The sequence below is a fragment of the Oculina patagonica genome, chromosome 8, assembly GCF_052425735.1.
Source record: "Oculina patagonica isolate OP01 chromosome 8, crgOcupat, whole genome shotgun sequence".
Classification (NCBI taxonomy): Eukaryota; Metazoa; Cnidaria; class Anthozoa; order Scleractinia; family Oculinidae; genus Oculina; species Oculina patagonica.
This window is the reverse complement of record NC_135765.1, coordinates 16,890,401-16,962,489: the sequence shown is the minus strand read 5'-3', so window position 1 is coordinate 16,962,489 and position 72,089 is coordinate 16,890,401. Positions and strand designations below refer to the sequence as shown.

General features: G+C 38.3%; 3 protein-coding genes across 5 annotated transcripts in view; 1 reads left to right on the top strand and 2 right to left on the bottom strand.

The window, feature by feature from the left end:
- LOC144662781 (hemicentin-1-like) overlaps nt 1–4,364 on the bottom strand; it is a 25,054-nt gene extending 20,690 nt beyond the window's left edge. Inside the window, exons 1-2 of the mRNA XM_078523698.1 lie at nt 4,234–4,364; nt 1–321 (exon numbers count right to left, since the gene is read on the bottom strand). The exon at nt 1–321 is cut by the window's left edge and continues 39 nt beyond it. Of these exons, the coding sequence (XP_078379824.1) occupies nt 1–321; nt 4,234–4,294 (382 nt within the window). The 5' untranslated portion in view covers nt 4,295–4,364. The remainder of the gene's footprint in view (nt 322–4,233) is intronic.
- An 11,722-nt stretch (nt 4,365–16,086) lies between these two features.
- Nucleotides 16,087–51,519, top strand: LOC144662779 (hemicentin-2-like). 3 transcript variants are annotated; one of them, XM_078523696.1, is made up of 22 exons: nt 16,087–16,257; nt 19,275–19,610; nt 19,893–20,165; nt 21,439–21,729; nt 25,516–25,767; nt 26,756–27,019; nt 30,871–31,188; nt 31,649–31,930; nt 32,573–32,824; nt 32,992–33,288; nt 37,567–37,866; nt 39,075–39,104; nt 39,776–40,033; nt 43,579–43,731; nt 44,131–44,161; nt 44,708–44,883; nt 45,528–45,888; nt 46,463–46,665; nt 47,826–47,888; nt 48,459–48,644; nt 49,408–49,535; nt 50,046–51,519. In XM_078523696.1, exons 1-22 carry the CDS (start codon nt 16,197–16,199, stop codon nt 50,244–50,246), a joined length of 4,716 nt encoding a protein of 1,571 aa, XP_078379822.1. In that variant the 5' UTR covers nt 16,087–16,196; the 3' UTR covers nt 50,247–51,519. The 3 variants fall into 3 exon arrangements, with proteins under 3 accessions (XP_078379822.1, XP_078379820.1, XP_078379823.1); XM_078523694.1 differs by having other exon boundaries at nt 49,405–49,535; XM_078523697.1 differs by lacking the exon at nt 47,826–47,888 and having other exon boundaries at nt 16,088–16,257; nt 49,405–49,535.
- Nucleotides 51,520–52,593: 1,074 nt separating this feature from the next.
- On the bottom strand, nt 52,594–55,519 carry LOC144664183 (uncharacterized). The gene is made up of 2 exons (XM_078525294.1): nt 55,424–55,519; nt 52,594–53,295 (listed from the first exon to the last, which is right to left on the bottom strand). Exon 2 carries the CDS (start codon nt 53,275–53,277, stop codon nt 52,594–52,596), a length of 684 nt encoding a protein of 227 aa, XP_078381420.1. The 5' UTR covers nt 53,278–53,295; nt 55,424–55,519.
- Nucleotides 55,520–72,089: the final 16,570 nt, after the last annotated feature.

Sequence of the window (72,089 nt, the reverse complement as noted above, 5' to 3'; positions counted from 1 at the left end):
AAAGTACGGAACTGAAATAAACTTTACATTCAAATGTCCTTCGGTCACTTTGTTTAATGTACCACAATGTGAAGATCGCTCTTCCCGTGAATGTGACTCTACCATTGTAACCACTAGGTGGTGAGACTTGGAGTTCCTTTAAGGCTTCTTTCCTAGCAACAAGTACTTCATTGCCGCCGCTTTCCTTATACATTAAATCCACCCAGTTAACTGTTTGTCCGTATGCGTAATAGTTCCATGACAATGCAAAGGAATAGGCCCCTTCGTCCACATAGACTTTATTAGTGCTGCTGGGTGTCTTGGTAAAATGTGGCTTACAATCTATCAAGAAAAAAGCAAAATGACAGACAACGAAACGAAACGACCTCAACCCATCTGGTAGCGCGTTGAATAGAAAATTCCATACAAAAGAAATATTAGGGGTTAGAGTTCCAGGATTTACAGTGTAGCATCTCCATTTATTTAACAAAAATCTGTGACGAGGCGGATCGTTAACAGTTTCTGAGTTTTTCGCGAGCAAGAGAATCCTTAGATTCATACTTGGGGATTACTCGTTCCCATACAGCAGTCTTCTCAAGAACGTCAACTCTACCTCATTAGCTAATAAACGCGTTCAAAATTTCTTAATATTATTATATAAAAGCCTGTTTTTCCCCCATTTTCCAGCTTACATGAAAAATATATTTTCACTTCGGTTCTCCTGTTACGATCTACGTGGCAATAACATTTTGTCCCTTTGTAAGCCTAGAACCACGAGCTTTGGCCTTAGTTCTTTTTCATACTTCTCAGCCAAACAATGGAATGCGTTACCTGACTGTATAAGAACATGTGACTTTACAGAGTTTAAAAGGAACATTCAAGGAATGACTTTTGTTTAGACACAATTACTATTATTTTCACATTTTGCATTTTACATTAAGTACACTTTTTATTATTTATTTTTCTCGAAGATATTAGCTACAATATAAATATTATATTAAAAGCTACTCTAAAATTCGAGAGGAAATAAAGTCTATGTATGTAATGTATAGCACTGGTTGACCAGTCTGCAACTTGGAACGTATCGTCGAAAGAACGTTGTAGAGACACTCATGGCACGACAGGACATAACCTGATCGCGACTTGCAAAGGCGTTATGGGTGAGCTCTTATGAAATAAGGAGGAATTAAGTGAAGGATAACCTAAGCTTTAAGGACATTTAAATACATCCCATCCCATGCGTGGACGTCCCCCAGGAGAAAGCACTTCGGATTGTCAGCCGCCAAAGGCGTCTTATTTCGCGTGAAGCTGTCATTTTCTTCATTTTGTCAGACCTCTAACCTCCCCCCTCGCCAATTCCACTTCTCTACTTTTTTTTTCCTCAAAGAAAATTGATCCACAAATTTCGCAGGGCGTTGCCAAGGAACCTTGGAAAGACAATCAAGCTTTAAAAGACAAGGTATATAGTTACCTAAAATCCCTCTTAATCTCTTTAGTGAGTCCTTCTTAGACAAAACAAACTCTTAATATTTTGAGAAATCGTGATTTACTTAAAACTGGACCAAATATAACCTTCAACCCGATCGCCAACATGCACGAATTAGTTTACAGCTCAGCTTTCTCTTCACTCACGTGATCCAAAGGGTACTGCCACTTGCACGCATTAGTTCAAAATAACCTAAAGGCGATCCAAGTCCAAACATTTAGTTTAAGGACGATTTTTAGTCATTATTAAAAATAGCAGAGTAAATACTATGTTTATGTGACGTTTATAAAGAAAAGAAAAGTTATAGAGTTATAGTGTACATATGATGGCCTTTAAAAATTTCATACTTGCAATCGGCCATGTGGTAATGATTATTCAGTCACTAGGAGTCGCATTCTATAAAGTTCTCTCAGATGTTCTGATCAGTTATCAATAAACCTATTCACTTTTGTTTGCTGAAATTAATTGTTATAAATGTAAAGAACCTTTTTTTCAAATTTACTCTTAGTTAAATCTCAAGGAATACACTATCTTTCTTATTCTACAGTGCATGGGCATGAGTCAACATACTCAAAATAATGAGTTGGCATATTCTAACCTTGAAGAAGCGTTTTACTACGCATTTGTACGTCACTCAATATCGGTATTAAGGCAGACCTTAAAGCTTCTTGTTTGGAGGGGGAAGCTTAACTGCCATTTTGCTAGGTGGACATTGAAAAATTAAGTTATTTCACAATCACAATTTTACTATATGCATACAAAAGCAAAAATATGTTCTTGGAAATTGAAAGCAAAGATTTGCAACTTCACAGGCATTAAGACACCAATGTTTTTTTGGCGTGGTCCCTTTAACTTTGCGTGACCAACGTATATTTCCACCTCTGGATAAAATTGTCTTTCAAGTTGCACATTCTTTATAGCTAACGGTGCAATAAAGCATAGGCCCTATTTTGTTAAAGGTACTTTCTATTTTATGCTCAAGATTGCAGGAAATGTATTTTTCTCGTGAAAGTTTTTTTTTTAAAAAAAAAGGGCCCTTCTACTCAGCGGGGTAGGAGGATTCAGTAAAAGTCAACTAAAATATTCACCTTTTGAAACCTTAGTCATTGAAATTAATGAGACAATGATGAGAGAATTTTGTGAGTGGAAAAGCCGAACAATGGTGTAAAGCAATCATAGACAGCCTTTCAACATATGTTCGCGTGCCTGGAAAGAATAAGGTAGAATCCTTCTATCATAATATTCTAGTAAGCTCAATTGCCAGAATAGGTTCGTCTTGTTCTTGTGACTGGATATTTCTAGTAATTCAACTTAGCGTTTATTTAAGGTCGCTTAATAAGGAAATCTTTAAAGACAAAACTCGTGCGTGAATAGACCTTTGGACTTGTTCAATTTGAGCCAGTGTGGAATCGACTTACAATTGTCTGCACGCAATCATGCTGCTTTGGGTGTAAAAATCTATCTTTCCTGCTTATCCCAACCCATCCTATTCATACTCCTTTAAAAAACTGGAAAGATTTTGGCGCGTAAATTTTTTGTTGCAAAATATTGCATACCATAAAATAATTCGCTTAAAATAATAGCTCACAGCTAATTCTAAAGTAATAAATATAGCGATAACAGGCGTTAGACAGGCATTTTAAATTTACAATAAAAAGGAGATGTTTCCGCCAGATTGCAGTTAAGATTTTTAGACTAGAGCAGTCCTCTAAACATATTCTGTATAGATCGGACTGATATCTGTATTGTCGCAACTGAAATTCAATTTTTTCGAGTCTTCTGTAGGCAAAACGTTCAGCTAAAGTTACGGTAGCGTGAAATTTGCCCCAGTCAAAATAGAGCCAAGGTACAGACACTAGAGCAGGAAATACAGGCATGCATTCATTAAGCATTTCACAATGAAGAGAGTGTCTGCCAATCTAAGCAATTGTATTGCTGTTCAGTCGTCACGGAAATTGCTGCACTCAAACTGCATTTTAACATGAACAAAAGTTTAAAAAGAAACACAATCAATTTGCAGTCAAACTGAAAGCAACTTATCGTGAAAATTGGTAAAAATAAAATAGCAACAGCACTGTTAATTTGGTGAAGAATAAGCTGGTTTGTTCTAATGAGATTATGAGTAAATCATGCGATCTTTTGATCTGTCTGGTTTTCACGAAACATTTTTAAAACTCCATATGCTAGTTGTCGATATGTTCTTGCCACAAAAAAGCGCCATTTAATGTTTGATTTCATTGCAGTTCTAAAAAATAGGTGCTCTTTTTAAGAAACTGAGTTGTCTGAGCCCTACGTTTGTGTCTTAAGGAAGGAAACAAACGCTCAGTTTTTGTTTTAGTTTCACTTAAGTTGGCGCAACCTGTGCGTAATTAAAGAGGCTGATTCCCCGGGGGAGTAATCCACATTAATCTGGGTAGGTTGGGATGTACTGAGAAACTGACACTCATCTCTGGTCTAGAATGGCAACAACCCGACTTCACCCAGTAAAAAATACAAGTGTATGCTTATGGGCGAACCCCCCGGCCACAAGTCACCCACCCAACTGCAACGATCACGCTCATATGCAGTAGAAATGAGACAGTCGCTCTTTAAAGCCACTTTTTTTTATCGTAAATGACTTCTTACTTCATATGCCTAACTACAGCCTAAATTTTCAAAAGCGTAGAAGTATGGTTGCATGTCATGTTAAATTTCAGAAGCCGGTTGATTATTCTAGTTATAGTTTCGAGCCTATCTATAGATCTTTTCAATGATATTACAGTACTTACCTACAAACCGCAATCCACAAGCAGATAACAACGCTACCAATCCACAAAATGTAACATACATCTCTCGCAGCTTAAATGTTCAGTGCAGCTCCCAAAGACTGCCAAGACTCTTTCATGAAATCAGATTTTTTCCTGCAAGCATGGAAAACGATGCTTGGCAACCACGGATGGCTTAGTTACCCATCATAGCCAATGAGAAGGCGTCGTCATAGCAGATGATATCTTCATACAGTTTTGGGATTCACAGCATGACGTCGGAAATAATTTCCGGTATCTATTATGATGGCGACAGTGTTAATGTGATGAGAAGTCTGTCATGGCCATGTACTTTGGGAAATTAAAGGTGTCGGGCAGTGACAATAATAGCGACGAAATACAGATCAACTCAGCATCTTTTGCTGAAATAACTATGCAGCCAGGAGAAGTTAGTGTTTAATAAATGTTTAATTTTTACCAAACGTCATTGAATAGAGTACATATCGCGTCAAACGAGTACAGATATCCCATAGTATACCGATTTAGCAGGCTATTTTAAGTAGTCCTCTAGCTTTGTCCCTGAAATACAAAACTGTATTTAAGTCTTGTTTTCTAGAAAGAAAAACGTTGTGAGTCCTTATGGCTTATAAGACATTATTAGTTCTCAGTTCTCTGTAGCATTGCTGTGCACTCTCTGTATTCCTTGAGCATCGGTATTTCTACAATGACGGAATAGCAAAAACGCTTGCAGCCTTCTGGAATTTTCCCAAGGGAAGTATCGTGAGGGTCTGAATGGGGGGGGGGGGGGGTCCACATGTCGGTAGTCGGTTAAAAATTCCTTACTTTGTCGGTTTTAAGTGCAAGTTAATTATTATTTTTTGCTATATAATTTACGCAGTTTTAAGACTTTAAACTCAAGACTGTATGAAAATTTTTAATAATTCGTTATTTGGTTGCACTAAAACCTCGTTAACTCAGTTTTTCTAAGCAACGTGTTCGTCTAGTACCGATAAAACCAGTTTGTCAAATATTATTTACACATCGAGCGAAACTGAAAGTTGGACCGTTCTCAGGCAGTGTTATTCATTTACCAATAAAACAGAAAGATGCTTTTAAACTCTTTTACTCGCTTCTTCCATTTGTAAGGGAGTTTTCTTTTCATTTTTGCTTTCCTGAAAAATTGACGGTGTATACAAACATTCTGTTCAACAAAACAGCAAATAAAAAACGTGGAACCAAAGGTTAACCACGTTAATGTTTAAGCTTAATACTTAACTATAGAACTACATGTGAAACATTTAACGTCGCTGCACACTAAGAATAATACGGCTAATAGAACGTTCCACACACCGTTGAGCTCACTGCTCAGTGCTTTCATCCGATATTAAATTTGGAACGGCTCAAGCAGCCACTGCCCATCTGTTACAATTGCAAATTTTCGCCGAGCGAAATAACTTCAGCGAGAACCTGCCAATGCCAAATTAATGCGCCTGCTCCTTTAGCCCTAAAAAACTCCGTTAGATGTTTCTTTAGCTTTGAAACACCTTTATGAGATTTTTTTCCACCGGAACCTGGCTACGATATCGATGGCAACCTCCTCGCCTTACAATCACTTTAACAATCCCGCTCGTGGCAAAGGTGACAGAAAACTTTATAATTGACTATTTTTTGATGATTGGTGTGGTTACTTCTGAACTAGACATTTCCTAAGCTAGACATAACTTCAAAATGCTGTTCTTTCTGAATACAAACGTCCGTATAACATCGGACCATGTCAGTTGTCGGTTAGAATTTATTTGTCGCTAATCGGTAATTTTTCCCTCGTTTTGTCGGTAGTCAGTAATAGCGGAGCTCCCAGCGGCCCGGAGTGCCGCAGAGCAGAGACCCATAGAAAATTAACAGAACCATGAATTTGGGTTTTCGTGGTCATCATAGCTAGCGGCACGGTTCGCGGGCGCGTACGACGAACGTCGTGCAACATGGCGGCCATAATCATCCGGAATTTTTAAAAGGTCTTAAACCGAAACGAGGCTTTGTTTTTAGCGCGCTTTCCGATCCGCGGCTCTCCGCTGCGACACAACCGATATGTCACGTATAAAACTACAGCAGTCTACAGTGTTTAGATAAAGAAACGGTTTGGGAAACCTTTCTTTCTGCATTTTTCAAACGTTTTTGGAGGAAAACTTTTTTCCTACAATTTTTCAAGCATTTTATGAGGGAGATTTAAGCATAAAGCTGAGTATCTTTTCTTCATTGTTGAAGAGCTGCAAGCCGTTGCTTTTGGCGTTGATTAAAACTATTCTAATTTTGAAATATATTGCCGTAAGTTTATTTTCTTTGGCCGTCCAGAAAGTCGAATCCTAATCCTTTGCCATGAGAGTTTATTTCTTATTGCTGTGAGTTTATTCCGACTTTTAGCCTTTAGTATATTCGAAGTGCTAAACTCGGACGACAAAGCAAAAAAGCTCTAACAAAATAAATTTAAACTTTGCACACGGTAAGAAATAAAAGATAAGTTTTAAATTTGCGTACGTGACTGCGCAACCCATTTCAGTGGAAAGAAAAGTAGGACGGGAATCATCCTCGGAGACCCAGGGGCAGTTAGTGGGGGCGACGGGCAGCTTATCGGGACAACGGGATTTTCGGGCGAAAGTTTACAACATAGAGCGTAACAGCCCCTGGGCACTTTGTCTTACCGAACCAGTTCCAGAAGCGTTTGAACTCCTTCCCCTTGATTGGCCACAAAAATATTTTTGTGGCCAATCAGCGAGGTTGACCAGAAGAGCGACTCTGACGTCTTCTTACACGAAGTTGTTTTCCTCATAGACTCGTCCGTTGTTGTTAAGCCCGTCCATCGGATGATACTACGTGGGTCTCAGATAAAAAAGCAAAACAAAAACAAAACAACGAGGCCTGGGAATATGTTAAATGTAGCATAGCGCAAGGAAACCAAAAGTTTTTAAAGCTATACGCGAGCACTTCTTGTTTATAAGTTTTGTTTTTGTTATTTAAATATCCAACAAATTAAACAAAAACCCTTTGTTTTAACTGTCAAGCTGGCAACAAAATAACAATAGGTGACGACAGCGATATCTTCGCTAACGCGTGGCCCGTGCAGTGAAGTACCCAGACCGTGGCAAGTTCCAGAAGTCGGGCAACGACTGAGAAAAATAATAAGAATTGTTGTTAAATTGAATAACTATTAAAAAGCGCGCAACTAACAGTGTAGAACTGGCAGTCGTCTAAGGCTAATTTTTTTCTGAGACTCTCCATGTAATAGCATCCGATTGATGGGCAGAGCATCCACGACGAGTCTATGAGGAAAACAACTTCGTGTAAGAAGACATCAGAGTCTCCTGGCCGGTCCTCGTCGCTGATTGGCCACAAAAATATTTTTGTGGCCAATCAGAAGGAAGGAGTTCAAACGCTTCTGGAACTGGTTCGGTAAGACAAAGTGCCCAGGGGCTGTTACGCTCTATGTTGTAAACTTTCGCCCGAAAATCCCGTTGTCCCGACAAGCTGCCCGTCGCCCCCACTAACTGCCCCTGGGTCTCCGAGGATGGACGGGAATATGCCCACAAAATATATTGACGTCATTTTGTATAAAGCAAAACGATAAGAGAACTGTAAAACTATTTTCTATTCGTAGAAAGCAGAGAATAGACTCTTAATTTTTATTCTGGCCATGAGTTGTATCAAGCAAAACAATGAGTGGATCGTAAAACTGTTTTCTATTCTTTAGAAAGGGCTGGAGAGAATAAACTCTTAATTAATTTTTAGGCTATTAGTTGTTCGTTTCTGCCTCGAGATTATGATGGATTTATATTTATCTTGCACCTATGGGCCAGCGTATATATTAAAGCTTTGACCGCATATTTATCAAAATGAAAACATTGTTACTCCAGCAAAAAAAGAAATAAATAAAGGGGAGCTTCGCTTTTAGGCTTGCCTAAATCTATATATTATTTTTCGCCCTTTGTCGCTAGTCGATTAACCCCATTCAGACCCTCTATCGTGGTTACTCGATCGGACTAGCCGAACAAAAAAATAATGCAAGAGCGTGCATACGTCTGAGGAAGAAAATATTATAGTAACGAAATTGAGACGGACAGATGACTGGCCATAAAAGTGAATCAATCTAGAAATGTATTTACCAGTTTACGTACAGTTAAATCCCGATAACTCTGATAACTCGAACCCTCATGGGAAATCGAAAAAGGTTCGAGATATCGGGAGTTCGAGTTACTGAGGGTAAAATTGAAATGAACATGACCTAAGAAAGGGACCCGGGGGGGGGGGGTAAGTTTTATACGGGAAGGCTCCGCCCCAAGTTCTAACCCCTTACCCTTTTATATACCATTTTTGACAGAAATTGTACCCCTTTCGTATACCTTTAACTGGAAAAAGGTACCCCTTTCATATACCTAAGAGTCATGGCGTGGACTTGAGATAGGACGTTTTCTTGTCATTTTTATGTAGCGCTTAATAAATTAAAATAATACAGCCATAAATTGCGTCTGTTCGAAATATTTTAATTAATTTTTAATAGCCAAATGACAGATTTCCATACCCTTTCATATACTTAAACCGGTGAAATCCCTACCCTTTTATATACCTCAAGCCTGATAAAGGTACCCCTTTCGGGCGGAGCCTCCCCGTATAGGCCATTATAGGGAGTACCCCCACCCCCGGGGAAAGGGAATCGAAAAAGGTTGAATTAGCAGCCTGAGGATCGAGTTACTGAGTGTTCGAGTTATCGGGATTCAACTATACTGTATTTATAGGACACAGGAGTCCTCAACTCGTTGAGTGAGCATCCATCTTAGTAATAATCAAAATAACGTTAATACACTATTTTTCCTATAAGAATATGCTAAATTAATAAAAATATCGAGACTGAAATTTGCGAAATTTTAAAATAACAATATTTTAAGAGAGAGTAAACCCGAGGCTAAGATTTTGAAAAGAATAGAATTTTGTGTATTGAAAAATTGTAAAGACAATCATATGTTTTTAACTAAAACATAAAATTCTTTCTCTAAGCTGCAAAGTTGCAGAACTAGCCGTAACATTTCTGCAAAAAGTTATTCACCAAACACTTGTAATTGATACCCCTAAACATTCTAAAATGGAAATGTCATACGCTATAATCTAAGAATATTTACAAGAATATTTTAAACCTAAACACGACAGAAAACTACGAATGTTCAGCCTGGACCAAAAAAAAAACAATATTTCTATAGTAAAAAAAAGAGTTTAACCTGCATGCAGCCGTCTCCTATTAATTCCTTCCTCAGAAAAGGGATCCATTTCCCCGTGAGGAAATAGTAAGCATATGCTTGCAGGCTACTTTAATTTCAAGGGGCAGAGTAAGTGTCCATTTTATGAAGGGGATAACACAAAAGAGGTAGAGGTTGTACATTGTAAATTCTGGTTTCTCTGAGACTAAATGCACGCATCGTCTGCATCGTTATATACATAGTGGTGTTCGTGTTTGAAGTTGTCCGCCAGCACAGGTTCGACTGTCTACCAACCATTCTATTACATATAGATGTCATCGTTTTAGAAGCTATAAATACAAATGATTTATGAATAAAACATTTCAGTTTACCTTGCTTTTGTGGATATTTTCGTGTCGTATATGTGGTCACTGGGCTGATTATACAGGACGAGGAAACGTTAATAACAGTAATCCCCTACAAGCGGAAATTTATAATTATGCAAAGCCATTATGCAAATAACCGACAAAAGTGAAAAGGGATTGGGGACTAGAGGAAGTTATGTTTAAACAGCCAGTCAATCAAAAGTACTTATAGAAAAATAATGGAAGGGACTGACAATTTTCTTGGAGGGGTTGGCCCCCAGGGCAGTATGAATTATTTTTTTCTGCAAATTTTCTTGTAAGTTTATGCGTGCACCTCTGCAAACATTTTTTTTTTCGAAATGCAAACTATTCTTTGTTATACAAACGGTGTTTGCAAATAATTTATTTTGTCTTTCTAGTCCATGCAAACATTTTTTTCAATTTTTTTCCTTACCCCCCCCCCCCCCCCCTCCAAAAATGATGGACCGTCTCTAAGGATCGAACGTAGATCGTCAGCTGTTCGGCATCCATTTGGCCATTGACAGATAGAATAAAGTTCCGTAAGTATTAACACCGTGCGAAAACGATGATTAAATTCTACGTTTGTTAGCAAGCCCCAAAATAATGACAACGAGCACAAGCGTAAACTATAACATGTGTTTCTACATGCCAAAAAAACTTTTATTAAAAACAGACGCCACACGTTGATGTCGACAACTCAATCCAACTGTCTCGTCTTCCCCCAGAGCCTCTTGTCCCTCTCTTACCGGCGAGGCCTGTGCACGAGAATGCACAACGAACAACTACACAATCTCGAACCCCACACAGCGGTCAAACGTCGCGCGCGTGCGCAGTTCCCGCCAAATCTGCTCCAACCTGCACCATACAAACGTCTTAAATGTTCGAAATCTTTCGCTTTTATTGTAAAGCCAAACGTTAACGCCGTCACTGGAAAGTTAAGGTTTTAATATACGCCGCTTATGGACCCATGGGGGTACTAAGGATTTCAAGTGAAGGGGATGATCGAAGGATTTTTTGGGGTTCGAAATTTTCGATTCCGGGATTCTTTGGGGTATGAAAATTTGGCAAGTATTTTTTGATTGAAGTAGGGATGTTTTGGGGTATTTTTGTTTTGTTTTAATAAACAATCTGAAGATTCGTGGTAGTGCTTTGCTGCGTAGTTCTGAGAATAAAGTACAAACATACGTGTTTTAAAAAAACAGTTTGGATGCAGGGGACCACGCAACGAAAGAAAAAACTGCTTGGCTTCTCTGCTGCCGGATCTCTTGTTCAAGAAATGCTCGTACCAGACGTCACTCTAAGTGCTTATAAAACCAAATTGATTGCAAGGCTGGTACAACGGCAGGAGGGCAAGATTTAAATCCAATAAATCTTGCCCTCCTGCCGTTGTACCAGCCCGCGGCAATCAATTTGGTTTTATACGTGTTTTGCTATTGATTTTGAGGGGTCAATTTTCGATCTAGGGATTTTTTTGGGTTATGTTGGAAGCCCTAGGGATTTTTTTGGGTCTTGATTCTTGCCCCCATTCGATCATCCCTGTCATTTGAAATCCCGAGTATCCCCCCCCCCCCCTGGGCTTATGGATTGGATATTTGATAATTGCTATCCACTTAGTTTCCCAGCTGAAATTTTCTTTCACCGTGCTATTTCTATAACAATTTCCTACAAAATTTCGCACACTTTCGAGTCAAATTTTTAGAAACACTCGAGGCGCCGAAAATCGGAAGCGACGTCAATTTTTGCGTTTGACGTTTGCGTTTTATCAAGTCTAAAACACTCGGCTTCGCCTCGTGTTTTAAACTTGATAAAACACTGCTGCTCATATTAAACATTACACAATGATCAGGTCAGAAATTCTGGTCTTCCGGTCTTCCGTCTGATCGCAGGTGACTGCAGCTGACGATATAGCTCTTCTCTATAGCCGGCATAAAGATCTCCAAGAGATGTGCAACCGCCTCCATCAGGTCTCAAGGTACACGTACCATTCTCCACATCAACACTACCAAAACAAAGGTGCTACGAACAAACACCGAAGTTGCCAACCCGATTTCTATCAACAGACAAGACTTTGAAGAAGTCATCTCCTTTATCTACATAGGAGCCACAGTCCGAGTGGAAAGTTGATCACATGAAGACATCAAACGAAGGCTGTCAATCGCAAAAAGGGCGTATGCCATCCTCAATCCTGTCTGGAGGTCAAAGATGTACAACAAGCACACTAAACTGAAAATTCTCAAGAGCTTTGTGACCTCTGTTTTCCTGTACGGCGACGAGAGGCGGAGGACTGCGTCAACAGATATCGAGCAGCTAGACGTTTTCCACCGAAAATGCCTAAAAGAATCTTCAGAATATTCTGGCCACACGGCATCTCTAACGTAACTGTAGTCTTTATAAGAGAGTCAGGGAGAGACACAACTCAGAAACATCATGACCTGGACCTCTGAAGACAAGAGAAGGCAAGAATACCCCATAATACGTGAAGAAGAACGGTGGAAGCGAGTGTAAAGACCTGGGATAGATAGCTGGAATGAGGTGGAACAGCGGCGAGCACAAAAGACCGTGATGGATGGAAGACGTTGCTGGGCACGGCCTTACTGTACGGCTCCTCTAACAGGAGCGAAGAGGATGAGTGTCAGAGAGTGTGTTAGGATTTCTTTTGCCTTAGCTTGGAGGACTGTGACAGTGTGCGTGTGTCTGTTTTTGTTTTGCAGAAGACGGCTAAGAAATTTACAAGACGCACAGCGCGCGGGCAAGCTATTCTTCTGTTCATTAAACTTTTTGTTTGGCGACTGTCGCGTTTCTATTATACATAAACTTAAAAACAGCTTTTACAGATTATTTCCTCGTTGAATGATGGTAATACACACCCGTCCGCAATTCGTGCACAAACAGTTCCACGTGTGTTATACTTCTGCAAAACAACAACGCGTAACACAGGTAGCCCAAATTCGAAATGTGAGACTCGGCACCGTTGCGTAACTTATTAAACATGATGATTTGCATGGGGGAAATAAAGATTGTTTCTGTAACCTATGATGAAGCGATTTAAATAATAATCGGCTAGCCTTTACTTTTAATAGTTAAGTGTTTTTTTTTTTCCTCTCCTGTGTGGTCCTCGAGTCAAATTATGGTCATTGTACAAGTTTTTCTGGAACCGCTCTCTCTGTAAATATTTATCCTGGGAAAGGCTATATAGACAGAGCAAATAAAAGCGATAGATGCTAGTCACTATAGTTACAAGGACAGAACTGCCAACTGTATCTATATCAAATCCATTTCTGGTCCATGATATTGCCGGTTCTGGATTTCCAGTAGCGTTACAGGATAATGTCACGTCCTCGCCTTCTTTATTTGGCTGAGCTTCGGGATGAACAATAATCTTGGGTGTTAATAAAGACACAATTGCGATGGCTTTCGAGATGGCTTAGACGTTCAAACAAGAAATTAAGGTGACTGTTGCTTTTTGGAGACTAATGCCTGTTTGAAAATTATGTTATACCAAGAGTACAAAAAATCTAACAACAGAATGCCTAATGCTCTTTAAATAAAACTGTTTAAAAGTTGCCGGCGTATAAGAATGAAATTTTATTAAGCAGAAAATTTAAAATTGGGTAAAACATGCTAAGCAAAACATAACTACCATGGCAACATCAAGTGCGGTAAAAAATGACATGTCATGTGATGATACATTTGTTTCCCATTTATACCAATGGGCTTCTGCACAAACTTTGCAGGTTTAAACATTTAAAGCAGCCAGCGAACAGGCTCCCGAGTAGGACAAGGCGAAAAATAGGAAATTGGGCGGCGAGCGTGGCCTGGAGACGCAAGCTTAAGAACCCCAGAAGCACGGCTACGCTCTGCTCGATTCTCAACTCGCTTCGCTCGCAGATTTATAATATTTTTCGTCCTGCTCTACTTGGGAACCTGTTCGCAGACAATCAGTTAAAAAATACTATAGCTAATTCAAAAAAACGATACTGGCGACTGGCTAGCCTGCGTTGCAGACCAACAAAGCCCCTATACCGGGGTTTTGTTCGTCTGCAACGCAGGCTAGCGACTGGCCGGCTGACTGTTAGTTTCGAAACTTTTGGTGATCGTCATTTTAGGTGTTAAAAATCGTGGCTTGAAACCGATTGGGTATTTTTTTAAACTGAAATAAAACATAACTACCGTTAGAACTTTCCTGACAAGATGTGAATTGAATGTCTAGGCGAGTCTAGGTGGTAACCGACAACCGACCTATTTACTTCAACCGGCCTCCCCCTTCCCCTCCCTCGCCATTCTCGTTGCCACCAGTTATGTAGCCTGCGTAGCACTGGCGCCGTAGTTTCCTTCTCGCAATCGCGCAAAAAACGTACACGGACACCTCAGTGCTACGCATGCTAGCACTTTAATATGAATATCGTGTTTTCAATTGAAATTTTTAGCACCTGAACTTCTTCTTTGTTTATAGAATTTTAGCATTTTGACATTATAGTATTAGTGTAGCTTTTAGTTTTTAGCAGTGTCCCCTAATTAGTATGGTATTATTTTTCCAGGCTATAAGGTTTTGACACTTAAATAAAGTTTCTTATCTTATCTTATATCATTTATCATTTAAAGCATTTTGCATTACTTTTACGGGGCCCAAAACACTGATAACAGTTGAATAACTTTAGGGTGCGTTTCTTTGGGAAAAATCCAAATCCGGATTCTTGATCCAAAAACGGATTTTGCGTTTCTTTACCTATATCCGAAAATGGATTAATCTTAGATCAATGATCTGAAGAATCCACACTTTGAGTGGATACATCAGATCATATCTGAATCCGGATTTTTAGGATTCATGATCCGTGCGTTTCTTTGGGAAAGGATTCGAAAAAAGTACCTTGGCCCAGCGGTCTTTGCTGTGAAAATACAGGTTCGCTCTTTGTAAACACTGCCATACGGAAAGTTTTAGGCAGTTATTTCGATCAAAGTACAAAAATATTTCACGATAAAAGGAAACGGTAGCTTCAGATAGGTATGTAGTATCATTTTAAACGAGATGCAGGTTTTCTAGAACAGCCATTTTGTGCCTACGGAAGTTGTATCCTTTTGAAATTGTCACGAGTGAAATTTGCACTGATCATTTCGCAATCATTCTTCGCTCTCAGATGCTTTCTCGCCACATTGTGCTTAACGCTAAAGAAGATCTACTTCGACGTGTGGTTTTTGTAAAAGATTTTGTATGCTTAAATTATTTTAGCTAGGATACATTCGACGAAAAATAAATTTGTGCTGATATTTTATGTTCTGTGCGAAATGTGTTTACGGGGTTGTCATGGCAAAAAATTCATTTTCGGATTCTTTGTTTCTTTGGGAGCAAAGTATCCGTGTGATCTGAGATCAATGATCCAATTTTGGATTTTCCCAAAGAAACGCACCCTTTGTGGTCGCCCTGTCTACTGTCATATAAAAACGTGAAAATGAAAATTAACGTTTCCTTTCTTTCTATTAAATTAAAATCCCATCTGTGAACTTAGAATTTTTTTCTGTTGAATCCTTGCATCATTGTGTCGTCACGACTTCGATGGGGTTGAAAGATTGCGTGACAACCTATATAACGCAATACATCTGAATACATGCATGTAACAATAAAGAAACGGTCGTATTTCTGATTTAATTTAATGCTAAAAATAATTTTTAATGTTCCAAAATGACGCTAAATGGCGGTATAAAACTGCTCCAACGTTTCGGCAATACTGCCTTCTTCAGGGTGGTACGAAGAAGTTTCTTCGTGTATTGCCGAAACGTCGGAGCAGTTTTATACCGCCATTTAGGGCATTCCTGATTTGCCAGCTGATATAAGACTGACTTGTTCTTACCCGAGTAGTTTCAAATGAGCAGTTATATTTAATAATTTTACTGTTTACACATTTGTGAAAGGCCCTCCGGCCTCACAACTTTGACACAATACGGGAGCGTGAATCGTTGAAAAATTTTGCCTGATCGTAGGTTGGGTACTTCATTTAGATCTTCGATGATCGAAAGCCTCCGTCTTGTAAAACGTGGTTCAGAAAGTATGCGTAATTTCCTCCGGTGCGGCATAATCAGCATAATGAAGGTCAATGAAACCATAATGTGGTGCTCATTCCAAAAATTCCATTAAATTTTCGCATCACTGTTATTTTTACCCACCAGTCTCTCCCTCCCACAATGCTGAGGTCATTCGAATATTGATCACGTGGTTGATATAACACTCTCTCATTGGTCATGCCGGGTATCTAAGCCATCCGCCGTTGATAAGCATTGTTTTCCATGCTTCCTGAAAAAGTTGAAAACATGCATCGATCAGTCCGAAAGTAGTTATTCACGAACGGGATTTTGCAAGCCTTATTGAGTCCGATTAACGGCAAGAAAGATGAACGTAATGTATTTTGGGTTCGTAGTGTTGCTATCTGTCTGTGGCTTGCGGTTTGTAGGTGAGTAATATCGAGATAACTTGTAAACGCTCCAAATGAAATGTTTATGCAACCGAGTTCCTCCGTTCGCTAATATTTGGATTACAATTGAATAGTAAATTAATTATTTCTGTCGGAAGCTCGGAATAAGAGCGATTTCTTCGTTTATATCTTAGTTTGAAAGTGAACTGAAGTCTTGTATTGATGAATTCATTCTTGTTTCTCGAATGAAACTTTACACATGAAGTTTAATACAGATTTTTAATAAGCATAAGCTTACGTTGTACGTTTATAAAAGTTCTTGCTGGTAATTGCACGTAGCTAGAGAATTTATTATTGTTCATATGTGAACCGTTTAGTTAAAGCCAGATATTGTAAGAAGGAGTAATGTAAGATCATGCGATAGCATACTGTACTCATAATCACACTTTAGATAAAGCTTCTTACAAGCTCAACGCATATCGGAAGAGCCGGATTTCAAGTAAATCTTTGAGCTCGTTAAAATTTTGGCTTATTTCCTTCACAATTCACGCACATTTAGCGTGAACCTATCCTCCAGAAGTTGTTTGCTTGTTTTGATTTCAAGGGTGTTTCATTTACATAGGTTTCCGAAACCTTAGGACGGCATATACCCCTATATTCACCATTGTACAAAAAGTTGTATTTGCCCAATATTGGGCTCATAAGCTTATTTTGTACATGCATAAAGCTTTGTTTATGCGATGTTATCATTGATCGGTTACATGTTAAGAGCATTTTGTGGGTGCATTAGTGTCTTGTGTTGAGAATGTTTATTGGACAAATCACATTTGTAAAATGTGTATCTTGCACAATATCACCCCTTCCTCCCCATCCACATCCTGTTAGGACTCACATGCCAACATATTCAGACACAGGGGGTCCATACAAGCGGCATGACTGTTTGTATGTTCGAAATATAAAGAAATGTATAAGGATTTTGAATGTGTCTTATTATCATTAACTTATTTCGAGTAATGTCTATGTTTAAGTTCAAAATAAACGTAAACCTACCTCAACTGTTGTATTTTGTCGTTTCTGCGGCTCAAAATGGTGAATTTGAGCGATTTGGAGGGGTTTGTGTTGACTGTTGCTTCACGTAATAAGAAGAGAACAAGGGTGGAAAGCTCGATTTCAACTGCTCCAGTGCCAAGCCGATTTTCAGCCAGAAATTGGAATCGCCAGGCTTCCTGATCAAACACCAGGTAAACTGAAAGGTTGAAGCTTCTTCTCGGTGCTTTCAATCGAAAATCCATTCAAAATCCAAGCGGTAACTGCCAAATAATTTTCGAGAAATGCAGCTTTCGAAGCGATCAGAAACCGGGACATGATTTGGTGTTCCAGTCACGCTGTTTCCTCCAGCATTGTTTAGTTACTATTATCCAATCAGCGCAGAGCAAACAGCGTGATGGTTGCTCACTGGAACACTAAATCACGTCCCCGGAAACCCCTCCAAATCGCTCAAATTAGCCATTTTGAGCCGCAGAAACGACAAAATACAACAGATGAGGTAGGTTTACATTTATTTTGAACTTAAACATAGACATTACTCGAAATAAGTTAACGATAATAAGACGCTTTCAAAATCCTTATACATTTCTTTATATTTCGAACATACAAAAAGTCACGCTGCTTGTATGGACGCCCTGTGATTCAGAGATGCCAACATTATTGCGGTTTTCAGTGAAATGCAAACTCTGAAATTCAAAATCGAATTTACGATTGCGTTTTTTGCTGCCGACAATCATAATTATGACAACAGCTAACAAACCATGAAAAACAAACAAACAAAATGGATCGAAATCTACCAATCACAATCAAGAGATGTGACCTTTTGACCCAGTTGAAGTGAATGTCTGTTTCATAAGAGGTCCGCTACGATGAGTGACAGCAACAAAAAGCGTAAACCGTTGGTTGAGGATTGAATTTCAGAGTTCGGATTTCACTGAAAACCGCAATGAAAGAAGGTAGCAAAGGGTTTATGCCTGACACTTGGAAAGGGCAAAATTAAACCATAACATGTGATTATAGCTACAAGAGATGTGATTCGTGAATTCAGCTGTTTCGTGAATTTGTGCCCAAAATGGGATCATGACCCCCTCCCCCCTTTTGCTACCCTCTTAAAAGGAGGCTGGGATGAAGATAATCTATTCCAAATGCATTTGAAAAAAATAATTGAGAGGAGAAGGTTTTCAATTATCGCAAAATGCTAATTTTCTGTAGTGTCACATGGTCTCACATGGGAGCCTTGGAATAATTGACATCCATCCCCTGTTTTGTGTTGTTGTAGCCAGTACATGTAAACATAGCAATCACTTCTACATTTTGTACTTAAAAAAAGACCTTAAAGATTGATTAAAACAAGGGGTTTGGAATAAATTGTATCTTCTGAGTTTGTAGTTTGACTGTTTCTCCCCTTAGCTTCATGACCATGCAACCACATTTACACTGTACATGTATGCAGTTCCTGTTGTGCTACATTTGCATGTGCAGTATCAAAACTGTGCACTTAGAATAATAGCAAGGTGCCCGAAGTCTCTTGTGCAAGAAATCTTGGGTGACCTGGCAGCTTTTAAAACTTTTCATGATAGCAAAGTTATACCAGTTGCGCAAAGGCAAAAGTAAGTCGCCTGTGGCACCATAGTTAATATAGGGAAATGGTTAGGAAGCCCGGAAAACATCAAAGGAGCAAACAAAGACGCCAAGATTTATGTTGGAAGGTCCACGACCCTGCACATCTTTTGTTTTGCGCTCATACACTATGCATGAATTACGTAATCGCAATGTTTTTATTGGTTAGTTTTACATGAACACACGTACATGTAGGGTCAACCCCCAAAATAGCGAACAAAAACATACAACAAAGAACTTTGTCGAGATTCCTAACCATTTCCCTCTATTAACTATGGTGGCACCCAGGCTCTGCTAATGCACAGTTCAGAGTATGGAGTAACCAAAGTGTTCTGGTGCTGTATCTTTTGACAAGTTCTTGACATTTTTCTTTTTTCTTACATTGATAGGTTGTGCACCAAGTTTTACCGGTACACCTAATAATGGAAACCCTGTGTATCAATTGCAAGGAGAGGACGTGACGTTATCATGGTTTTACAATCCAGATGGAAGAACAGTTACTGACGTAGAATGGTCATTTAATACCTTACAGTTGATTGCAGCTAAACTTCCAAGTGGAGCTCCTGTAATTGAGCCAGCATATCAAGGAAGAGTACAAGTATCAGGAGATGCTACAATAAAATTGTTAAATATTCAGGAAAAAGACAGTGGGAAATATGAATGTAGAGTCTCTTTCACTACTTCACCTCGGCGGATAATAGATGAGGCTGAGCTAGTTGTAGTTGGTAAGTTCCTGCATCTATATATTCTCTTTATTACATTGCTCTGTTTGAATTTTGAGTCAGGTTAAGGGGGTGTTTTGACTACTTCTCCCTCTTGACCACTTACATCAGCAAATGTTAGTGGCGGGGAATGTGGACAAGAAACCCATTCTGCAACATACCTGATTCTTACTTATTTTTGCGAGTACTGGTCTGTAAAGGAAAATACCGGTACATCTTTCTTAAATACTGTTTCTTATACAATTCTTGTCTCACAGTTTGGTTTTGATATTTCACCTTAAATAGTTGCACCACAGATCACACTCGGACCCACAGAACCAATCACTGTAGACGAGGGAAATTCAAGAACTTTGTTATGTGTCGCCAGTGGTAATCCCAAACCAAAGATCACATGGTATAGAGGCAGTACAAAGGTTCAGGAAGATCCCAACAACTCAAACTACACAATAACATCAGCTACCAGGAACCATGCAGGGACGTACACATGTGAGGCTGTTGTTACTGCACCTGGACTGAGCATAAACCATGCAGAGTATACAGTTGCTGTTACAGTGAGATGTAAGTCCACTAAGAATGACTTGCTGTTAATAAGACTAGGATAATATACTGGCAGCATACCATCGATTGCATCTACCCATGAACGTATACGCTTAAAACATGTTTTCATGTGATGTCAAACGTCAGCTACTCTGCGTTTCAGGTGTCAAAGTTTGAAGTTAGCAGACCGAAACGCGAACTTTTGCACTCAAAATGCTCACCATAAATACTGAGAATGGGTGAAACTTTACGCTAGAAATGATTCAAGTGAACCTGTGTATGCATATCGACACAGTTCAGCATCAATTTCTCGGAAGAAGTCTCTATATCAAATCTTTCCGCCATTTCAAAACCGGAATGTGTTGAACTTTCGGCACGAAAGTTGCTAAACTTCAAACTTTGACACCTGAAATGCATAAGTTTGACGTCACATGTTTTTAGCGCATGCGTTCACGGGTACATGCAATCGACGGTATAATTGTACATGTACTGTATGTGTATGTGCACTTTATAACCAGCCAATTCAAAAAGAAAATTAAAGAAAACACATGGAGGGGACAGCAGTCTGTTTTCAAATCATGAATCAGCATGTCCCTTCCCTATCAGACGTACTTAATCAAGATCAAGACAGTCACCATTGTTTTGCTCATGTAAATGTTTTTCAGGCTAAATCTGTTTTAACCTGAAGATAACACTCTTTTAATCACTAGTCTTATAAATCAACAATTTTGAATGGTTGTATTTATTGGGATTTCCATATTTTCTTATAACCTAAAATGGATTTACATGTATTGGTCATTGAAAAAGTGTTATCTTAAAGTTCAAACAATTAACCTAGGTTGGAAACAAATTAAACTGAAAACCAATTTGGCCTACAACATATAATGCACTGTGTTGATCTTGTTTATTGAGGTACTGTACTCTTGCTTTGGTACCGGTAAATCATCCGACAGAACTATTGGCAAACAATTCCAGTTTACACTGTAGAACCTGAGGACTGAGGCAAATGGCTCCTTTAATTAGGAACTAGAACTTTTACCAAAGGCAATGATCGACAACAACAGGTTTCAATATGTTAAATATTTATTTACTGACCCCAGACTAGGCGATTTACACCACCCAAAAGAAATAGTCTTGTAGATAAGCTGCACCCTCGATTTTGAGCCAAAAATTTCAGCATAAAGGTGCAGCTTATACACAAGTTTTTTTGGTAATATTACTTGGGGTGAAAAAGAAAAAAAAATATTTTCAGTCAACATTGGCTTTGACACATTACTTTCATTCTTTTTTTCAGTCAAGCCCCAACACAAGGTGGACAGTTTGCAAAGTAATCAAACTGAAGTGGAAGGAAGAAATGCAGAATTTTATTGCCGTTTAGAAGCTGTTCCCTCTGGTATCACATATAGATGGTTTAAGGGTGGCAGCCAGATTTTTGGTTCTGGAGATTATACCATTGACACAATCTCGGATGGACAGAGACTGACAGTCAATCAAGTTAAAAAGGGCAGTGCTGGACAATACTCTTGTGAAGGACAAAATACGTTAGGAACTGGAGAGAGGAAATCTGCTTACCTCCTAGTCAATTGCAAGTGATGTTTTACATTAATTATTATACATGTACATTCTAAACTTCACTATCTGTCTGAATTCTGAGAATCATTGCAACCTACAGATTAGTGAATGATCTGCTAGCAGATTATTCACTAATCTTTAGGTTGGCTGCGCAATGCATGATTTCCGAGAGGAATGTGGGACACATCTGACAGTGAAGGAAATTCATAGTTTGTCGGTTCGCTTCTTCAACCAAACAAAACATTAAGGTCATTACCCCGAAATAAAACTGAACATAGATTTTTAACCAAACTTCGCCTACTGGTTTATTACTTCAAGGGAACTTAAATTTTGAAATAAAAAAGGGGGGTCACCAGATTCGTTTAGGAGCAGGACGACCATGTATATTCCATATAATTCCTTTATAATTCCTCTGCGAGTACTGGCAAAGTACACTTTTTTAGCGATAATTTATTTTTCAAACACATGAATTGATCTGTTTTCATTTTACAGAAAGAATTTGATCGCTACACCCAAAATATGAGAAAAAATTGATAGGTCACCAGGCTTGTTTAGGAGAAAGTGACAATTTACTTCTCTCGCGGACTAAGCGGCATAGAAAAAAGCTGCCATTTTGTTGATGTGCTCGATCGCGCGCGCGCTAATTACGCGTAAAATTCTAGTAAGGATGCGCAATGCAAAACAGGGCAATGACCTTAACCTAAATTGAAAAATTGCTGGACAATATAATTCTAAGAAGACACAAAATGACCAACAAAGATTGAAGAGGAACCACAAATACTTTGAGAGATTCAAAAGCAAGACGGCAAGTAGGAATTAGAAGAATGGTTGAAGTCGTTTTGTCCTTATTTTTTCCAGAAAAACAATTTTATAAAACAATTATTAAATTCCGTTTTTGTGATAAAGAAGAAGAAAAAGAAGTCGAGTGCCTTTATTTAAATAGGGTTGCTCTTTCAGTATCCGGAATAATCAAGATCTCGGTAAGTGTTATCAGCCTCAGCCTTCGGCTTCGGCTGATAAAACTTACCTTGACCTTGATTATTCCAGATATCACAAAAACCTCATCCAATAACTGTTTATTATTTTATGTTAAAAAATGCAGTATTTTGTTATGCCGCGAAATCAACACAAGTGTCAAAAACAACAACATTTTTGAAAAGATAATGCTTATAAGGGTAATTCCATGTCATGGACGTTACAATTCAGACTAATTTTTAGAACTTTAAACTTGCATTGTCTAAGGATGAAAACAAGTTTTAAAACTTTTCATTGATGTACAAGTCTCTGCACCTTAGTGTGTTAATTTGATTATTTCTTTTTTCCAGTTGACTTATTTGTGCCAGAGAAATATTGAGAAAAACGACTCTCATGGACGTTACATAAAAATCAACCACGTAATTTAGTGCATTAGCATTACTTTAAAATTCCTGTGAACTTTCAAGCATTTTCAAAATATCTTCTCCATGTCAATGTAGTTTAGTGATTGTGTTAACTGAAAATTTTGTTTTCACCTCCATTATCTTTCACAGTTTTTCTTGGAGACTAAAAATGTAAGGTCATGGACGTTACAAAAATTGTCATGGACGTTACACTATGTGAATTCTTCTTCAAGTTTACCAAATAAATTAACTTTTTTCAATTGTTGGGCTCTATCATTTGTAGTAAAACAATATTTCTTGGCAGTTGGAAATGAAATTATCTTGCTAGTTAATGTAAAACCTGTGGAATGCTCATTTATATTTTTGAGGACATTTCACGGTCCTTACATGACATATTAACCTGCATTTTCAGCAAATCTCTTTCCACAAGCTTGCTGTTTATTAACCCAAACCTGTCTTTTGGAAAAACTGTCCACTGCTATACCGCCTAACTATTTTTTACCTTTTCCAAAGACTTTGATAAAGTTTTGCCTTTTTTTCATCATTTTTGCAAAAAGTGTAACATCCATGATATGGCGTCCATGACCAACTTTAACTGCACTTACGGTAGTTAAAAAATGTAGCAGTTTACCAGAGTTTTGTTATCATCAAAATTTTCATTTTTGATAAGTAACAAAGCAGCAGAATTTTTTTAAGAATCCTTCAAATAATAACTTAAGGAGAGCAAAAAATGCACAAAATTTCATGGACGTTACGTAACGTCCATGACAGAACTTCACATCGCTGTTGCTATTTTTTAAAAATATTTTGGATGAAGTCTTTATCAGTTATTTGTCAACACAAATGAGGGAATATTCCTAATATAATTGTTTGAATTCATAAGCATTTGGAAAGTATGATTTTTGTAAGTTAAAAATGTGCATCACAGACATTGTAAATTATTAAGAAGGTAAACCTGTACTTTGGGGACCCCCCTAAAAACACTGTTGTCACAGACAAAGTAAAAGTTGTTTTTCTGTATACTATAACATGTCTACAATGCAGCACAGGTAATTATTCCATCTGAAATATCTTTTGAAAAATCTTCATTTTTACACCTCTCATGTGGAATTGCAGATAAATTGTTTCATTTAAACACTGAATGATTCATTGAGTGATTAATAACAAATCACCATGGGGATGGTTTATTTCAAATTTTTTCTTGTACTTTCAATTGTTATTTCATTAAAACAGGAAAAAAAAAAGGCAGAACAAAATGAAGCAACTGGGGCTACTGATCAATACAAACTTTATACTGGGAGGCTCCCTCTTGTATACCTTTTGTTATACCTTCAATAGAAAATGGTACCGCTTTAACATCCTACAGAAGGGTTACCCCATGTCTTTTCTTAATTTTACTTAAAATTTATTTTATTATAACATGACTGTTTGGCATGACTGTTCCAGGTCTAGTATATGTCTATGCTGAAAGGCTCTTTTAACCCTTTCACCATTCTATTTCCAGCACGCAAAACCTCCCGAACGGCGAATTTCTAGCTAAGTAATACTTTCCGTCTAAAATAGCATGATTTGATTTTTTAAACAGGGTTTGTAAACTTCAAATAGGCTTTTGTGTTCCAAAAAAAAACAAGACAAGCAAGAAAATACAAGAAAAAACATCGTGATAAATTAGAACATTTATTTCATTCAAAAAAAAGCGGAAAATTAATGGAAAGTTTGTACAACTCTTACCGCATTGTTCAACCGCACGGAAAACGTGACTGTAGAAAACGGTAGGACAGTTTGAGTCGATACGGCTTTGATCCTGGCATCCGAGGTCCGAAGAGGTCTTCAATAACTCGAGCCATTCACCATTGACAAATTGTGAAAATAATTCCTTCCAAGTTTTAAAACTGGCCTCAAAATTCTAACTCTTAGAAAGAGCATCTTCTTAGTCAATCAAAATATGGCGGAAAATGTTGATTCGCGCGTCTTTACTTCATGTTTTTATCAAGTTCTTTTCCTTCACTTCACGATTCAAGGACGCCATTTTGAAGTCTGACCATGTGCTTTCAATTTACAATATATTACACCCCCCTCTAGGAGCCTAGTTCCTAGGTCTTTGATCTCAAATCTTAAGCGGTCAAATTCCCGGAAAAGCGATTTAGTACGTTCCAGTGGGAAAATGGAATCCCGGTTTTCCGGTTTAGTGCGGTGAAAGGGTTAATGGTCAACATAAATGAACTCATGGTGAAAACCCTACCCTTTCATATTTCATATTCCCTAGAAGCTAAAAAAGATACCCCCTTTGGCCAGAGCCTTAGCTTTTAGTATAGTGCACTTTAAAATTATGGAGTACTTCTCCTCCTGCTCCCCCCCCCCCTGATAAAATCATCTCATAATTATGTTGCAGAGCTAACTTTTAATTGTTGTCATTTCAGATGCTCCTCAGCAAGTTACTGTGGCACCAGTTTCAGCAGATGTGAAACTTGGTCAAAGCAGAACACTTACATGTAATGCTGATGGTTTTCCGCCACCATCTTACTCATGGAAATTTAATGGAAAATTAAATGGAATTAAACAAAACACTTTGACTTTAACAAATGCAGATGTAAATGATGCTGGGAACTATACATGTGTGGCAAAAAATGGTTTTGGTAGTGAAGAGTTTACAAGAGTGGTAAACGTAATATGTGAGTATATTATTTAAGATTACTCTATGTGTTTTAAACCAAAACTTGTGTATATTATGTTGTGGTTTAAATTTCCCTCAAGTGGTTTAAATTCTTTCAAACCAGTTTAAATTCTTTTTCCTGAATGACACTGTACATGTGTGCACTTCTGCCAGAAAATTTGTTACATTGTTAAAAGTTTTATCCCTTCCTAAGATTACAGAAGGGTGAAGAAAATATCAAATGGAATAAAGCCCAAATTGACTTCTGATAAATTGTTATATTCTCCCTCCAATATACCTTATTACACCTGTACATGAAATTTTCGCGACACGTTAATTTCGCGATTTTGAGGTGCACATATTTTGTGACACTTAAATTTCGCGATTTTGCGAAAATTTTGTATTTTGGATCACTTTAATTTCGCGTTTTTGAATGAGACACATTTACATTTTCTTGGCAATATATTTTGACATGCCTTTGAATTATATAAAACGACTTCATCGATGGAACCATAACGTCAAAATTAACAAAAACGCAGGGGGGGGGGGGGACTTAATCTCGGCAATAGCAACAACAGAGCAGTTCTCGCAATGTCTACAAGTAAGTCAATTGACGACAACATCTATCTACATTGATTACTGACATATGCGAATCACTTAATATTCGCGTCATGTTATGTTCGCGACACTTATTGTTCGCGTCACTTTAATTTCGCGATTTCTTTAGATTCGCGAAATTCGCCAAATTAAAGTGTCGCGAAAATTTCATGTAATAAGGTACCTTATGTATGCTTGTAAATCAAAAGGAGATCCAGTTCAGGATCAATGATCCAATTGTGATACATCAAAGGAACCAATGAATCCTTACACAGAGTGGATTTATCTGTTCTTTTGATGTACAGTGTACCATGATCCAACTGATCTTTGATCATTGATGGATCCTTAACCAGATCATCCCAAAGGAACACACCTCTAACTTCAATTTTGTCTGACTTGTATTTGATCAGATCGACCAACTGTTACAACTTTTACAACTGGAACTCCTGGCAACTCTGTTGTGCAGGGAACAACGGTGACTCTTACATGTAGTGCAAATGGCTACCCTGCTCCAACATACACCATCAAACGGGGAAATACAGTGGTGAACAGTGTTGAAGGGAAACATGTGATCCCAAATATACAGCTCAATGCAGAGTCTGATACATACAGCTGTGAGCCACAAAACAGTGAAGGAACTGGACCAACAGAGCAACTGCAGATCATAGTAATAGGTAAGGAGCATACTCAGTTGTTGAGGCACTTTAATAAAGTGCTGACAACTGAAATATCAGTAAATATAAAGGAGCTGTTAGTAATGGGCAAAATTTCAGATCAGTTTGGTTCATGACTTGTAATTTGACTTGACGTTGTTCAAACAATCTGTCAAAGTGTTTTGACACTATTATGGTGGATTTAAATGTTGGGACTTCAAGGTTTTATATAATCTCATTTGGTATAATTGTATTGTTATGTGGCAAGTAAGTGTGTATGATGAATCCACCCATATTTTATACTAAGGTGCATTATCAGGAGCATTATTTTTTAATGTACTTGTAATACACCAAATGCAAATATGGTGGACCACTCGGCCGGCGCCTGGGACGAGCTGCATGAAAGCGAGGCTAGTGAGGCTTCGGTGTTTTGTTTTGACAAATAGAATGCTTTCCTACTAAAGTGTTGCTTGTTCGTTGATCTGATGTGTTTCTTTTCGCTGCGCCAACGAGTTGCTGTGTTTCTGAATGCCACGAGAAGAAGTGTTCATCGTTTACCTCTAAGCGAAAAAGTGGAATAATGCAATTCGTTGAGACGAAAGAAAGGAGTTCACGATTGCTGCGGGAACTATTGTCTGAGGTTTGTTCGCTACATTTCAGGTTAGAAGATCTAAAAAAAATCGTTTAAATGGAGAGGTTATGTGCCAGTTTAGTTGCATGGCCAATACCTTCCCTTTAAGAAAAGCTCCACTTACAAGACATCCTCTGTTTCAAAAGGAGTTGTTCATGTCCGGCTTTGTCCGTGTCCAATACACTCGCACGGAATCACACGAAACAAGGCCTGGCGCACGCTACTGGTGTACACGACCGTAACATCGTGCCAGTGCACGATATTCGTGCTTCGGCGAATTGCACGGTTTGGCACGGCATGGGCACAGTTTAGGCACAGTTCATGCACAACTTACGCACGGTTCAGGCACGATTTAGGCACGGTTCAGGCACGATTTAGGCACGGTTCTGGCACGATTTGGGAACACTTTAGGCACAGAGTATGCACATTTTACGCCAGATTTCAATGCATTGTGAATGTACATGTACTACTGCAATAACGAACTTAAAGATTTTCTCAGCGCATTTTAATTGGTAAAATGTCGAAGACGATAGTGTAAGAATGCGTTTCGATTTTTCTTCTTTTTCACTGAATGAAAATTTTTCCTAACACCTTGGAACAGGTTGTGAAAGTGGCAAAAAAATAAAGAATGTTTGTACGTGCTATCAGACTCACGATTGCTTCAATTCATGATCTTGCTAGCAAATATTTCATTGCGTGACAAGCAGCTTGCACTGAATATACAAGCCAACAGAATAGGTACTTGGTGATTTCCATTTTCCATACCATTAAAACTTGATATCAGCTGATAGCTTTTTACCTCGTTAACAGCATTGAACTATCATCACAATTTCTGTTACATAATTGTACATTTAACTGGAAAACTTGTTTTACACAACAACGAAATCGTAGAACTGCATTTGCATGCTAGCTAGACGAGCCCCAGACGAAGTGTCTGTGTTGACAGACTTTGTTGACTTAACTTTAATAAAATTACAGACTGGCCAATCAGAAGCTTTGGTTCTCACGGTTGAAAGTATAATCCTTGAGAAGAAAAGTCCGGCTGGTGTGGTTCATTCTGTTGAAGCAGAGGGGAATATCGCCCTGTTTTCCTTTGGTTCATGATTTATGCAAGCTTTTTAGTTGAGACTTTGAGACTTCTGATTGCAACAACATTTATTTGAATAGAACAAGCATAACTCATCAGTTTTTACAACATTTAAAAAAGATCAAGTATCGCTTGATATTTGCGCTTCAATTTGACTTCAGACGGTTTGACCTAATGCCTTCACTTAACGTATAACTTTTGGCTGCATAAAACAACCAGTTACAAAGAAAGTAATCTTTCATCCTTTCATAGTGAGCTTTCTTTTTTTTCGTGAAGGATGGGCACATCTACCCGCAATTGCAAGTTGTAGATCTTTATAAAATAAATAAACTCTGGGTAAGCAATTTATTTGTATCTTTTGACTTCTTTCTAGTATGTAGTTTTCTAATCTGATCACTTTTCATTTTATTATAGAAATTTACTTTAAAGTTACACAATGTAAATACAAACCTTACCTTGTCTTTACAACTGAAATTTGATTTCAGGCCAGAACTCTTGTTGAGAAATTTTCTCTTGCACGATAATTTAGGTCTTGTTACAGTTCAGGCACAGTCTAGGCACGATTCTGATACAGTTTAGGCACAGTTTATGCACGGTTTAAGCACGGTTTGGGCACAGCTTATGCACACTTTAGGCACAGTTTGGGCACACTTTAGGCACACTTTAGGCACGGTTTTAGCACGGAAAAGAGCGTTTTTGTGGTTAGGAAACGATGGTCTAACATCGAAAATCTAGTATTATTTTGAAAAGGGATTGTATTATCTCGGCAAAGCTATGACTGACAAAAAGCTGATTTTATGTCAATTAGTGTTATGGTGTTTTTGAAACAAAGATAAGTGGATAGAAAGAACAAGCGAGTTTTAGAATGCACGTTACGGTGAAAACGAATACATCATCTTGTGGGTCGCAAAAGTGATCTGGTGAAAAAAGGTCCTCAGCTTTTTATAAGGTGAGCTTTTTTCAAGATTCAGAATGTACATAGGTTAAAGATTCTCTCTATGAATTTTTATTACTGTATTCCTTATTAAAGTCGAGAAATCCTAAATGTGCCTATGTTAGACCGTAAATGTTACGCGCCATGTCAAAAAAAGCCGTTTTCAACAGTGTTTTTTTTTTTTAATTATTTTTCGTCAAGATACACTTTAAAAAGAAAATAAGTCTTCCAGAAGAAATTTCTTTGATAGTTTAAAGTTGTGTTCAAATCTTAACAAAATCTCAATTTGGACAGCTTAACTACAGCATTTTAAAGTCAAATTTACAGTACTGGTCACCAGTAGCGTGCGCCAGGCCACAAATACTAACCAAGTGAATGAAATTCAACTGCCCTCATAGTTAAAGAGCTCTAGTGTAAGCATTGAGCCAAATAAGAGTGACTTGGAACTAAATGTGATCGCTTACACATTTTCTAAGATCTTCTAACCTGAAAATGTAATGAACAAACTTTATAAAAAGTTCCTTCTGCCATCGTGAACTATAAACTCCTTTCCTTTGTCTGATTTTCCCTCAAAGGGCAAAGGGGAAACTGGCAAATAAAACTTTCTCTGAAGTGGAAGATTCTTTTCCCTTCAGGTAGCATTTTAAAGGAACCCAAAAACTCGTAGGAAGGTCGAAACTTAACAGGCCAGATCGATGACGACCACGAAGCAAAGCTTTTCTGGGAAAGCATTGTCAAAATAAAACATCAAGGCCTAACCAGCCTCACTTTTATGCGACTCGTCCCAGTTACCGACTGAGTGGTCAGCCATATTTGCATTCATTGTATAAGATATCGTCAGAAAAACAATGTAGCAATGCATGAACTTATACAACATTGTGATGTTGAACTAAAAATGTTGCCAGGGCTGTTCTACTACAATCTTGAGCGTTATCTCAATGGCACATGTTATGTATTGTCACAATTGGGGCTTTTACATGTAGTACTTTCGGACAACCTAAGTGGAGATATTTCCAGCTTCTTATACACCATAATATTGCTCTCTGATGGTTGGCACACAAGGGCATGGATTGTACAGTACATTGTACATTTAATAATTATTGTAGGTGTAGTGTTTGTGTAACATGACAACAAAAACACAATGGAGTAAGGGCAGTTCATGACTAGTGAAATATTTTATTTCTTACATTGAAATTTGTTCTTATCTTGTTTTCTTACAGTTCCTCCAACATTTTCTAGTCAGCTACCAAAAACCAAAACACAAAAAACTGAAAATGAAACTGTGAGCTACTCGTGCACAGTTGAAGCCAAACCAGTGGCAACAATTCAGTGGATATTGAATGGACAGAATCTGACTGTGGGGACACCACCTTACAACATTTCAAGTTCTTTTACACCAATTGAAGATTCTAAACTCTTGAAGACCCTGGCATATCTTACCGTCAGTAGAGTAACCTGGAGACAAAACGGAAATTTTTCCTGTCTTGCTTTTAACAATGCTGGTAAAAAGAGTCAAACTACAGAACTTGAAGTCCAACGTAAGTGTACACCAATTTTTCATGTTGAAAAACCCTTAAACAGTTGGAAAAGGTGGAATTATTTTGGATGTTGAAATGTTATTCTTGTCTTCAAATTTTGTCATTCTCCTAACTTGTGTTCTTTACATGTATGTACTGAAAACAATTAATGAATGAATAAGTGGTTAGGTTCTAAACTATAAATCAAGTCAAAGGCAAGGCAAAAACCTTCTCTAAACAAATAATAATTAATTAGTTATTGCTTAGTACCAAAGGCAACACTGTCGACAGAGACAGATGGTACAGTTGTTTTGAAAGTAAAATCTTACAGGTATTGTTGTACAGGTATTAACCCTCATACTGAAAGGTGTAATTTGTGTCAATCCATACAAATATGTTTTGTGCTGATTCTTTGTTTGTTCATGCTGTAGATATCATAATTGTAGCAGTATAAGTATAATGATGTCCTTTTTGTCTTCAGATCGACCAGTTGTTCAGTTTCCTGATGATCATCCTAAAAACCTCACTCTGGCAGAAGGGGCAACTGCAACCTTCTTTTGTAAGACAATCGGCAATCCAGCCACACAATCACATAAGTGGCAATTTAACGGAAATGACATACCAGGGGAAAGCTGCAGTGGATGCTTAACAACAACATACACAAAGGCGGCAGTGACTCAAGCAGATGCAGGGTGGTACTCCTGTACTGGAACTAATACTTTAGGAGAGGGACCTCCTGCTAGGGCACAGTTATTAATAAAACGTAAGTGATGTACTATTGCACCCATTTTTAAATAAATTGAAACAAATTACTGTTTTTCAAACTTACTTATCATATTACATATACGTACATGAAATTTTGAAATTTGAAAATTTATGCACATTCTTCTAAAAAAAGAAAATCTGTCAATATTAATAAACAGCATCTGCCTGGCCATTGACATGAAGGCTTCAATTCTTGTTTTGGCAAATCTCTTTTGAGATGTTGCAACACTGTACATCTTGAAATTTAGTTCCTTCAATTTTTTCATTGACTTCTTGTCAAATTTTCTTAGAGCTTTCCCATTGTCCAATTTGTTTTCCGAAATAATTTTTTGCTTAATGATATTACGAGAACTGACTACTACACAAAGCTTTATTTGAAGTTTTGTAAATCAAAATCATCCAATATCTCAGAAAACAGACTTGTAAGTTTTTTCTATCTTAGTGCTGCAGTCACTCTAGTCAGTGAAGTACATTGACTTGAATGGATGGTAAAAAATTTGACAAATGCAACTCATTTAGGCTGGTGATTTAAAAATTGTAACCTTATACATATACAACCAACGTCTTAGAACTAAGAATGTAACATGATTGGTTTTGTTTTAAGATTGCCAATGTTTGTCTTGTGTTTTTTTTTTATTAGATCCACCAGCAATTACTTTCTTTGAAAGCAAATACACAGTTAATGAAACAAACAATGTTACCATGGTATGCCGTGCAAATGGTGTGCCGACACCTGAAATTATCTGGAGAAAGTCCGGCAGTAATAAGGAGCTTGCATCTGGAGAAGAGTTTTCAATAGTCCATACCAGTGGCAGTGATGATGGTAAATACACATGCACTGCAAAAAATGACCTTGGGCAGGATTCAAGAGAAATCACTCTGAATGTTCGAAGTAAGTATGTAACATAAATACAGATTATCCCTTTCTACTCCTTGGGAAGATTTTTACGAAAGTGAGGTACAATTGTACCATAACAGCATGCATATTTATTCAATGTGTTTAAACTGCTTTACAGTCTTGTAGAAAATAAACTGAGTCATACATGTACTTTGTTGCAGCACGACCAACTTTTGTGACATCGACTCCTACAACAACTCAAATTCCTGGTGCAAAAGGTGAGCAAGTTGATTTAACTTGCATTGTCACAGGCAAGCCATCACCTTCTCTGTCATGGAAAAGACAACTTAATGGACCAGATCTGAGCTCCTTAAACGATGGCAACGTAAAGGGCATTAGTGTAGGGAAGGACACCAGTGTTATGAAAGTCACTGTCAGTGCAGTTGGTGAGAAGTTCTACTGTGTTGCTGTGAACCTTCTGGGAAGAGAAAATCAGGAATATACTATTAGAGAACGAGGTTAGTGACAATACCACCATTGGTTTATAATGTTGCTGCTGCTTAGTTTGAACAGTGACTGCCATTGTCTTTTTATCAGTCAATTTCATTAATGACTGCCTTCGAAAATTACATGTTTTTTGAATGCAACTACAATAATTTATTAACTCTCACTATAACGGACACCTTTAGGACCACAATTTGGTGTCTGTAATAGAGAAAGTCCATGGTAGGCTCTCAAGTTATTTTCAGTAATTCTTATTATTTTACTGGGACTTCAGCTTCTGTCTGTAACAGCAAGGCGGGAGTTGACATGTCCCATGTTTTTCTTCAGGGGTGTTTACAATCTTAGACAAAACTGCAAACTCCACCCCCCCCCCCCCCAATTTCAATATTGTTAAAGCAGCCATGTTGTGAAAACAAAGACTGGGGAGGACAGGTGCAAACCCCTTTCAACAACATTGAGTTGGGGAGAGGGGAATAAGGTATTTTTGCCCATGTTTGTTTCAACTAGTTTTGTCCATGATTGTAAAAGAGGAAGCTGGGAATTGATTGATTAGTTGATTGGCAATTATCACCACTGAGTGGCATTTGTGAGCAAAAGTTTCTCACCTTGCTGTTGAATCCTATTGTGCCAAACCACCATTGGGTTATTCCAGAAAAAATACACACACCCCCGACGGATGGCAAAAAATTTTGACCCCCCCTCCTGCCCGGATTTCCATTTTTTTAAAGGCCCTAACTGGACACAACAGGCAATAGAAAAGTCGCAACATTTCTTCCAAAAGATCCCTGTTTATTTTAATTTTTTAAAACTGGGCTAATATTGCGAATTTTGCGGGTCAAATATCAACATTTCAAATCAGATTATTTAAACGATTGTGCGTGTGTTTGACTGATCTCCGGTACACTCTCCTCGAAAAGGCCACTGACTTTTTTCCGTCATTCGACAAATGTACAAGATAGAGCGGTTTTCACTTGAGTGTCGAAAGTAAATTGCGTTTGCTTTGGTTTTGCATTACTAGTTAGCTTATCAATAAAGCCTTTCGAACTACAATAATTTTAAATAATTTTGTTACCTACCGTAATGATTCGATTTAGGGCCCGGAGCGCTTATTTACTTTTGGCACCTCGAGGGAGGGCACTTATTCGAGACAGGGCGCTTATTCGGGACAGGGCGCTTATTTAATTTCTTGAGAAACAACCAAATGTATCTAACAATAACAGAAACTGTAACAGTTAGAAATTGTTAATAAAAAAATAATTGTTCATTTTAGCAGTATATATATACATGAACTGTACGACGAACGGTCAGGAGTTTATCTAGTTGACGTCAATGACTTCAGTATGGGCAGTTATCCACAATGGGGGCACTTATTAGAATAGGGGTGCTTATAAGAACGGGGGCGCTAATTAGAATGGGGGCGCTTATTGGAATAGGGGCGCTTATTTACAAAAACACATTCGAAGAGAGGCGTTTATTCGGAAGGGGGCGCTTATTGAAAGGAGGGCGCTAAATCGAATCATTACGGTATTGGTCCGTAGGTCAACTGGAACTCTTGCCTTTCTTTCAAAGAATTCAAGTTTTCATGCCGGCGTAATGTCCACGTTCTGGCTTTCATAAACTTGTTAACATATCGATCCTAAGGCATGGATTACTAAAGTGGAAGAAGCCAAATGATACACAAATTGTGTATGTACGCATGTTAGTCAGCAAAACGAGTTCTTGGGTTGGCTAAAATAAACAGACAAGTACAACCTGCAGCTGGACCGATCGTCTTTTCTTCGCATTTTTTGAGGATGTTGCAAACCACGGGTTCATTTTGGCCTGGGTACCCTAAAAATGTTCCAGGCGTTGCACGCTCCGTTGACAGTGTTTTTTCCATATAGATTTGGAACGTTCATCCACCATGGGTGAACCACCACGCAGTGTACCCACCATGGGATGAACCACCACGCAATGCACCGGAACCACCACACAGTGCACCAAAAGGACTGGGCACCACAAAGGATACAGTTCGTGTGACAAGAAAAACATGACATGAGAGACGTAGACATGAAGATCGTTCTACCGTAGTAGTCTTGTTGTTTCTTGTACGTTGTTTCTTGTCTAGTATTTCATAATTAGCATTTGTTATGTTCTGGTATCGTAATGTTTCCCATTATAAATATAGCTGAAAATCAGCGCTAGTTAGTTTACGTTGTTGTCTGCCGAGAGGTTTTTCGTCTGTGCGCGTCCGGGAGTCGTCCGGGTCTGTTTGATTCTTTTATCATCCGTCCGCTTCAGTCAACGGACTTATATAAAACGTGAAATAATGTTCTGAGATGGCAGTAGGATCGAACCATGGTCTTGCCTGAACTATAGTGGCATATACAACAGTGAACACGTAAAAAAGCCCACAGACTTGCGCTTTGCATATAGTAGACAATGGTGCAAGAATGTCACAAGATCTCACAACGAACAAGCCGGAGTAAAAACTTAAACATTGTCCTGAAAAGTCTATATAACGAAACGCTCAATCAAACTGAAGCAATCAACATAAACTTAACGACGCCTAACGTCTCAATAAGACAAGGTCAAAGCTTTCTCGAAATAAAGCTACGCAAGACGTACGCAATCTCTTTTTTTCAAAAACCTAACATAAGGTCAACGCGCAAAAGTTCACTAAATCATGCAAACAATGTTGCAAATATATTTTAATTTTTTTGGTTAGATTTCCCATCATTTTCTCAACAAAGATTGCGTTAAATAGTAGCGTGACTTTCGATAAACGACATACGATACGCGGGAGTTATTAAAATCTGCGAGAAAGGTCAAATGGTCTCTTGTTCACAGCGGCCCTGTATATTATAAGAATTAGAAATTTCTGTCTACTAAATCTTATTGATCCCATCATATAAAGTTAGTCTGTTTCGTTTATACACTGAAGTCTTCCATTCTAACTGCACAGGAGTATTTTGCTCTTGTGTTCTACGCGGCGATTTCTTGTAAAGTTTAACTTGAATTCTGTTAGTTTGCGCTAAACAGAATAAAAGATCCTGCCGATCGTGCGGTGGCATAAAGCGCACGGGATAAAGCGATAGTCGTTCAATAAAAAACGTTCATGTTAAAAAGTCACATCATCGATTGGTCATCGATTTCCAATATCAATCGATTAATTGACATCGATTGATATCGATTAATATCGCTTATCATCGATTGTTGGTTTCATCGATTGGTAAGGCCGGGTTGTCAGGAGGTTCACTGTGTGGTGGGTGCACTGCGTGATGGGTACACTGTGTGGTGGATGCCATGTGTCATTGGTGCACTGTGTGGTGGTTCATTGTGTGGTGGGTGCACTGTATGGTAGGTGCACTGTGTTGTGGTTCACCAGTGGTGGGTGCACTGTGTGGTGGTTACGCTGTGGTGGGTAACGTTCCAAACCCTGCTCGTTTTTTATGATCGTAAAGTTGTAGTTTCCCATAACGCGCTGGTTCTTCATGAATAAAAGACCTTTGAAGGTAAACTTGAAGCATATGAGGTAAGAACACCATAAACTGGAAGACTGCAAGATTTTCCGAGGCAAACTTCTTTTAAGTGGTAAAACATATCGATCGGGTTTCCCGGGGGGGGGGGGGGTACTCCCTATAATGGCCTATACGGGGAGGCTCCAGGTATATAAAAGGGTATAGGGATTTCACAACTTTAGGTATATGAAAGGGAAGGGAAATCTGCCATAATGTTATTTTAAAAGGCCTTTACCGGTATATCATATATTTTGAGCAGACGCAACTTTTGGCTGTATCGTTTTAATTTATTAAGCGCTACATAAAAATAACAGGAAAATGTGTTTAGGTAAATGTGATGTTGTCAAGGTATACAAAAGGGGTACCTTTTTCTATCAAAATGGTATATAAATGGGTAAGGGGTTTGATCTCCGGGGCCTCCCCGTACAAAACTTTTTTGAGTACCCCCGCTGGGTCGGGTTTAAGTTTAAAGTGACCCCTGAGGAAGAATTTTTAGGTTCAGAACCCCAACCCCACCCTCCCCCCTGCCCAGATTCCCAAGCCAGTAACCCCCCCCCCCCACCCCCCTCCAGCAAGAATTTCCAGTTTGCCATCTGTCGGGGAGGTGTGTATTTTTTCTGGAATAACCCATTGCAGCCTACAAGCTTTATTACTTTTAACTTGAGTTCGAAGTTCAGTGGCTCACAGTCACTTTGATTACAACCCAAAATATCATGTGTCATTCAAATTTGGAAAGGGTAGTGTATTGACATGGGACGTTGGAGGTTAATGCTGGATCATTTTTTTCATCAGGGGTACCAGATGCACCAATTGATGTGAAACTGGTGGCATTTAAAGTAGAGGGTGCTAAAACTGTGAGTGTTAATGTCAGCTGGATTCCTGGATACAGTGGTGGATATGACCAACAGTTTACAATCCGTTATCGCGTAAAAGGTGATAAAGATGTGGAAGAATTTGTTGGGCACCCTGACAATAACATGCACACTGTACGAGGATTGCTCCCTAACAAGACATATGAATTTAGTGTTCAAGCTACTAGTAATCAAGCTGGCATAGGTGGAGCATCGGCCTGGAAACAGGTCAAGACACCAGGTACAGTGAAACACAGCTTTACAGACACCACTTAAAATAATTTATGTATGGACACTCGCTTGTATAGTGTCAACTTCCTCTGTCATGTACTTGACGTACAGGTAATACAGCAATGGACACTTGACCCAAACAAGCCTGACTCTCATACAAAGTTAAACTTGCTTTACTGACATTGATTACTGTCTTATTCTGTGCACTGTTTTACACGCAGGGCTGCAAATTGTTTTTTTTTTTTTTCACTTGAAAGGACATACATGTATGTCCTACTAAGACACCACCTTCGTCGGACAAAACAAAATTCTGGTCAGACAGATTTTTATTCATCGTTGCCATATCTAACCACACTTAGGATTTAGTTGGACATGAGCAAATTTTGGGTGGCCAATTTGTCCAATGACCGTATGTTATTTGCAACCCTGTATTTGTCATGGTATAAAAATGGTTGTAAATAGTATGCATCGTACACTGTTAGGAAACAAAAGTTTTCCACATTCTATACAGTTGGGTTACTGTAAGTAAAAACATATTCTAATTCTTTGTTGATTTACATAGTTTTTTTACATGTATTCTGAAAGCTCACTCAACAAAGAGACCATTATATGACTGATAATACCGATACTTTTAGGTATCACTAAATGAAAATTTCAAAAGTTTAGTTTTAATAAATTGAAATGTTCTTAATTATCCCTTTTTTGTTATAATGTTCGCTAAAAGGTAAAAAAATTATTTACAAGACTAAAAAAAGACGTGAGACTTGTGAAGGTCTCTCACAAGTCTCGCGTCATCTACGAAGGAGAATGTTCTTGCGGAGAAATCTATGTAGGTGAAACAATGCAAAATCTTGAAGTGTGGATAACTGAACATTCGAACATCTGCCACACCTCGGAACCAGAACGTCACCTTTTGGAAAACCCAAGCCACTCATTCCAGTGGAAAGTCCTTTGTTCGGCAAGATCGTACTTTAAAGGGACTAATTATCCAATAAAAGAGCCCAACTTTGAACAAACTTGTAAGTCAATTGCTATGTTGCACAGTAATTCCCTTTGGGAATAACTTAAATAAAAACGATGTAAATCACGGACGGCTTTTAACCCTGATGATAACAACAAGTCGAAATCGTTCGGTTCCTTTTTAAAATTTTATAACCTTTTTTTAGCCTTGTAAATAATATTTTTATCCCTTTTTTGTTTTTGTTTTTTTACTTTCAGGGTCTGCAGTACCTCCTGACAGAGGAAGTGGTATGTTAAATCTACTGACCGGGTTTTATAGTGTGCTTTTTATTTGAAGGTTTATAGTTATCATAGGTAGTTTTCCATAAGGAGTGGTGCGCAGAAAAGTGTTAAATAAACTTACCGGTAAAAGTAACAAAATTTGTCTTGAGGGGGCAAGATTACAGATAATGTTCCAGGGTTTTACAATTGTATTGAAAAATGAGGCCTGAAAAGTTGCGGTTTTACAGTAAGCGGGTTTTAGTACAAGGGTGGTGTTTTTAGAGCAGGAACGGCCATGGGTGACAAAAATAACATGAATGCTGTAAAACCAACATAAAAGTAACATGAATTTTGTAAAAACTAATACCAAAGTACACTGTAACTACTCTATAGACAATCCAGTGAACCAATCAAAACTTGAAACAAATACATGTACGTAGCTGATAATTATGATAAATAAGAAAATTGGTGATTGGGCAAGAAAGTGGCACAAGTTTTTTAAACCAATCACCAAAAAACAATACATGCACATGTGTTTCAGAACACTTTGGGCACTCACTATTGAAAACCCTTCTTTTCAAGTGTAGACACCATGTGAAGTTCTACTTTCGTCATAACTTGAAGTTATTTTCATAGATTGAAGTCTTGTTAATGGATTTTTTATTTATTTATTTTTATTTTGTCAATTTCTCTTGTAGTTCAAGCAACAAGGGCTGACGATGGCACAGTAATACTGGTGAATTGGACAATAATAGATACAGCTGTAACAACCCTGAGTCTTGAGATCAAGGAAGGAGAGAACGGCGCGTGGAAGCCTGTCGAGGGTGCAAGTGGTATGAGTGTATCAACAAAAGAGTTTAAAGTGACTGGTCTCAAGGCTGACAAGAGCTACAGGTTTAGAATGGACATGAGAAAACCAGGGGAGACAAATCCAGTATACGTGTTGAGTAACGAAGGTATGTACCAGTGTTCATACACCTAATTGAAGAAAGGTTGACCCTGTGAAAAGCATAAACCATAAACAATAAGACCCAATGACATTCTGGGAAGGCAGCATTGGTTCCATTTTATTGATAATTAAATATATTTTCTTCTTTGGGGGCCTTAAGAGCGTGACTTATGCAACCTGTCATATCATAATGTTTATTCTGTCACAGATTTCCCAGGAAATATTTGGGTCGCATCGTTCATAGTTTATGCTTTTCACGAGTCAAGGTTTCTTCAATCTGGTGTATATCTCCTGTAAACACATGTACATTGTATGTTAATGTAGGTTGAATTGTCTAGATTCAGGTGATAGACAAGCTTTCTGTGTTGTGTTATTGCACTTTAATCCCACACAACCTAGGATGCATTCCTTTGAGATGATCTGGAGCAAGGTCAGTGGTCTTGGATTAATCAGTTCCTTTGATGCACCATGATCTGAATGATCTTGGATAAGTGATCCCTGATCGAGATCATCTTAAAGAAATGCAACACTAGACTTTAAATTGAGCAACCTAGCCTGCTCTCTGGTCAAGGTAAGGATGAAGATCGATTCCAAGCCCTTTGATCTCCAACCCTTCTCGGCCCTGCCCCACTTGCGAAATGCTGGGGGGAGGAAATGGAAACTGGTGATGGACTAGTATTCCATTCAGGGATAGATGTCTATGTACTAACACTGTACAATGTAGTCCTTCATGAAGATAGACTGCAAAACAGTCGTATCTTTTGCGAACGCGCTCGGTGTTGAAACGAGAGCGAGAGGTCTGGAGCCAATGTCAAAACTATGGGTGAGACTGGGGAGAGACGCTAAAAGATACGACTGTCGGCTTTCCATACATTGAATTCGTTTCGAATTTCCCGTTCTCCCAGAAACGGAAAATTCCCATTGGTCCATTATGACGTTACCTGTCACCAAAAACTCTTTCGCACCTCGTCGAAGATATTCGACTTCGTATCAATTTGACAGTATAACATGCTCTTCGCACGAACAAAATGGAAAAGACTTGGATGCGCTTGCGAACGATTTGGGTTTTGTATTAAAATCGGATCAAAAGGAAGCTCTTTAATCAAAGGGTAGGGATGTTTTTGCTGTGCTTTCAAAGGCCTTTGGCAAAAGCCGCATTTTCCAACCGTTTGTCCTGGCAAAGAGTTCAAGCTCGCTGAATGCAGCTTCATTGCCGCTATGAATTCGAAGACACATAATCTGCAACAGTCTGACGTTGACGCGTCTTTTTGCTTTGTTCATCGTCGTGAGGCGGGTTTCTTCGGTGTTGTTTGATCCATTGGATGAATAGAAACAGACTTCTATTTTAAACGGGACACATTCTACCTTTTTCACGCAAAACTGAACCAAAATTAAAAAAGTAACTCGTTGGACTTTTAAACACTCTAGTTCATGCGTGGATCAAATTTAAAATATGGGTGGAGGTGTCATGAAATTTTTGACAACTCAGTGACATTACTTGGCCCCCTGGTCGGAACAAATTCGTTGTATGGAAAGCCGACAGTCGTTTTTTCTTGCCTCGCTCGCCCTGCGGGCGTGCGAGGCTTGCAAGACGATTGGCGCTTCGCGCCTTCGATAAGCGCTTTTTCCAACGACTTAAGGTGGCCGAATACAGTTTTTTTCGTGGCTCAAAGGCGCGCGCTACGATTTTCTGCTTGACGTCATTATTGCTCGCGCGGGCTAAAATGGCGCTAGCACCTCTTAACAGAAACAAAAAAAGAGTTCCATCTGTTTTACAGCGCTTTACCAAATTTATATGCAAAAGAAAACTTCAAAATACTTTCAAATAGGTCTTGAAACCTGGGACGGAAAACAATACGACAAAAAAGGTAGATAAACAACCGACAGAGAAGTTTTAAATCTGTCTTTCATTATCGCTCGCGACGCATGGCGTCATATTAGCGCGCGCTCGCACGCGCAATTTGATTCCCCTCGGAGGTCGTAAAAGCCAGATTTTGATCCAGATTATCTCGAAAACCGACCGTACAACCTATTATGAAACTTTCACAATTAAATTTAAGGGGTGAACTACGTCCACAGCCAAAATTTTGAAAAAATCTGTAAGACAGATTTTGAGCTATTTTAAAAATCGGCAAAATATAACATTTTCCTATTTTGCGAAAAATCTGTCTTACAGATTTTTATATTATTTTGCATGAATGATAAATCAAAGCCAATTTCTTATTTCTGAAATTTTCAGGTAGGGTCGTACGGGTAGATTTTGAGAAAAACGCTGTTTTAACTACTAGTGCCAGTCCCCTCTCAAGCACTCGGCCGTTCATTTAAGCTGTTTATTAGCATTTGTATTTTCCAAATATTGCATTAGATGGTTTTAGGATGTAACAAACAGTGATAAGAGAAAGACAAAACTTTTCTGGAGATTGTACAAGAGAATTAAAGGTTGGACTGATTTGCCCTCTCAAAACTGTATTAAGCCACCTTAACCCTTTTACGCTTTTTCTTCTAGTTATCGTTCGCCGGCGAACGATGACTTGACATACGCGCTATGAAAAAATAATGAAGTTTTAAAAGTTGATCAGGTATTCTTAAGAATGAGAAGATATTGCTCTTTCAAAAGAACTATGATATGGAAGAGACCATTTAAAATTAACTGATTGTGTTCAAACCAACTTTGTGATCTTGCATATTAGTGAAAAATGAAAAATAAAGGGTGAAAACCTGCCAACTTCAAAGTTGTCATACTTGCAAACAATTTTATCTATTTAACTGAAACTTTGTCAGTCAGTCTGTTACAGACTGTTATTACATATTTTAGCCCCAAAAAGCTCCTAGCACTTATTCTCTTGATTGTTTAACTACAAATAATTAACTCTCATAGGTTAAATATTACCAAAAATGTACATTTATGACGTCATAACTCCATAGGGGTTCACCTGTCAATCGAAATCTCATCAACAGCGGAAAGCACATTCTGTGCTCTTAAAAACCGTATATAGTTTACCATGCTTTCAACTGTTTGCTATGCTCCTAATGCCAGTGACAACAAACCTTCATAGAAAAGCCCACAACAAAAAAACGGTTAAAGGGTTAAGAGAAAAAATGACTGTTTTGCAGTCTATCATGAAGACTACCAATAGTTCTTTGTTTTTCTCAGTGTTATTTCACACATTAGGCAAACGGGTGAGCACATACAAAATCGCCATGCACAAGGAAACATGTGTTTTATCTATCTTTCGTGCAACGAAATGGGAGTTGTGGTGGCCTAATGGCTAGTGCACTGGACTTCAGATTAATGGTCCAGTTTTAAGCCTTTTAGTCTACTTTCATAGTGCCTTCCTCAACCCAGGTGAAAAAATTGGTACCAGGAAAAAAAGGTGATAACCAGGCTGCAATGAACTAGCATCCCATTCAGAGGGGAGTAAATAAGAATAAGGTTTAGCAGTCTGAGCTTTCTTGCACATGGGCAGATGGAATCTTTTGTAACTGTGCACATGTTTTGTTTCTACTGATCAGTGCTTTTCTGTTTCTGATAATGTTTTATCATCATTTCAGTTCGTGCAGGTCCTGTCCCAGGACTGAAAAGTGATGGCGAACCTCTTCGAGACTGGATGATTGCTGTCATCGCTGCAGTTGCCGGTGTTCTCCTTCTTGCTATTGTTATTCTGGCCCTTTGTTGCTTTAAACGTCGTAAGAAGGCTAGGGGAGGTAAGAAAATCCTAACAATACCATCATGTTGAAACCTCATTAGGGGGGAAAGTTAAGGGGGCAGGGTCATGTTGCAAAATTTGCATTAAACCCCTAAAGGAGTTAAATCTGGGCATGGCACAGACTTCATTTGACCCTTAAAAGATACCATTCTAAAACACAGTTCCCCCTTCCCAATCCTACAGGTTACTTCATGTACCTTTTTAGTTTATCGTGATGACTTGAATTTTGGAGCCGGCGACTTTAGAAACTTTAGAACAAGTCGCCAGCTCCAAACTTATACTATCGTGAACATTATGGATTGACTTTAAAAATTATGTATGTAACAGCTCAACATAACGTAAAATGATTCATTGTGGTTAAGCTGCTTGTTAAATTTTCTCTCTGCTTCTCTTGTAGCTGACAACGTCAACATGTCCCAAACGTCCAGGTAAAATAATAGTGCTAAAAAAGTATAAAGTATAGTATCTGTTTATGTTGCAAGGACAATATGTACTGTCTACACATGTTCAAATAGTACCACAACGTGTCAGCCGCTTGAAGTTTACCTCTTGCAAAGGCTCGACGTCTCACCGTGAAGTGACTTGATTCGTGCAAAGGTGTTCACTTGAAGAATTTGTGATCCTTTGTTATTATGTTAATTCGTAGAGACTATAGAAACTGATATCGCATTTTTTATTCACTTTGCCTTGAGAATGGTGTCACGATGACGCCGAAACGTTAATCTAATCTAATCGTTAATGTTAATCTTTGCTTGTTTATGCTTTAAGAAATCATTATTGATCAAGTATAAAATTAATATGTATATTTTGCCAACAATTTTAAAATAAAATAAAAAGGAAGGGAAAGGAAAATGACTGCAGAAAAAGATTTTTGTTCACGAACTCAACAAAGAGAGAGAAAAAAAAAACGGCAAATATTACATTAGGAAGGTACTAAAGTACTAAACGTTTCATTCACTGTTCTCCTTGTTCAGCTATGCAGTGGGTGGACCAGATGTGGCCCGTGCCTTGGACAACAGACGCAGCTATGGCATGGAATCTGTTGAGGATGATCCATTCATTGTAGCAGCATCCATGCAGTCTGTGAACGCAACTGATGGAAAGAAGAAGAAACAAGATCCTAGTGTTAACTATGGATACTTGTCACAAGGTAAAACTTCTGCATCCCCCAGTAAGAGTTGTTCTTCCTCTGTGAATCGTTTCCTTTTTTTTTCTTTTTTTTATTTTTTTTTTTTTTTTTTAACCCTTCCAAAAATTTTTTTTATTTCGGGGGTTGGTTGGCTTAATTTTTTTTCCGTCTTAAAAAAAAAAATTAATTTGCAGTGCTTGTCAAGGGCCCCCTGTCCCTCTCTTTGCCAGTGCTGCTTAAATTGCAAAAAAAACGGGTTGCTCTGGTCACACGTGATTCGATTGGCTAGATTTTCACTTGTAAAGGAAATTTAAAATCTAGCTAATCAAGTCTACCGTTTAAAACTCTCTCATATTATAACAAAGGGATTTTAAAACGGTTGCTTTTATTGGCTAGGTTTCAAATTCCCTTTGCTAGAATCTAGCCAATCAAGTCATGTGTACACAGAGCCACCTGTTTTTTCGTGCAAAGGCCCTGCCAGCTAAAAGGGACACTGAGACGTCTCTGGTAACAAGAATATTTCTAACAGAAATGGCATCAATACAGTATTTTAGTAGGAACAAAAGCCATTTTTACAGGTGCATCTTTGTTTACTTTCTTGATAATAGTTTCCCATCAATGCAATGGTACATGTGAAAGGAACAAAACTTTTATTTAACCTCCAGATTCTGTTCAACAACCTGAAATGTTACTCAACCCAGGCTCTCGTTTGTCGAGAAACAGCCGTATGGCGCAGAGCACTGGGGAGCTAGATGTAAACTCAGCATATCCTGCTAGAGGACCACAGAGAGATTTCAGCACGCTCCCCCCTTACCACGAGCCACCTACTTTTGAGGAAGCCATGCGTCAGTCTGGAAGAAAACCAAAGACTAGGAAATCAACTGGAGACCTGGCGGGGCCTGGGCAGGGTAGACATTCAGGCCGCAGACCAAGGCAAGCTCGACCAGCAGATGAGCCCACAGATTCTAGTGATGGGGAACAGCGGTTTACTCCTCAAAGGACGGCACCCCCTCCCCCGAGAGTCAGGTTAGTATTGTTCAACAGGATTTACATGCAGTGGTCAGTTCAGGTGAATGTTAATTATTTGGATTGTTATCGCTCTTGGCTGACTTGTAATAATAGGTAAAAACAATAGAAGTGGCATTTTAATGGCTGGAAACATTTTTCTTTCTGTGTTGTTTGTGTGTCCGTTAATGAACTTCATGTACAGATGCATGGAATACGTTGTCTAAGAGAAAACAAATAGGTTGTTTACTTAGCATTACTTAGTAACCCTCAGTAGAAGCCGTGACAACAATATAAGCACCAGCAGATAAACTGTGTATATCCGCAAATTTACTTTTAAGTGCCAGTGTTCACTTCAGGAAGGAAATGGGTGAGCACCACGAGGCAAGGAAGTATTTGGACCCACGACCAGCGGATTAGATCATGATTGCTCTACCAACTGAGCTACACTGTACAAGGCCAGACGGGAGCAAATCGGTGGTTACAATGTAAACAATAAGCTGCCTGACAGGAGAAAGTCAAAATGTGTTATTTTTTTCTCACACTACACCATGCTCACTCGCTCATTTGTTTGTGTGTTTATCATTTTAAACAGGCATGTGGAATCGATTGATGAGCCAGGTTATGCAGCCGTTGACCAGCAGGGACGTGTTATGGGACCAAGGGTGCTACCTGTAGGTCCCCAAACAAGTGACGGCCCTAGAAGAGGGCCGCCTGACACAACGGTACCTTATGCTATGCCACAAAAGAAACCTAAGCCCAAGAAACCTCGTCCTGAGCCCCATGAGCCAGCGTTTGGTAAGCAGTTATTTAAATAATGATTCTAACTGTCAAAAATGTTTCTTAATGAACTTTGTTTGAGCCTTATGACTGACATTGGTCAAAGCCAAGTTTCTCTTGTCAGAGCTCAGTGGACTTTAAACTTATCACTAATAAATACTATTCATCGGGACTATACAAAAGCAGTTTACCTGTTGTTTGATCTTTTAATTGTAGTCTTATGGGTTAACTTAGAGCCTAAAACCTCGCTTTCATGTTGCATATAATGAGGGATGACGTCATCATAATTAGAAGAAGTACTCATCAAAAGAGGTTGCCATAGCAACCGAGATGGACCGGAAGTGAAAAAACCGGAAGTAACCTAATTAGCATAAAATGCGAGGAGAGGGTATCGGCAGTAGCCAATCATATTGCAGGGAGTATTTGAATGGACCAATCAGGGGCCAGGCAGGTGGTCACGTGTCTAATTTGCATATTCCGCGACGTCACAGAATGGAATGCGTCTCACTATCGGGGAGGGAGATTGTGATCTATTTCGAAATTCTCTCCATTTTTTGTTCTTTAAATAAGCAGGTTATGAGTTATGAACAGGGTGAAAAGAATGTAGGCTATCCAGGTTGCCCTTTGGACAAGTTGAAACCACTGTGTGCTGGCCCAAAGGCTTTTCTCCTTGACCTTACTTCATCTGTGAACTAAAATGTTCATAATTGTTACTTGCCCATCATGCAGGCAAGTGATGGATAACCCAACAGCCCTAGACAATTCAACAACTCCTTCTTAGCACACTGCCTAGGAATTTAGTACATTAACCTGATCATCTGAAGGAAAATCCTGAGACAGATCAATACAAAAATCCTAGGAAGAACCTTTATAAACAAATAAAAAACTCTAGGGAGGGTGGATGTCTTAAAGTCAATAACCACAGCAAGACTGTTTGACATTCATTTTTTAACATTAAAGTATATTAGCTAAATTTTAAAATAGTTTTTTAATCGTCTAATTCTATAATTCCTTTTTCACGGCTTGAGATAGCTAAATCCTTATTTCCGACCGACCGAAGGGTGTAACGTCAACATACCTTCCATACGGATACCCCTCGTGGCTAAGCAATTTAAACAGGCACTTGTCCCGAGAAATGAAATATGAACAATTGAATAAAACCTACTATCACTCAACAGAAAGACTTCACCCGCCTCCTCTGATGTATGGACCTCCCATCTGGAGAGACTCTTATAAAGGATGTTAGTATAAACTATAAACCTTAAATGAATTAAATTGCCTTTAAACTCAACTAAGACCAAGTTCAATACTTATTAAACGTTGTACATTTTGAATTAAATTCAACACTACCGTCATTAAAGTTCTAACTCTTCAGTCTTTCAACTGTCTGGTATGAAAATTAAACACACAAATCGAAGGTTCCTTTAACATTTTAGATGATAAAGTACTGATAAAGAAGTATTTTTCTTGCTGTGTCCCTTACAATTATTCAAATGTTATTTATGCTATAAATGTTAATAACTCTAACAAGTAGAAAATGTTTGTTAATGACACTAAAAACTGCATAAATGTGTTAAAGCGATCTCAAGTTTTCTCTGAAAAGGAGACGAGGCTTAAAGTTAAATTTCTTTTATTTTAAAATAATGTCCAAATGTTTTCATCTATTAATCCTGAACGGCTTTAAAAGGCTTAAAGATTAAAGCCCTTAAAGTTGTTTATAAACAGCAAAACGTTAATTTCTTGAAATATAACTACGATTACGTTTTTCTAAACTCTTGTGTCCGTTACCCCTCGTTTTTTGCGCGAAACAGGGCCTCCCCCACAGTACACCCCAGAGGACAGATCTCCCGAAGAGCCCATGCTACAACATCCGGGAGATTTAGATCTGGATGATCCTTCCAGTCTACCAACCAGTGAGAGACCTCCAGACCTACCACCACCCATGGCCATGTTGCCAAGCAACCGAGCAGTACCTAATAATTACCAGGACTATTCATGTAAGTTTTTCTTTTGTCTTAGGGCGCCTTCCATTTGTCAGAACTGGCCGACCGGTCCGGTGGTTTTGAATCATTCTAGTCCCCCCCCTTCGTTTCTCTCCGGCTGCCGGCGGGGCTCTGGGGCTGGTTTTATCGAATTTTTGTGGTTGTTCTCGGTCGCGTCGACTCTCTCATCCGTCACCACGCGGGTCCTGTCGACTGTCGTCCCCGGCCCTTGTTCCCCCAGCTGCTGGGCATGGGGAGAGAATGGTTTTGAATGTGAAATGGACACTTTTCCACGAAAATTTCCCATAAATCCACCACAACAGTGTATAACATTTATGCATTGAGCGCTTAAACTAACAGGAATTTGTTCTCTAAATCCACCACAACAGTGTATAACATTTATGCATTGAGCGCTTAAACTAACAGGAATTTGGTTCTCTATACCGCTCTGGCCAGCCAGTTCTGACAAATTGAAAGCGACCTCAGTCGCCCGAAATAGGAAGCCCTTTCAGCCTGTCAGTTATGACTGACGGCAGCGAAAAAACGCGGTTGAATGGCGCAGTAAAGTTTTAAAACACTCACTTCTAGGAATGTATACTGATTTTCTGCTGCATCATTTTTTATTTATGTTCTTAGTTTTTTTCTACTTTATAATTAGTGTATTCCAGGGATACTAGCACAACAGTGCCATTTTAAATTCGAATATAACTAAAGTTATAAAATGTACAACAACAAAATGTTCTTCTCTAATGGTGAACGTTTTTACCAAATACAGCAGATGGTCTGCCAGAACCTCCTGCATTTTTACGTGACATAGTCTATCCACCAGACGGCGGCAGAGATCCACGATATGATTCAGACAGCGCCATGCCTTATCACCCACCCTCACCAGGCCGGCACACACGGGTAAGGATGAATATTGAGTCTATTCTCTATTTTCCAATTGCCCATAATACACTTTTGCATTAACTATTGTTTTCAAATTCTCTTGGGAGGGCTGCATATTTCCAAAACAATAGTTTATGCAAAATTTGGGGGGCAAACAAAGTGCATTATGGGCAATTGGAAAATAGAGAATAGAGCTTCTAGTCTCCTTGGCAAGCGTTACTTTTGTGCTGTCACACAGTGGTTCTTCACGCCAAAAAGCGTTGCGTGACCTCCCAGTTAGCTTTGAGGTACCTTCATTGTTTCAGTCGAGGAAAGGCCCTTGATTTAATCGATAAAAATAATGGTTTAATTTTCATAAGGCAGAGGTGCTTAGCTCTAAGAGGATATTTGGGTTGGAAAACAACAACAACAACAACAGGGAAAATTCTATGAAAATTTCCGCAGAGAGATGCCAATCTGACCCAAACAGAACGAACAGTTTCATAATAAAAGAACTTATTTTATTTTTTTTATTTTTCTATTCCGTAGCCTTATGTAAACGTCCATGGTCAACTCGTAAGGCCCTCCTCGCAAGATTCGGACGGTTTCCGGAGACCCGAATCTTTACGATCGTCACGAAACACTCTAACTCCAGAACCGGAAATACCTCCAAACCAATGGCAGCCGCGAGGGTCTGAATCCGACGATAGAGGAGCACCGGAAATAAATTATGTCAGTTATTTGGTCTGAATGGAGGAGAAGACGCAATTCTAGACACCAGCCCCTCTCGGCCACGTTGGGATTTCAGTTATTGAGAATGGAAAATGAAGAAGACTTAGCTATATTCTTTTTGTACTTAACGAAAAGAGACGTTTGTTTATTTTATAAGACTGTAAGCCGTTCGCTAGATTTTTTAAAATACTAATTAGCTATGCTAAGACAGAAAATTTCCATGCTTTATTCAGCGTCTTAGAGACTAACATGTGAGGTCATTCAGTGGACCTGTTAGCCTCTTGTTAATAGGTAAGATTAGAATGAGAATCGTGCAGACGGTAAAATTGGAATTAAAATGTCTGCATACAGGTCTTAAACAGGTCTTAACTTTCCGTCTTAAGACGTTGTTGAAGTAGTCTGAAAGAAATGCAACAAAAACTAGAGTATTCATAGATGATCCCACGTGATATTTTATTATTTATTTTTCTTTTTATTGTACCCGCTAGCCTCTTGCATCGTGATTGTTTGAACCAAAAAATCTCTCTAGAAATTCGTCGTAAAATTCAATTGCTAGGCCCTCGTTAAAAAGTGCCAAATAGCAAATTGAACAAGTTTTTTATAACTTCTTACAAGAGAAAAATTGAAACAAAAAATATAACCTCTACATTTGATTGGTCACACTATGGAGTTTCAACTTCCAAAGGTAGAAACCACACAATATAATTCAAGGCTTGTGAAAGGTGGGTTTCTTCTGAGTGTAGTTACGTGCTATGCAGTTGTCGAGAGTGGTAGTGGTCTTATATTGAGATTTCATGGTTTCCTGTTTTTAGAATTACGATGAAAATGTAAAAAAAAAAAAAAAATTCGAGGGTATCCACATTCGTCATCTTGAAAACAGCGGGTATGTCCTTATTTGTACAGCACCAAGTTTACTGTATGAAAATATCTCGTCAATAGTTTCTGGAAATTTAGTAATCTAAAAACACCAGTTAGTTCCGCATAGTATAAATAAATACCAAATTATACAAAGCACAATATGTATATTTAAGGTAGTTAGCAATAAACATATTTTTGTTCGCTCACGTGAACGATTTTATACTCAATATCGCTATCAAATTCCTCACAGTCCAGTTCGCCGCTTTGCATAAAAAGTAAAAGAGGTCTGGGGACTGGTCTAGTCTCGGCATGACCTGTGTTAGGGTTGCGGGCAAAATTTTTAAGGATTCGTTCATGTAACTAGTAGCTACTGTACAAAACATTTTGTAAAAACATGCAAAAAGAATAAAAGTTAGGTTTTGTTATCATTTAAGTGGCAGTTTGTGTTCTTTGCAGTAAAACGTTATGGTAACTGTTTGTATGAGGAAACGAAGCACAACCAACAGAAACAACTATACGGCTCCTTAAAGGGACTGTGTCACGGCTAAAAGAAAGTTTCTTTTATTACGTTTTTCATAATAGGCTAACTGAATGGCAATTTGTTCTATTAACAATAAATTAACAGATTACAGTCTCACCAACCAACTTTCTCATTTACTAACAAATAATAGTAAACTGCGTCTGTTTATCTGCCAGCTGCCCACTACATAACGATATTTACACCGTTAAGAACCATACAAAACTATAATAAATGCTCCGAAAATCCTTCCCCCTGCCCCCCCCCCCTCTAAAAAAAGAAAATATCGCACGCAAAACGCCCTCATATGCGCCCTCCACACTCGAATTACAATTATAAAGCGTTGCAAACAAGCCGTCTGTTGAAATTCAAATTCTTTACAATAATAAGCCCTCCCGAAAATATTCTAGTAGAAAAGCCTTTGAACAAAACTTTGCCCCGTTTGAACCCCGATTTTCAATTCACGATATATGGGGATGCAGTAAATATAAAAACTGCATGTAAGGAAAACAGAAAAACGACTTAAAACCGAAAGGTTTTCGTTGTTACTTCTTTTGTAATATCTGTTGCGATATCTAGCTGTTAATGTCACTTTAAGGTGACAAACTAACAACTTCGTTGAAAGCTAGCAATAAAAAGACAATGAAAAGATGTATTCTTGCATTGGATGCGACATATCAAAACCGAAAATTGTAAAGTTTACCTTATTATAGGAAATTAACGATACATGTTATTAACGCGAATTTAAAAAATTCGCGTTAATTTTATTGACGATAACTTTTTTACTATAAGGATTTGACCAGAACTTTTCTTAAATTCGCGTTAATTTATTACGCGTAAATTTTGTTCGCGTTGTTAAAATGCTTCGTTATATTCCTATTATAAGGTATATATTACATGCATTGTTTACAAGTAACCCATTCATTTCCTGAATACTCATTTAAGGAAATTATAATCATAAATTTCATCATAATCGTCACTGATATATAATCACCAGAATTGCGTCGGTTTCATCATCGTCATCATCATCATCATCATCCAATTTTCATCGTCGCCAATATTTTCATCATGGTAAAAATAATCCTCGACCTCATCATCATCTTCATCATTATCATCATCATCACCAACAGCAAAATCAAGTTTGTCGTCATATTTAAAATTATACTTCCTTACATTAACTTCAGACGTTATAGCTATTTCTTTATACTCCTTCAAGTGAAGTGCTTTAGAAATTAATTTAGAGTCAACGTTACCGAATTTAAAATCTAGATTTTCTTCCGGCTGCTTTGGCATTCTGCTCAGCTCTTCTTGGTAATTAGACGTTGAGAGGGGCTCGGCAGTGAATGGAGCCTCGTTTTCAGCAGAGAGATGCTTGAAAGTGAGGGGAGTCTCGTTTTCAGCAGACAGACGCTTGAAAGTGAGTGGAGCCTCGTTTTCAGCAGAGAGACGCTTGAAAGTGAGTGAAGCCTCGTTACCAGCAGACAGACGCTTGAAAGTGAGTGGAGCCTCGTTTTCAGCAGACAGACGCTTGAAAGTAAGTGGAGCCTCGTTTTCAGGAGAGAGATAAATATCGAGATTCCATGGTTCCGCTTTCTCCTGAAATAATGCGGCATCCTTCCCAAGAGGCCTTCCTTGTCCAGTTGTAAGCTCCAACATGAGAATCAAGACTTTCATGTCTACAATAATCTTCGACTGTATTAGAGAGAACAAAAGAAATCAAATACATACCATCATTAGAAAATTCAAAGGAAGAGTAATGTGGCGTGCTCCTCTCTATTCTTAATTTTTTTTTTTTTTTTTTTTTTTTTTTTTTTTTGCATGATCTAAACACCGTGCAGTTTTAATTTTCTATTCTATTCAATATTTTATTCTCCTCCTCATCCTTCACCTTACCAACAAGGTGTTACATGGTTTCTTAAAGCAATAGATATCGGCACAAAACAATGGCCCTAACACTTAAAACAACAAACATAGCGTTTCTGTGAGAAGCTAGTGCGAAAAATTGAATGAGTAAATTCAATCGAAGTTAAAAACACGTCGTATCATTGTTGGTGAAATCAATAAAAGACAAAACCAGCAAGCCAACCTGTTCGAAAAGGGTTTTGTTATTGAGTATGCCATTATCGCCATTTAACTATTTTTTCACGTTTTTTTACGTCTGGATAGAAATACTGATTTTTCTCCAAAGCAGTGTATTTTTTTTTTCAGTAAACGTGCGAGGCGGAGAAGATCAGAAGCAACAATACTCTAATCCAAAAAGAAAGGGGAAAATAAAAAAGAAAGACATAGCGAACTGCAAAAATAAATTTAGACTCCGGCAAAATGGAGTGAAGCATGGGACCTAATACGAGCCGAATAAACAAGCAGCCAAATGATTGGCGGCTTTGCGTTGTACCTTCCATATAAGGAGATGAAGTTAGTGACATGTTGTTTTTTCCCAAACCATGTACCGAATGACGTCATGAGGTGTTTTTATGTTTTGGTAATTCGGCAAAACATCAAAAGGAAAGTCACTGTCGCTAATTAATTTCTGATTAGCCGACTGTTTTGCGTACAAAAAAGAATGCTGTTCCTTTGAAGTTGCGACTTGAATTTGAACTCCTGGTACTACGGCACTTTCATCTCTTATTTTGGAAGAACCAGAGTCTATAACAATTTTGTATAATATTTCTTATAAAATGTTTGCTTTAAGGAACGTATCAGATTAAATAAAGCATCAATGAACAAAATAAAATTCAAGTGCCACAAATCAAAATATAGCCAAGCTCTATAGTTCATACACCAACTTTAAAACGCAGGGCTGTTTAAACAGCATCCTCGGAGACCCAGGTGCAGTTAGTGGGGGCGGGGGAAAGTCTATACGGGCGAAAAAAAAATCGGCGATTTTTTTCGTTCTTGACTTTTCTTCGCCGCATTATATGCCACTGATGAAGGTTGGTTTTGTCCAACCGAAGTATTGGGCCAAATTGAATGTAAACCATCATTTTTTAGCTGTTGATCAGCCCTGCATTTTAAAGTTTGTGTATGATCTCCACTAAGACCCGGCTACAATTTGCTCCTGTTTGTCAAAGTAGGCTTTGCAATGTAAAAGGCTTAACATGAATCGTAAGAATCAGAAAAAAAGGACTGTTTGATAAAAATCAAAGATGATTTCTAAATAGAATTCGAACAATTTTCAACCAAAGAAAACTAAACTATTTGGTTTTCAGAGACAAATGTGTTCGGTAGCAAATGTGCGACAGCAATGTAAAAAAGAACTTCTACTCTTTTGTTCGCCATTCGCCCCGGCCGTTCATGATTTACCAGCAATTTTCTTCACTCTAGGATCGTTCGAAAAATTCGAAACGACTTTTAAATTTAATTAAACTATAGCTACGCTCTTCTCGATTCTGTACTGGTAACTGAAATGTAGTTGATTATAAAAAATTTGGGCCTTCCATCTGACGCTAGTAAATGTATACTGAAGAATCGGAGCCACTGTGAAGATCATAAGATGTACCACATATTCCGCATAGAATTTTGATTTCACATTTCCCAATCTTCTTCGTTTTTGTGCAAAAACTGACAACGACAGTAAGCTAGTTTACTTAAAAAAATCTTGATTTTTATCTGTCATGTTGCAATAAATACTATTTTCTATGATATATTTTTTACCGAAGCAATGGCCTTCGTCAAGAGAATTTGCCTTCGGTGTCTAAATGAAATATGATTTCCTGAGAAAGTTGGTATTATATTAAGAAAATTTGAAACTTGTGATCTTGAATTTTTTGGTTTTCTTAATTATTTATCACACAAAACTGAAGGCTAAACTGATGCTTACCGGCCAAGATAAATCACTCGTTGTTTCTTGTCGACTGAGCGCTGTTTCTGCTTCTGAGTAAGTTTAGTGTCAAAAGCGAATGATTTTGGGGAGCAATGCACCACCCTTTAAAAATGAGATAATTGGTTTATCGCTTAGCGACGCACAAACAGAGCAAAACAAGAAAAAACCTGTTTGTATCCGGATTTTCTTGGCTTGATTGGGTATGTCGTAATGGTTGCCAGGCGATGGCTCAGCGCCGCCGCTCAGTAACCATACATACAAACAAGAAAGGAATAAATCAAACTACCCGCTACATAAAATACGCCAAATGTGAGGCTTTATGTTTGGTTATATTTCATAACAAGCAGTTTTAAAAGGATTAAGTTCCCAGTTGCATTTTTACACTATAGTCAGTGGTAGGCAAGCGAGTTTTTAAAAACAAGTGGCCGAAGTTTTGGCAGACTACTTTGCCACAATAGCGGATGGGATTGGTGGAAACAGTGCACAGTTCAAATCAATGGACGATTTTAAAGACCATCCTAGCATCCAGAGAATTAAACAAGAAAGTGAGAACTGGTCACTTACCCCTAATGTGAAACCTGTTGCGCAAGGACAAGTCCTAGCTGCTTTAGAGTCGCTCAACACTAACAAGACTACTGGCTGCGACGGTATCCCGGCAAAAGTCATGAAAATCGGAGCTAAAGAACTATCTCAACCACTTACTGGCCTCTTTAATTCATGCATACAAAACAGTGTATGGCCAAGTGAATGGAAGCGTGGGGATTGGACTCCTGTCTACAAAAAGGATGATAAGTATTGTAAAGAAAACTACCGGTCCATAACTGTTTTACCATGTGTGGATAAAGTATTTGAGCAGCTAGTTGGCACCCAACACACTGCTGGCTTTGACAGTCACACGTATGAACACTCGTCTGCTTACTGTAAAGTACACAGCTGCGAAACAACTCTGATTAACTTAGTGGAGGGATGGAGAAAGGCGAGAGACAATAAACTGGCTGTAAGAATTCTATCGACCGACATGTCAAAGGCTTTTGGCTTTTGACTCGCTACATCCGCCATTGCTTCTGAGCAAGCTCAAAGCATATGATTTCCAGGACAGCACAGTACAACTCCAAAACAGCTATCTGTCTAACCGGAAGTACCGTGTGAAATTAGGAAATCACGTTAGCTCACGCAGGACCGTCAGACGTGGTTGCCCCCAGGGCTCTGCCCTAGGACCGTTGCTATGGAACATATTCCAGAATGACAAACTTATCAATGTATGCAGATGATAACCAGATCTACCATACTGGTTGTAACCAATCCAGTGTAACATCCAAGCTAAGGGACAGTGCGCGCACTGCTACTAAATGATATGATCACAATTTTCTTACTGGAAACCTCAAAAAATATCAAACTATGAACATTGGCTACAGTCAGGATAACAGCTCGGCACATGCAATTTGTGTGAACAATGAGGAAATCAAATCAGTAGAAAGTCTCAATCTACTGGGTGTTGCAATTGACTCCAGACTTAACTTCACAGATCATATAAGCTCAATTTGTAAGAAGGCAAGTCAAAGAATCGGCGTTATCATGAGACTAAGAAACTTAATTCCAACAAAGGCCAAGCTAGTTCTATTTAAATCAGCAATCTTACCGTACCTAACGTACTGCCATTTAGTTTGGCACTTTTGTAGATCTAGTGACGCGCGAAAACTAGAAAGGCTGCAAGAAAGAGGATTGAGGGCGGTTTATAGAGACAAGATTTCAAGCTATTCACAATTACTCAAAGAGCTGAGTTACCAACACTTATGAACAGGCGTTTGCAGGATATTTGCATCCTAATGTACAAAGTGAGGCACAGACTATGTCCTACCTATATTTGTAATATTTTTAATAATCATAATTCTTCTTACTTTTTAAGACAGTCAGACTTTTCCACACCAAGTTTCAATACGGTTACATATGGTAAACATTCTTTGCGATATCTTGGACCAAAATTGTGAGGAAAATTATCCCCAGACATTAGATCAGCTGAAACTTTAAATATTTTTAGGAAACAGATACGCAAATACGATATTACTCTGCTCATAGATGATGGCTGCAAGGGCTGTTCCCTCTGCTCCTCATAATTATTTTATACAGTTTTAAGTATTTTTAATTCTCTTTTTACATATTTTTTATATCTGCTCATCATAATTATCTTTATAGAGCTTTAAGTATTTTAAATTCTCTTTATAAATAATTTTTAATATCTGATTATCATAAATATTTTATATAGCTCTAAGTATTTTTAAATTCCCTTTTTACATATTTTTTTAATACCTATTAATTGTGTCCCCAAATTAGTATGGGATTTTCCCAGGCTATGTGGCCTTGACACATTAATAAAGTTTATCTATCTATCTATCTAAGCAAAATCAGCCATCGCTGTTTGGGACGCCATCCCTGTTACCTAGCAACACAAAACATGACAACACAGCAACATATAACAGTAGAATTTCCATAACAACAATTGCATTCAGGAGTTTCCATAGCAACAGCTGCAGCAAAATATACCTTTGAGGAAAAGACCACAGCACGCAATCTGGTATGAAAAATATTACATAAAGCCATTTATTATATATATAGCGAGAATTTTAAGCAATAAACCTTGCAAATAGAATTCTATATTTGCTATATTTTCAAATGTGAAAAAATCGATACGTCCAATCAGCTTCGCGTATAGCTTTCTTCACATGTGAAAAATATAACCAATCAGCATCTAGACTAGTACGACTAAACCAATCACAGCGCGAGAATTTAAATGGTTTCCAACGAGGTTGAGAAAGCGAGCGGCAAGTTTGCTTTTGACGGCAGTTTATGCTTTGAAAACATAGCTACATGTTTTTGTTTCTTTACAAAACTTTGCCTTTTAAGAACTTAATGGAAATGCAAGCCAACAGAAACACGCTAAGCAAAACCTAAAGAATACAGCAGTGATAAAAATCACTCTTCAAAGGCGAAGTGAAGACAGGCGAAGGCGAAGTGTCGATAAGTGAAAGGGAGTTGAAGACAAGACTTTCATCGGAACTAACAACACATCCAAGGACTTTCTAAGAGTATTCAGGAACTCTTGGGATCGTCTTGGTAAAGTAAATTGTATTTTTTAATTGGATTTACGTCGTAATTATAGTTTAATTAACCGACTCCTTGTGTTGTCACAATTTGTTCAAAATTCGCTAGTTGATTCGCCAGTAGTTTATTCGCTTGTGGCGAAGTTTCCTCGATGCGGTACGAAGTTTATAAATGTAACGCAGTGTGTTTATTTAACACATATGTCCAGCACTGGCCATGAAATCCCGGGTTTCCAAACTTCATTCTAGTTCCGCACTTCTTAATGTATAGAAGTAAGAAATACTCTGACAAACTAGGGATTATAACGACTCTTTCCCCAGTCATTCTACTCTTGTCATTCTTTACTTAGTTCTACACTTCTCAAGTGTGGAAGTGTAGAATACTCTGACAAACTAGGGATTATAACGACCCTTCCCCCTGTCATTCCACTCTTGTCATTCTTTACTTAGTTCCACACTTCTCAAGTGTCGAAGTGTAGAATACTCTGACAAACTAGGGATTATAAAGACCTTTTCACCAGTCATTCTACCCCTGTCATTCTTTACTTAGTTCTACACTTCTCAATTGGGGAAGTGTAGAATACTCTGACAAACTAGGGATTATAACGACCTTTTCACCAGTCATTCTACCCCTGTCATTCTTTACTTAGTTCTACACTTCTCAAGTGTCGAAGTGTAGAATACTCTGAAACTAGGGATTATAACGACCCTTTCCCCAGTCATTCTACTCTTGTCATTCTTTACTTAGTTCTACACTTCTCAAGTGGGGAAGTGTAGAATACTCTGACCGCCAAACTAGGGATTATAAAGACCTTTTCACCAGTCATTCTACCCCTGTCATTCTTTACTTAGTTCCACACTTCTCAAGTGTCGAAGTGTAGAATACTCTGACAAACTAGGGATTATAAAGACCTTTTCACCAGTCATTCTACCCCTGTCATTCTTTACTTAGTTCCACACTTCTCAAGTGTGGAAGTGTAGAATACTCTGACAAACTAGGGATTATAAAGACCTTTTCACCAGTCATTCTACTCTTGTCATTCTTTACTTAGTTCTACACTTCTCAAGTGTGGAAGTGTAGAATACTCTGACAAACTAGGGATTATAACGACCCTTTCGCCAGTCATTCTACTCTTGTCATTCTTTACTTAGTTCTACACTTCTCAAGTGTGGAAGTGTGGAATACTCTGACAAACTAGGGATTATAAAGACCTTTTCACCAGTCATTCTACCCCTGTCATTCTTTACTTAGTTCCACACTTCTCAAGTGCGGAAGTGTAGGCTCGAATACTTGGACAAACTAGGGTTTATAAAGACCTTTTCACCAGTCATTCTACCCCTGTCATTCTTTACTTAGTTCCACACTTCTGAATTTGTGGTAGTGTAGATTACTTTGATAAACTAGGGATTATAACTACATATCCTGGCTTGCCTGGAGTGTTCTTTATTACTTTGTTTCACACATTGCTGCATTGCTGTAATATGTCAAAGGTTTATGAATTAACTTACGAGAAAAATCTCGTCGATTTTACAATGGTTGAATTCTCGTTATATATATAATAAACAAATTACAGCATAGATAGTGCTTTGTACGGATTTTTTATTCACTTGTTGCAAAACTTTGGAAAACTCACTCGTTCGCTTCGCTCACTCGTTCGTTTTTCCAAGTTTTGCAACTCGTGAATAAAAATCCGTACGTCGCACTTTCTATGAAGTAATCTATATCAGGAGCCATAATCGGGGACGGAGACCGTAAGCGCGCGATTGAGGTTGTCCCCATGATATGGAACAATTGTGCTATTTTTAGCACAAATTGCGCCATCTTCGACGTCATAAACCGCGTGAATACACGCAAAATTGCGCGGATTCTCGCGTGGATCCGCTCGGATAGAACCGGAGTTGCGTGTTCAGTGTCACGTGAGTCGCGAAACCATTCGAGTATGCACGAAAAGTTGAGAACAAAAAAGAAGGCAGTCAAGTTCAGTGAAAACCTCAAATTTTGTATGGATAATATCGTATACCAAGCTGTGAAACTGCCATGTCAAACTAAATTCATCTCCTTGATGTAAAGCACAAGATTAACTACCGTTGCAACTGCTGGAGAAGTTTTCTGAGATGAAATTCGCGATGTAAACATTATTTGGATTACTCGAAGCCATCGTGGTCTGATCGACACTCCAGACCAAGCATCGCCAAAAATGAAAATCGTAATTATACACTGACAACAGAAGCAACTTGGCTGTGTCTGTGGAAATAATTTCGTATTTGCCGGAAGAGCTTGCAGCGCGGATCGAGACTACCGAGCGAAATACAATCCTGGTATGACTGTAAATAAGCTTTTAAAGCTTACTCATTGATGTACTTGAGCTTAATTATAAATCCCGGTTATAAATCTTGGTTTTAATAAAGCTTTTTTATATTAATATGCCCTGGTTGATTACGTGTCGAAGTATCACAGGCATTTGATTTGCAAGAAATGGCCTCAAAACAGTGTCTTTGTGCTTATCTCTGCTATCGGCCAGGGTTTCGGTTTGTCTTGAAAGTCAGGCATTTATTTGATTTGAGCATGTGATCATATTTAGAGAAGTATATACCTCAACCTTTTTGTCAAAAGATTATAGTTTCATCTACGATTAAAGAGTTGTTTTTCATTTTTAATCGGAGATAAGAAGTCACAAAACTTTTATTCTAGAACTGAATAATTTTGGTATTTTATGATTCCAAAAATAAACCTATTTAATAATTAACTGCGCTGCGCAGTTCTTGCTCTGCACGGGGTTTATTAACTGCGCTGCGCAGTTCTTGCTCTGCACGGGGTTTATTATTAACTGCGCTGCGCAGTTCTTGCTCTGCACGGGGTTTATTAACTGCGCTGCGCAGTTCTTGCTCTGCACGGGGTTTATTTTTTTTAGTTTTGTCGGTGACCAGACGCAGACCTCCACTCGGTCGAGGTTATGTCACGAGATGTTTAGAAGCTATAAATCAGTAACAAATGGAAACAAATGGTTATTCTTTGTCTTTACAAAGAATGTTTAGTGTGAAATATTCGAATATGAAGCCTTTGACTCATGAAAAATACTAAATTTCCACGCTTTCAAAGAGAAATGTAATTCAGCGGGCCAGAATCTGTGAATAGATACCATTACGTTGGTGGAAAAAAATGTGCTGACATGACAAGTTTCACTTTCGATCGGCTAGACCTCGAGTCACGTAATTTTTAAAAACTATTAATCAGCTACCTTTCAAATCTTTGCGAATCCTTTGGTCTTTACTAAACAAATTTATTGCATAGTATTTCTCTTTTAAGCGTAATCTATTTTTAGGCTGTGTTATTGAAAGGATTTTAAAGATATGAAGGAAAATTCTCTTCACAAACATGCCCTGACTTATACCGCTTACGTCATTTGGTAGGCTAGGGGAATACCCTCTGTGCTAAAAACGGCTTCAGCGTCCACGCGTGGGAATTCGGCCAGAATTTGCATAAAAGAAAAATAATTAATGGCGTCTGGAATTAGTCAACCATGAAATGTCACACAAGGTGTCTTTTTTTATCATCATGTTTGTCACTCGCTACATTTTAACAACCGCCTATTGTAATACAGAAAGAGGGGCAACAAGCCGGAAGGCGAGATCTGGCCAAGTAAGAAAATTCAATTTTTTTGATTGGCTCTTTCAAAGCATGGCTGTCACAGCGCTAAAATTTGAACGTGCGATGCGGCCCCAAGAGAATTCAATGTCTGTTTTTTATGCAAATTATAGATCATGCACGCAATCATAATATATTCGTTTTTGAGACGTTTCGTTGTTTACAGTCGGCCTCAAAAGACAAGAAGATTTCGTTTTAGTTGTTTGTAGCATTATAAAGCTATTTCTGACGAATAACGATGTTTAAAAACAGAGAATCCGCCGTAAGAATATTTATGTTTGATTACGTGACCGGATCTAATTTGCATAAAATCTAGACATGTCTCGCCGCCAAATGATCAATTTTTTTTAAATCAAATAAATATTTTTACCCGACCTAAAGCTTTCATGATTGCCTTCTGCTTAATTCTTTAGTAAAATACTCTGCTAGATATTATTCCAGGAAAGACGAGAATGGTAAAGCATTCGTTATTCATTTGGTTGAGGATTGCATATTTATTTGATTGCCATTTTCTTAGAATTGTCTAGGGCATGCGCAATTGACTCGCCTGCCACATTCCTGACAGGTAATCACGTGGTGCAAATCGGATTTGACCAGATCTCGCCTTCTGCTTCGCCCACGAGATCTGGGAACGAGATTATTCTGTGCAAAGAGAGAACACTATCGAAATTCTCACGGATACTTACGTTCCTGGCGTGAAGCCAGACGCCAGACGTAATGAAATCAATATTCGGGGTTTGTTTCGAAAGCTGGTGTTTTTTTTAGGGCGACCATAATTTGTTTGAGGCGGGTTAGGGTAATGGGGGGGGGCTCAACTTTTATGGCAAAGGCTTTTTTTTTTTCACTGTCAGGATGTGGAATTATTTATTTATTTATTTATTTATTTTATTTTTTCCCCATTTCACTTCAAGTTGTTCAATATTTTTTAGTTATCTTTTTTTCACTCCCCCGCCATGGCTCCCTTAGGGTGGTCACGTGACCAGCGCAGTTTTAAGCTCTAAGAGCTTCTTGTTATTATTATTATTAACTGCGCTGCGCAGTTCTTGCTCTGCACGCGGTTTATTATTATTATTATTATTATTTTTCGTTTTGTCGGTGACCAGACCCAGACCTCCACTCGGTCGAGCTTGAAATCACGCGATGTTTAGAAGCTACAAATCAGTAACAAATGGAAAAATTTTCTCTTTTTTGTCTTTATAAAGTATGCGTAGTGTGAACTATTCGATTTTGAAGCGTTTGGTTCATGGAAAATACTAAATTTCCACGCTTTCAAAGAGAAATATAATTTAGCGGGCCAGAATCTATGAATAAATACCATTACGATGGTGGAAAAGAATGTGCTTACATGACAAGTTTCACTTTCGATCGGCTAGACCTCGAGTCACGTAATTTTTCAAAGCTATCCAGCCACCTTTGAAATCTTTGCGAATCCTTTGGTCTTTACTTAAAAAATTCAGTGTGAAGTATTTTGAAGCGTTTGAATCAAAGAAAATACTAAAATTTGTTGCTTTAAAAGAAGAATTCGCTTTAGTGGGCAAAAATTTACATTTATTTACATTACGTCTGTGTCCTGGAATGTGCTGGCGTTAGCAAATTTCTACTTTCACAAGGCACCGATCGGCAAGAATCACGCAATGCTCTGAAAGCTTAACTGCTACAAATGGAAACTAACTTAGCATGTTAAGTGTAAAATGTTCGACTTTTTAGCTTTACAAATTTTTGGAGCTGTGTCATCTAGAGGATTTCTGAAATCTGAAGGAAGACCACTGAGACAAACATGCCCTGACTTGCAAGGGCTACGTCATTGGTAAATTAATTCCCCGGGGAATTCCCATTCAGCAAACACAGGTCTAGTGTTCTTCTCAAATTTGATTTAATTATTTGCTCCAATATTCCATTTTCGGAGCTGGTTATTCTGGTTATTCAATCTTTAAACGGTAATTCAATACAACACTGGATACTGATTTAAAATATTTTTTTTTTGTTTCACGGATCAGGATCGTGGGAATTAAATTTGGCCACCATTAGCATATGAGAAAAATGTTTAATTTCGGATGGAACTAGTCAACCATGAAATGCCACGCAAGGTGTTTTGTTACCATCTTGTTTGTCAGTCGCAACATTGTTCGACGCAGGTAAAGGGGATAAGGGGAGGGGGGTGCATTTTTTGTTCCCCCCACATGGCTCCCCTAAAGTGCTCACGAGACCAGCGCAGTTGTAAGCTCTAAGAGCTCTTGTTAACTGCGCTGCGCAGTTCTTGCTCTGCACGGGGTTTATTATTAACTGCGCTGCGCAGTTCTTGCTCTGCACGGGGTTTATTATTATTTTTCGTTTTGTCGGTGACCTGTCCCAGACCTCCACTCGGTCATGGTTAATGTCACGCGATGTTTAGAAGCTACACATCAGTAACAAATGGAAAAAATTTCTTTTTTTGTCTTTACAAAAAATGTTTGGTGTGAAATATACAATTTTGACGCGTTTGACTCGTGGAAAATACTAAATTTCCACGCTTTTAAAGAGGAATATAATTCAGTGGGCAAAAATCTGTGAATAAATACCATTATGTTGGTGTAAAAGAATGTGCTGACGTGACAAGTTTCACTTTCGATCGGCTAGACCTTGAGTCACGTAATTTTTCAAAGCTATTATCAGCTACGGTTCAAATCTTTGCGAATCCTTTGGTCTTTACTTAAAATATTCGATCAGCGTGAAGTATTTTGAAGCGTTGAATCAAAGAAAATACTAAAATTTCACGCTTTAAAAGAAAAAACGCTTTAGCGGGCAAGAATTTACATTTATTTACATTACGTTTGTGTCCTGGAATGTGCTGACGTAAGCAAATTTTTACTTTCACAAGGCACTGATCGGCAAGAATCACGCAATGCTCTGAAAGCTTTAAATCTGCTACAAATGGAAATTTAGCAAATCCTTTGAGCTTAACCTAGCATGTTAAGTGTGAAATGGTCAATTTTTTAGCGTTATATATTTTTCGAGCTGTGTCATCTAGAGGATGTCTGAAAACCACTGAGACAAACATGTCCTGACTTGCAAGATTTACGTCATTGTTAAATTAATTCCCCGGGGATTCCCATTCAGCAAAAAGCAGCTCTAGTGTTCTTCTCAAATTTGAATTAATCATTTGCTGCAATATTCCATTTTTGGAGTGAGTTATTCAATCTTTAAACGGGAATTCAATACAACACTGGATGCTGATTTAAATTTTTTTTTGGTTTCACGGATCAGGATCGTGGGAATTAAATTTGGCCAGCATTGGCATATAAGAAAAATATTTTATTTCGGACGGAACTAGTCAACCATGAAATGTCACGCAAGGTGTTTTCCTGCCATCTTGTTTGTCAGTCGCAACATTGTTCGACGCAGGTAAAGGGGATAAGGGGGGGGGGGTGCATTTTTTTGTTCCCCCCACATGGCTCCCCTTAAGTGCTCACGAGACCAGCGCAGTTGTAAGCTCTATGAGCTCTTGTTTTTTTTCGTTTTGTCGGTGACCTGTCCCAGACCTCCACTCGGTCGAACTTGAAGTCGCGCAATGTTTAGAAGCTACAAATCAGTAACAAATGGAAAAAGTTTCTCTTTTTTGTCTTTATAAAGTATGTTTATTGTGAACTATTCCATTTTGAAGCGTTTAGTCCATGGAAAATACTAAATTTCCACGCTTTCAAAGAGAAATATAATTTAGCGGGCCAGAATCTGTGAATAAATACCATTACGTTGGTGTAAAAGAATGTGCTGACATGACAAGTTTCACCTTCGATCGGCTAGAGCTCAAGTCACGTAATGTTTAAAGCTATTATAAGCTACCTATCAAATCTTTGCGAATCCTTTGGTCTTTACTAAACAAATTTATTGCATGTATTTCTCTTTTAAGGGTAATCTATTATTTTTGGGCCTGTGTCATTGAAAGGATTTTAGAGATAAAAAAAATTCCCTTCACAAACATGCCCTGACTTGTACCGCTTACGTCATTCGGTATGCTAGGGAAATACCCTCTGTTCTAAAAACAGCTTCAGCGTCCGCGCGTGGGAATTCGGCCAGAATTTGCAAATAAGAAAAATTATTAATCGCGGCTAGAACAAGTCAACCATGAAATGTCACACAAAGTTTGTCAGACGCTGCATTTTTACAACCGCATATTGTAATACGAAAACCGAAACAGGGTCAAATAAATTTTGAACTGTTGAAGAGGTTCAAAAATAGTACTAACTTTATAGAAACTGCGAAACATTGTCATTGGGCCAGTTTTCAGTTTTATGGAAATGGGGAATACTGTCAAAATTCTCACGGATATTTACGTTCCTTGCGTGAAGCCAGACGTACTTATCAATTTTAAAGTTTATCCTCGGAGACCCAGGGGCAGTTGTTGTAAACCTTCGCACAAAAAATCCCGTCGTCCGGATAAGCGATTTTCTGGTTTACGGATCAGGATCGTGGGAATTAAATTTGGCCAGCATTAGATTTATTTTCTCAGGAGATATTTACAACTGAGAAGAAAGACATACCTCTATACATACCTCTATGGAACAGGCTTTCAGGAAAAAATGTTTTTGTCCAAAACAAACCATAATATTTTTGAATATATTAATTTAATTACCTTAAATTACAATAAAATGGCCAAAAATTTTGGACAAAAAGCAACAAGTTTCACAAATGTTTAAGGTTATAAGAAAAAGTTGAAAGCAAAAATGTTCCTTGTTATTTTGGCAACATATTCAGCAATTCTGGCTGAAAAAGAATGAAACAAGAATTTATTACAATTTATCTAAGCAAATTTTTAACCTAATTTGCATAAATTAGCATAAATATTTAGGTCAAGTAGCGTCACAGAATTTCGAATATTTTGTTACTTCTGTTGTCCTAAAAACCCTTTTCCTCAAAATATTACGATCTCCTTATACTCAGAGATAAATTCAGACATCCATTCTAAGCAACAAGCAAGGATTTGTACGCAGAAAGCAAATATAAATAACATTTCATTGCATTTCAGACCATGTGCCCTCGTACGGTTCGTACCAAGTACACAACTCTCACCTTGATTTCGATCGATTCATCGCTTGTATTTCGCAGTTGACGATCAAGATCAATAGGCATCCCATTATTACTGCCTTCTTTCTCTAAAAACAAACTCAAAAGCTCTCTCTGCCCTGACAACCGCAATTGACGAAAGCTTCGCGTTTGACGCCATTTTGAATTGATTTTTGTCCGAATCGTGAAATACGTCGTGTAGGCCACATTCAAGTATATTAGCTCAAATTTGCGGGGGGATTGGGTAATTCTCTTGTCACGCATTCTACAAAATGTTGTAGCGATTGGACGAAGAATAAATTTTCAGTGATTTTTTTCGTCATCGTTCCTGAAGGAACGATATGTTAAGGGGGTAACCCAGTTGAGTTAATTGCGGATGGAACTAGTCAACCATGAAATGTCACACAAGGTGTTTTCTTACCATTTTGCTTGTCAGTCGCAACATTGTTTGACGCAGATAAAGGGGATATAAGCGGGTGGGGGTGCATTTTTTATTCTCCCCACATGGCTACCTAGGGTGGTCACGTGACCAGCGCAGTTTTAAGCTCTAAGAGCTTCTTGTTTTTTTTCGTTTTGTCGGTGACCTGTCCCAGACCTCCACTCGGTCGAGCTTGAAGTCACGTAATGTTTAGAAGCTACAAATCAGTAACAAATGGAAAAAGTTTCTCTATTTTTGTCTTTATAAAGTATGTTTATTGTGAACTATTCCATTTTGAAGCGTTTAGTCCATGGAAAATACTAAATTTCCACGCTTTCAAAGAGAAATATAATTTAGCGGGCCAGAATCTGTGAATAAATACCATTACGTTGGTGTAAAAGAATGTGCTGACATGACAAGTTTCACTTTCGATCGGCTAGAGCTCAAGTCACGTAATGTTTTAAAGCTATGTAAGCTACCTATCAAATCTTTGCGAATCCTTTGGTCTTAACTAAACAAATTTATTGCAAAGTATTTCTCTTAAAGGTAATCTATTTTTTTTGGGCCTGTGTCATTGAAAGGATTTTAGAGAAAAAGAAAAGTTCCCTTCACAAACATGCCCTGACTTGTACCGCTTACGTCATTCGGTATGCTAGGGAAATACCCTCTGTTCTAAAAACAGCTTCAGCGTCCGCACGTGGGAATTCGGCCAGAATTTGCATATAAGAAAAATTATTAATCGCGGCTAGAACAAGTCAACCATGAAATGTCACACAAAGTTTGTCAGACGCTGCATTTTTACAACCGCCTATTGAAATACGAAAACCGAAACAGGGTCAAATAAATTTTGAACTGTTGAAGAGGTTCAAAAATAGTACTAACTTTATAGAAACTGCGAAACATTGTCATTGGGCCATTTTCAGTTTTATGCAAATGGGGAATACTGTCAAAATTCTCACGGATATTTACGTTCCTTGCGTGAATCCAGACGTACTTATCAATTGTAAAGTTTATCCTCGGAGACCCAGGGGCAGTTGTTGTAAACCTTCGCCCAAAAAATCCCGTCGTCCGGATAAGCGTTTTTTTGGTTTACGGATCAGGATCGTGGGAATTAAATTTGGCCAGCATTAGCATATAGGAAAAATATTTAATTGCGGATCAGTCTGATTGCGGATGGAACTAGTCAACCATGACATGTCACACAAGGTGTTTTCTTACCATTTTGCTTGTCAGTCGCAACATTGTTTGACGCAGATAAAGGGGATATAAGGGGGTGGGGTGCATTTTTTATTCTCCCCCCATGGCTACCCCTAGGGTGGTCACGTGACCAGCGCAGTTTTAAGCTCTAAGAGCTTCTTGTTTTTTTTAGTTTTGTCGGTGACCAGACGCAGATCTCCACTCGGTCGAGGTTATGTCACGCAATGTTTAAAAGCTATAAATCAGTAACAAATGGAAACAAATGGTTATTCTTTGTCTTTACAAAGAATGTTTAGTGTGAAATATTCGAATTTGAAGCCTTTGACTCATTAAAAAATACTAAATTTCCACGGTTTCAAAGAGAAATGTAATTCAGCGGGACAGAATCTGTGAATAGATACCATTACGTTGGTGGAAAAGAATGTGCTGACATGACAAGTTTCACTTTCGATCGGCTACACCTCGAGTCACGTAATGTTTTAAAGCTATTATAAGCTACCTTTCAAATCTTTGCGAATCCTTTGGTCTTTACTAAACAAATTTATTGCGTAATCCATTTTTAGGCGGTGACGCAACGCCTATATGCTGTGGCCCGTGGACGGGCAATGTTACGATTACTCCAACCGAGTAGCACTGGGAACTAGGCACTTTGTTGTTTACTCAGTTTTGGTACGCCATCTTTGATTGTCATGAGTATTGAATCAACTTTAAGAGCATCCATCGGCAAAACGCGTTTGATTTCTAACGTACAGTTTAACAGAGTTTTGGGTTCAAGGGAGAATGATGTACTGGATAATTGTGAGCTCGCTTAAAGAACTTTTCTACCGTTATACGTGTATTCGAAGTCGGCATACGTGATGGCAGACTAACTTGACTGATGTTGAATTTGACGAGTGAAGGCCGGTTAGTGTCATAACTTTTGAAACCTTTTCAAAAGGGAGACCGATGGCAGCAGTATCTTGATTAGATTGCAAAGGTGAGCTATCTGAAATCTTTGTTTGCTTTGACGTGCATTGTTGTCGATAATATTTAAGTTTAAGTTAATTTTCTTTTCTTTTCCCTTCGCGACTCGCCATCTTCATTTTACTGCTTTTGATAATATTTATTCGGGTATTTATCTCAAGCCATTAAAAACAAAACAGTGACGGTATCCGTATTCCTATTTGTACGAGAAGCCAGAATTAATAATTAAGGAATTAAGAAAGAACTTCTACCCTATTTCTAGTAAGCGGTGTTGACTTCATTACATTTCAGACCATTTCAATACGGTAGTGTCACACAATCTTCAGTATCGACTAGGTATGGAAATCAATCCTGGGCCTTTCTGTTGCTAAATGACGAAGTTCATAATGATTTAATGTATTTATCGTATCATACTGTAAGTTTGTAATGTATTGGAGGTTCGTTTTGTAGTCAAGGCAAATAAAAATTAAAATGAATAAGAAAAATGCAATTTCTGGGATCATTGTAAAGCGTCATCGCCTGTGCATGCATGTATGCGTGCCGGTTATTTGGCTGTGTCATTGAAGGATTTTAGAGATATGAAGAAAAATTCCCTTCACAAACATGCCCTGTACCGCTTACGTCATTCGGTATGCTAGGGAAATTACCCTCTGTGCTAAAAACAGCTTCAGCGTCCGCGCGTGGGAATTCGGCCAGAATTTGCATATATGAGAAATTATTAATCGCGGCTGGAACAAGTCAACCATGAAATGTCACACAAAGTTTGTCAGTCGCTGCACTTTTACAACCGCCTATTGTAATACGAAAACTAAAATAGGGGCAAAAATAATACTAACAGTATAGAAACTACAAAACATTGTCAGTGGGTCAGTTTTCAAAGAGAAATATAATTCAGTGGGCCAGAGTCTGTAAATAAATGCCATTACGTTGGTGTCAAAGAATGTGCTGACATGACAAGTTTCACTTTCCATCGGCTCGAGTCACGCAATTTTTCAAAGCTATCCAGCGCCAGCCTCTTTTGAAATCTTTGCGAATCCTTTGGTCTTTACTTAAAGACTGTGAAGTACTTTGAAGCGTTTGAATCAAAGAAAATACTAAAATTTGATGCTTTAGCGGGCAAGAATTTACATTTATTTACATTACGTCTGTGTCCTGGAATGTGCTACTTCTTGAAATTTCTACTTTCACAAGGCACCGATCGGCAAGAATCACGCAATGCTCTGAAAGCTTAACTGCTACAAATGGAAACTAACCTAGCATGTTAAGTGTAAAATGTTCGACTTTTTAGCTTTACGTGTTTTTGGAGCTGTGTCATCTACGGATTTCTGAAATCTGAAGGAAGACCACTGAGACAAACATGCCCTGACTTGCAAGGGTTACGTCATTGGTCAATTAATTCCCCAGAGAATTCCCATTCAGCAAAACACAGGTCTAGTGTTCTTCTCAAATTTGATTTAATCATTTGCCCCGGAAATTCGATACAACACTGGATGCTGATTTAAAAGATTTTTTGGTTTCACGGATCAGGATCGTGGGAATTAAATTTGGCCAGCATTGGCATATGAGAAAAATAATTAATTGCGGATGGAACTAGTCAACCATGAAATGTCACACAGGGTGTTTTCTTACCATTTTGTTTGTCAGTCGCGACATTTTTTGACGTGACGCGGGTAAAGAGGATGGGGGTGCATTTTTTATTCTCCCCACATGGCTCCCCTAGGGTGGTCATGTGACCAGCGCAGTTTTAAGGTCTAAGAGCTTCTTGTTATTTTTCGTTTTGTCGGTGACCTGCACCAAACCTCCACTCGGTCAGGCTCATGTCACGCGATGTTTAGAAGCTACAAATCAGTAACAAATGGAAACATTTTCTTATTTTTTGTCTTTACAAAGAATGTTTAGTGTGAAATATTCGATTTTGAAGCGTTTTATTCAAAGGAAATTCTAAATTTTCATGCGTCGAAAGAAAAATATATTTCAGCGGGCCAGAATCTGTGAATAAATACCATTACGTTAGTGTAAAAGAATGTGCTGACGTGACAAGTTTCACTTTCGATCGGCTAGACCTCGAGTCACATAATTTTTCAAAGCTATTATCTTCTACCTTTCAAATCTTTGCGAATCCATTAATCTTTACTTACAAATTCAGTGTGAAGTATTTTGAAGCGTTTGAATCGAAGAAAATACTAAAATTTCACGCTTTAAATAAATACGCTTTAGCGGGCAAGAATTTACATTTATTTACATTACGTTTGTGCCATGGAATGTGCTGGCGTTAACAAATTTTTACTTTCACAAGGCACT

Coding starts and splice junctions, on each gene's coding strand:
- LOC144664183 (XM_078525294.1), bottom strand. CDS start 53,277: ATGAAAGTCTTGATTCTCATGTTGGAGCTTACAACTGGACAAGGAAGG.
- LOC144662779 (XM_078523694.1), top strand. CDS start 16,197: ATGAACGTAATGTATTTTGGGTTCGTAGTGTTGCTATCTGTCTGTGGC. Junction 32,825..32,991: donor AATCACTCTGAATGTTCGAA/GTAAGTATGTAA, acceptor ACTTTGTTGCAG/CACGACCAACTTTTGTGACA. Junction 47,889..48,458: donor GAGAGACTCTTATAAAGGAT/GTTAGTATAAAC, acceptor TGCGCGAAACAG/GGCCTCCCCCACAGTACACC.